The sequence below is a fragment of the Lathyrus oleraceus genome, chromosome 4, assembly GCF_024323335.1.
Source record: "Lathyrus oleraceus cultivar Zhongwan6 chromosome 4, CAAS_Psat_ZW6_1.0, whole genome shotgun sequence".
NCBI classification, from domain to species: Eukaryota; Viridiplantae; Streptophyta; class Magnoliopsida; order Fabales; family Fabaceae; genus Lathyrus; species Lathyrus oleraceus.
In genome coordinates this window covers 13,931,755-14,003,539 of record NC_066582.1, presented here as the reverse complement: position 1 = coordinate 14,003,539, position 71,785 = coordinate 13,931,755, and the positions used below count along the sequence as shown (strand labels likewise).

Below are 71,785 nucleotides of genomic sequence, written 5' to 3'. Positions count from 1 at the left end.
TGAAAGAAGATGCATTAACTCAACAACATTGATCGCTCTCTTCATGAACAACCCCTCGATAGAGCCTCCATCCCAACTAATATCCCCTCCGAGTAACTTTATCCATAAGATCGGTCTCTCAAAGTTCGAAGGGAACAACTTCCCACGAAGTTTACTATAATCATACAAAGGTAAAAAATCTCAGTCTTGCGAATATTTAACTCGAGACCTAATCATGGACTTATCTTCTGAATGATGACAAGGGTTTTAGGCACCTCCTCTGAATCCCCAATGACGGTCTCTTCATCAAGATACTAGACATGGAGAAAAATCTTACTGTTGTTTATGATATAATGAATAAGTGGGTGTAACACAAGAGCAAAAAGGAACGATCCTAATAGATCACCTTATTACACTACAGCGGATGATATAATATGTCTCTCCCCAAGGTATAACCTTGACGGCTGACCATAAGCCAATGCCTAAGATAAATCAAAACGACACTTAAGAGGTATACTCTTCACGACGAAGATAGGTAACGTGGGGATACTCTCTAACAACATTGCATCCAAAACAAGTCCCTCTTTTGTATCATTTTTTACATCGAGATTCACAGTGTGTTGTAGATGATTTTACAATACTCATAGTGTGACTCCTTACCTCCCTTGTCTCGTGAGTAACACGAACAAGACCATCAGGATATCACATGGTTTTTTATTAATATATTTTTATGAAAAACTATTCAAAATAGTTTTAAAATATTTTTTTTTTAATTTTGATATTCAAAAAGTAATTATTTAAAATAATTATTTAGAATAAGTTATTTAGACTAATTTTCTATTTGACGTTTTAAAAAAGTATAAATTATATATAAAATTCTGATATCCAAAAAACAAATATTTAAAATAAGGTCATCAAGATGATCATATAAAATTTTAAAAATATAAATTACTTTTATGAAATATTATTCAAAATAATTTTAAAAGTAAATTCTTAAAGTTTTGATATCTAAAAAATAAACATTTTAAGTAATTTTTTATTAGAAGTTATCTAAACAAATTTTTTCTTTAACATGTTAAGAAAAGAATTTAACAAAAATATAAAATTTATATAAAAAATAATTTAAAATTTATATTTGTATACTTTAAAAAACTAAAACTAACTGGTTTTTTTATGTCTAGCTTCAATGAATTATTCTAAAAATATTACTAGTATTCAATAAAACTAGAATACCAAACAAATTGGTACTAGATTTTGATGTAGTATTAAACTATTCATGTGGTTTATTTATATATAAATATAAATAAAGGTAGTGGAATGAGGTTGCGACACATAGTATTATTCATGTTGACTTAACCAAACTCAGTAGCTAAAATTTCCTAACAAATCTTTGTAGATTTTGTCCCAGTCAAATTTGTATACTACTTTATAGTTATACGACACTGTATTTTAGTTTATACCATCAAAAGAGGGAAACCAAATAAATTAGATCCATAATTTGACTAAATCAACAACTAGTTCTTAATTCCATTTTCTTACATATTAAGTTTTCAAAAATAAAATAACTAAATTTTAATTTCTTGTGCATTTAAAAGTAACTTTGTTAGGTTAAACATTATCACCAAAATTTTAACCTCAAATATAGAAATTATTATCACTTAGAGTTAGAGTACTTAATATTACATATAGTTATTATGTTGAAGTGTAACTTTTAGTTTTGTGCTTTACACTTTGCATGTTTTTGGCTTGGGTCAATTAGTATGGTTTTAGGTATGGGTTTTAATTCCCTATATGAAAGCATTCTATGTTGTAAATCATAACAACTTCACTTAATAATATTTTTTTTTATAATTCGGTTTCTCTCTTTTTTCTCTTCTTCTTCTCTCATCTTTCTTGAAATCTCTTTTGTTCCAACAATTGGTATTACGGAGTCCGAATTGCGATTCAAAGAGAATTTGTAATGACAAACGGAACAACAATATTAATGCAATTTTTAACGAATCTACCGATTTCAAAGGGGAGAACTATGAACGGTGGATTACGCAGATGAAGGTCATCTTTAGATTTCAAGATGTGTCTGAAATCGTGAATGTTGAAGTACCAGCATTGGAAGCGAATGCAGATGATGTTCAACAAGCTACACACAAGAAAGGAAGAAAGATGGAAAAGGTATGTTCTTGATTCAGCAGTGTGTGGATCCTAACGTGTTCGATAATTGTAGAAGAAATAATCAAAGGAGCGTGAGACAAGTTGAAGAACTTGTACGTCGAAGATGAAAAACAGAAAAGAGTGAAGTTAAAGACGTTGAGAAAGTAATTCAATATGACTCAGATGAAGAAAGAAGAATCAATATCGTAATAATTTTCACGTGTGGTGAATCGATCAATAATTTGCAGAAGATTGAGAAAGTGTTGAGATCTTTGATTGTGAATTTTGATTATATTGTAGTGTCAATTAAAGAGTCCAAGAACCTAGTTGAGATGAAGTTAAAAGAACTTCAAGCTTCATTATAGGCTAATGAGATGAGGCTGAAGCAGAGGAACTCAGAAAGGGAGAATGTGATTGAACATACACTACAAGAAAGATTCATCAAGAAATATAGGAAAGAGAAGGCGAAGCAAGGAAAAAATCTTACTAATGATGAGAAGACAAGCAAGAACTTGAAGAATCACTTTGATTCAATCAAGAAAGACATGGTCAACAAGTATTTTATGAAGAAAGTTGACATGAAGGAGGTGCAGTGTTACAACTGTCAAGGATTTTGCCACTATGCTCGAGATTGTTGAAGAAAGAAAGAAGCAAGAGCAAAAAATAGTGATAAAGTGCAGTATGCACATGCTGAAGATAATGATTATGATGATGTGCCACTCATGGCAAACACTCAGTCGAAAACTAAGCAAACCAACATGTGGTATCTTGATTCATGATGCAATAACCATTTGTCTGGTAATAAAAACCGGTTGACCAAACTAGATAAATCAGTTGAGAAAGTGATAAAGTTTGAAAATGGAAGGCACATCAAATTAGGTGGAAAAGGAGATATCTTTGTTGTCATAAAGGATGGTCGAAAAGTCAACATCGATGATGTGGTTTATGTACCTTCAATGACACGTAACTTGATAAGTGTGGGTCCATTACTCGCAAAAGGGTACAATATGAAGCTAGAAAAATAATCATATGAAGGTGTATCATGGTGATGGAAGGTCTATTCTGAAGGCACCATTAGTATACAACATGACCTTCAAAGTAGATATCAACACAGTTCATCACAAGTGTTTTGCTTCAACTGCAGAAGAACACAAGAACTGGATATGGCATCAATGTATGGATATATAAACTTTATAAGTTTAGGTATGCTCAACTAGAAGAAGATGGTGTATAGCTTACCTCATGTGAAATAACCAAGTCGGGTGTGTGAGGAATGTTACAAAGCAAAGCAGGCTAGGAAAGTATTCAAGCATGACTTGTCAATGTGGTTGAAGGAAAATCTGGAGCTGGTTCACTCTAATGTGTGTGGTTCTTTTGAAGTAAGGTCGAATGGAGGTAACTATTATTTCCTAAATTTCATATATCAATTATATATATATATATATATATATATATATATATATATATATATATATATATATATGTGCGTGTGTGGGGGGGTGCGTGCGCGTGTGTGTGTGTGTGTGTATGTGTGTGTGTGTGTGTGTGTGTGTGTGTGTGTGTGTGTGTGTGTGTATTTTGTGTGTGCGTGTGTGGATTTACCTTATTGAAAAGAAGAGTGGGGTATTCACACAGTTCAAGAATTTCAAACTTCACGTCGAGAAGTAAAGTGGGTGCAAGTTAAAGAAATTGAGAACTGATGGTGGTGGTGAATACACTCCTTAAGAATTTTCTATATTTTACAATGAGGAATGTATAAAGCATGAATTCGTTGCACCCTATACACCTCATCATAATGGCATAGCTGAGAGGAATAATCAAATTATATTAAGCATGACTAGGAGCATGTTGAAAACTAAAGATATGCCAAAAATATTTTGGGGTGAAGCAACTTCGACAACAGTATACCTTCTAAACAGATATCCAACCAAGAAGATAGTCGAGAGGACTCCTTATGAGGCTTGGACATGTGTGAAGCCAAATGTTAGTCATCTTAGAATGTTTGGATCAATGTGCTTCAGGTATGTACCTGAACAATTGAGGAAGAAACTAGATGATCGAAGTCAGGCTATGGAGCTCATAGGTTATCATTTGATTGGTGTATACAAATTGTATTCACCAAATGATGATAAAGTAATGATCAATCGAGATGTTTTATGGGATGAAAGAAAATGGTGGGATTAAAGTCTGGGTTAGTTCGATAGGAGTCAGATACAGTTACAATTGTGTTTTAAGAAGATCAACAATTTGAAGTCCCGACCAATCAAAATGAAGTACCACCTGTGAGTGAAACTTCCCGTTAGATGTATTTTATATGATGTCAAAACTAGGATACTTTAGTGTTTATGTATATTAGTAGGTATCCTCTGAGTCTTAATGTGCATCTTAGCATTAAGAAGCATATAAACATTTTGGAAACGATTTAGAAAAGGTTAGGAATGATTTTACATGGAAAAATGTGTTTTTATGCAAGAAACAAGCTTATGTGTCGACGCATACGTTGTATGAGTCGACACATGTTGATGAGTTTTAAATCCTGGAGCGTCTGTTTGATGTGCCGATAGTTGAGGGGTTTCAGGTCGACACATAGAAGAAAATTTTCTTCTATGTATCGACACATGACCTATACAGGTCGACACATGCTTCAAATGTATCGGCACATGACTTACATAGGTCGACACATACGATGCATTTTTCCAAAAAATCATGATTTTTTTCAAATATTTTGCATTCCTTTTGCATTCATGACTTACATAGGTCGACACATACATTTGTTTAGATTTGGGGGTTTTGCACAAGATTTCACAATCAGATTCAGTCGAGTGAAAGCTTCGAAGATCGGTGGGTTCGGTCAAAGAATTAGTCGTAACCAAAGGATCGCTTAGAAATATTGGGTTACAATAATTCATAATTGGATTCAGCCGAGTGAAAGCTTCGATGAATGGTAGATTTGGTCGAAGGAGTAGTGGTAACCGAAGGATCAATTGTGATTATTGGGTGCTTAATCGAGTTCAAGATCAAGGAAGAGAAAGTGTTAGAATCAACATTAAACATAGGGTTTGTGGGGTTGTATTTCTACATTTCTCTTGTAAAATTAATTTTTCAAAGCAAGATTGATATCTCAATTCCAAAAGGCATGTGTAACCATAGCAAGGACGACTGGTAAACTACCTAAACAAATCCTTGTACTCTCTCTCTCTCTCTCTCTCTCTCTCTCTCTCTCTCTCTCTCTCTCTATATATATATATATATATATATATATATATATATATATATATATATATATATATATATATATATATAACTCTTCATTTGTAAATTGTTGAATTCGTAGATTGTGCAATCAATATAATTGGTTAAACTTTTGTTGGTAACATTTTGAAAATGATTTTGTTGTGTTGATTACAATCCATTATATTGTAGTTGTTTTTTGAAATCATATATATATATATATATATATATATATATATATATATATATATATATATATATATTACTTTTCATTTATAAATTGTTGAATTCGTAGATTGTGCAATCAATATAATTGGTTAAACTTTTGTTGGTAACATTTTGAAAATGATTTTGTTGTGTTGATTACAATCCATTATATTGTAGTTGTTTTTTGAAATCATATATATATATATATATATATATATATATATATATATATATATATATATATATATATATATATATATATATTACTTTTCATTTATAAATTATTGAATTCGTAGATTGTGCAATCAATATATTTGGTTAAATTTTTGTTGATAATATTTTGAAAACGGTTTTGTTGTGTTGATTACAATCCATTAGATTGTAGTTGTTTTTTCAAATCAAGAAAATCATAGAAAATTCTAAACGAAATTGATTGCATACAATGTGTTCGATAATTTGCCTCAATTAAGTTCTTTGTGTATTTTGTCATTGGAAATAGCCTCCACATTTAGCTATATCATTTAAAAGATTGTTTTTTAAACATATTGATTGGTTTATCTATCATTATCATCAATTGATTTTCATATACGCATATTCGAACTTCTCGATAGCGGTTCAGTTTAGACAATTTGATTCGGGTCACTTCCGCTAACAATTAAATTTTTCAAAACAATTTTTGTAATTTTTTTAACATGTGATCTATCACCCCTATTTATATAAGTCGCATTCGTCTAACAAGTGGTATCAAGAGCTCAAATTAATTTCGTGCTTGAATACTCACTTATTAGAAAATGGCTACCGGGCCTAAAGGGGTGTGATATATAACGCCCGTCTTTCCGGTGAAAATTATGGCTATTGGAAAGTTTATATATGTATCCATATCAACTCGGTTGATAAGGGTGTATGGGACGTCATCACATATGGTCCTAATCAAATTACAATGACCAATGGTGAAGGTGTCCTCATACCAAAACCGGAAGCAAATGGAATGATAATGATAGGAAATTATGGTCATGATCAGTCACCATTTGTGTTAGTTTTATTGTAATTTGAATGCAATGCATCATAGACTCAGAGGTTCGGTGATGCAATAATTCAGCTTCCAAGGTTCAGTATGCACACATTGTTACAACAATGACATGCAATAATGTAAGTTAAAGGCACAACATCTTCTGGATAGTCTGCGTATACTTCCTGATATAGGTTCAAAGGTCTGACTCTATGTAAAAACAAGGTATGTAGGGTCTTTTGTTTCCTGCAGAAAAACCCAATATCCCCTCATAGGTGTGGACTAGTCTTCAAATGCGGTCCCTAGAAGGTTCCCAGATTCATCGATCTGAAATGAAAATACCTTTCCGTAGCGAATTCTCGTAGGAAAAGTACTTCCAAGTGAATCTAGTCTGGGTGTGGGTCTCGTGCCAACTCAACGCATGAAACACGGGTCGACACGACTGTCCACGAGTTTATCATGTGTGTATACTCAAGCTCGGGTATAGAGCTTCTCTCATATAGTATCATCCCAACCCAACATAGAGTATAACATATAATATCCAGAGTATGAAAAATATTTAAAGCAATAAAGAATGTAATAAATAACATAAAGATAGAGCGAGTAAAGCGATAAAGATAAACACCCAAAGCATGCAAAGAAGCAAACAAAATTAGGTTCTACTTTCTTAGGTTTCCCCAGCAGAGTCGTCAGCTAAAGCTATGCAAAATATACTTGAGCACATCACACGCTCAAAGTTACAACACAGTTGCCACCGAACTTTATTTATTCCTGAAGGAAAGAGAAAACATCGATAAAACTAGGGGAAGAGAAAAAGGGTAAGGAAGTCGATTATGCAAGGGGAATGTATTAGCATCCCTTACATCTATTATACTCAACAAGAACCATTTCGATTTTCTTTGCAAGAATGGGTGTTATGATCTAAAGATTACTCATGAAAAGGTGAAAAGAAAAAAGAATAATAAATAAATATGCTCACGGAGGATTGGGGCCCTCATGCCTACGTATCCTCATAGTGCAATAAGGAAATCAAAGCTCTGTAGTTCGTGGAACTAAGACGGGTGCCTTAGTTGTTTTTAATGAATAATATTAACGTTCATGTTCTACTGTCAACTTGCTTGTATACTCGAGCATGGAATACTTAAGCATTTGTTTGTTTATGATAGAATGGACGTACATAGATCGTACTCTAGCAGTTAAACATTTCTTGTACGCTCACACATGGAGGCTTAAGCTTCGTTCGCAGTAGAACGAAAGTAACACGTCCTTTTTGAAAAGGTTTTAAACAGAAAATGATGTCCAAAGGCAAAACTGAGTTTGATGAGGTGAGTTTGCTTTTATTATAAAAATAAAGACATAATTTGAACCGTACTAAAGTCTATGAATGGAGGTGAATACTATGAGCAATTGGGTCATTCGTCCCGTACCCAAAGATATTCAGAATGAGGGTAGGAACTCTCCACTCTCACCCTTTATTCATTTCTTAAGGCTCATGGCATACAATTTTAATCGTATTGTTAGTTACATTTGAGTTTATTTACAAAATGGTTTTAGTTTTACAGGAGAAAGAAAAGAAAGGGGAAGAGAAACCCTAGAAGGTTGAAGTCTGATCTTCAGTCTGCATCCCACATTTGTGTAGAAAGACTTTATCAATTATTCAATTTAAATTACATTAAAGTCTATGAATAGAGGAGAATATTATTAGCAACTGGGTCATTTGTCCCGTATCCAAAGATATTCAGAATGAGGATAGAATTCTCCACTCTCACCCTTTCTCTATTACTTAAGGCTCATGACGTGCAATTTGAATCATAGTTGACGAGTGTTGAAGTTGAATCTCCTTGTTGCTTCCTGTGATGAAGGGTTGCTTTGAAGAAAGGGACTTGGCAATCAATTGATTCAGATTGTGCTAAAGTCTATGAATATAGGCGAATACGATGAGCAACTAGGTCATTCATCTCGTACCCAAAGATATTCAGAATGAGGATAGGAATTTTCCATTCTCACTCCTTTTATATTTCTTAAGGCTCATGGCACACAACTTGACTTATGATTGATAAATGTTGAATACACCTTTGTTGTGCTTGAATAGTAGTCCACTCTGTCTTGTACGGACTTGAGGTCTTGAACTCTTTATCTTTAAACCTTGAGGTCTTGTACAACTCTTGAGATCTAGTATATCTAGTACACCTTGAACACAAGGGACTTTCCTTATCAAGTGATCAAGAGTCTTTTTATCACTTGAATAGGCTTAAGCACGATGCAAAGGATTTGGTTTATCAAAGTAAACTTTAATCGACACAACCAATGGGAATGGGAATAAGTTGAATCATGGATACAATATCCAAAGGGTTAATCAATCAATCAGATGATTTTTGCAAGCCCTAAACTAGGGGAACATGTATTTCAAGATTCTAAAGTCTAGGTACTAAAGTCAATTTGCACAAATGTACAATTAGGGAATTGGTCCAAAAATCTAAAAATCTAACTAAGCACCAATTAGCCTAATTATCTAATGATCAAAAAATCAAACTAAGCATGGATTATGGATCACATTAACAAATGGAAATCAATCATGGATAATCATGTAAATGATAAAATGTTCATTAAATTAGAAATAAAATTCAAACAAAAATTCTAAGTGAAATTAACACCTAATGCCCAAATTATATCTCATTATTTTCATGGTAGAATATATCACAATTATAGAAAAATATGGTTTAAAAAATGGTGCTAAATTTATCAAGAAAAGTCGACAAAAAAAACAAGAAAAATGCAACACAGAGTGGGGGCATAACTTGTTAACAAGGGGTGTAAATCAATTCTGACGCATGAGCCTAATAGCAAGACCCAATCGAGAATGAAAGGAACCAAGGGGGTGCATAATTAAACAAAGTTATGTTTCAAATTTTTTTGCCTTAAGCCCAATACCAAGGGCCCAACGAAAATCAGCAGCACATGCACAAAAAAAGGGAAACGGATAAGGAGAAAAGTGACTAGGCATGGTGATGTGTCATAAACAATGGAAACATTAATCAGTCAACAACATATGAACATTAATACAATCAATGCAAAATAGGCGTGTGAATCAAGTATTAAATGTATAATGGTCATAAAAATGCACGTGGTAAAAATGCACTAAAATGGGGAAAAACTCAGGACAATGACTCAAAAGCATATCTCCCTTTCTCAGTTAACTCGATGTTTTGTTACTCCCTCCGTCGTGCCAGAGATGCTCCTCAGTGGCAGAGATTCTCAAAAATTAAATCAAGCACCCTCATCTCACTCATAATGATGCGTTGATTACAAATATAACCTTGGATTTTCCTAACTTCTCAAGAATCAAGCGAATCAAAGAAAAGTCTATATGAACCCTAACTTGAAATTCCCAAATTAAATGGTAACAAAGGGGAACCGAGCCACCATATGTTAGGGCTTTGATTCCCCTCATGAAGCTCTATATTCTAGTAACCCTAAAATGCGAAAAAGAAGAAAGTGATCGAAGACTCACTGGAGTGTTTGCCGGCGTCAGGCAACAATTCTCGACCTTGAACTCTTTTTTGTTCCTCTCTTAGTGTGCCTTTTTCCTCTTCTTGTAACTTCTTTTGAGAGAAAAATTTGTAATCTAAATCGATGAATCCGTTAGAGAGAATGAGAGAACGTGAGACTTAGCTCTACTCATTTGAAGCTTCAAGGTGAAGCTTCAAGGAGTATTTCCAAGGAGCTCTGAGTAATTGGTGCAAGGATTGAGAAAAAAATCAGAGATCGAGAATCTGAGAATTTATGAAAATCTGGAAAATGAAGCGTGAAAACGTGATGCTGAGAGTTGAATGATATTTATAGAGTTTCGATCTGTTTTAAAATGAGATGCAAATTCAACTAAAATTTAGTTTTCGGTTAGAAATGAAATAGTTAGTTAAAGCGAAATTCATGTTGAAATTTAATTGAAATTCACGTTGAAAATGTAAAGGAAATTGCTTGTGAAATGTTAATTGGTTTGTTTGAAATGCAACTCTGTTTTGCAAGGCCCGTATGAAATTCAAGATGAAGTCATTGCACTTGTTATTAGCTTGAAATGTTTTGAAATTCAAATTGGAATGAAATGTAATGTGAAATGTGGTTGTTAATTTGAAATTCAATGTGTTAATGGGATGAAATGCAATGTGTTAATTTGAAATGGGATGAAATGTAACGTGTTAATTAGAGAATTAGTTATGAATTTTGAAGGTCAAAGTTATTGTTCTTGTTAATTTTTCAGGGTGTAAATGGAAACTCAAGCTTGCATATGGAATAGTTTGGAGGTTGATTTGGAAGGTGTTTGGATAATTGGCATTGACTATGGGGTTGGCTAGGATGATCATGGCATGCTATCATGTGGAATTGTTATTATAATGCAAAAATGTTGAAGTTTTGGTATTGGATGTGTAATGAGAATTCAAATGGTATTGAACTATGTATGTTGTAACATATGAATATATTAGAAGAAGAATGTTGGTTTTAATGGTTTATGTATGACAAATTGGAATCGGATTGTTATTGGTTTAATGTGGAAATGTTTGAAACTAATGGTTGCATGAAATATTGTAATTGGAGGGTTGAATAAAATGTTTAAATTGAATATGTGAATGTACATTGTATGAAATGGTTGAATGGAATTATGAGTTTGAATGTTTAAATGAAATGGTGTTTGGAAATTGAATTGTAGATGAACGCATGGAATATCATGATGCTTGATTTAAATGGATTATGTGGAGGTGAATTAAAATATGATGGTTATGTGTGTGAATTTAGCCTAAAACGGTTTAACAAATGAAAAGAAGTGGAAAAAAACTAAAAAGTGGCCAAAACCAAGTAGGTCCAAATGTTGGTCCAAAAGCAGGTCTGACCAGGTTTTGAACCTGGCCATTGACCTGATCCCAAAATCATGTAAAACCAATAAAACTATGATTTTGATGATGAACATGATAAAATTTATAGAAAAAATCTCAGATGGTCAAGAATGATATGTTAAGTTTGGTCAACTGGTTGACCAAAAAGTCAATAGTTGACCAAAAGTCAACTTATGCAAAAATGATGAAGTTTGTAATATTTTTTCAATGTTACATGGAAAATGAAATAAAATGAATGAAATATGAATAGGAATCGTGAATGCAAGTGCATCTGTGACCAACCAAATAGCATCATGAAATAGGGTTTAGCTCTCGTCAAACAACAATCAAACCTCAAACCAAGTGAGTAGCAAATCACCAATGCCAAGAGCCAAGTTAGGGTTTACAATGCCTCAAATAAAACCACAAGATTCCCCATACTTAAGGATCAAGAATTAGGGTTTGAGACATAAAATAACACCACGATGCAATCTCCTAGGTCTCAAGCACCAATTGTCCCTGATTAGGGTTTTGCACCTTTGATCACCATGATGAGCTCTCCATAATAATTGTATCATCACAACTCCTAGGGATTGATCCTCAAGCAAACCCTAGATCCTTGTCAAGTAAAATAAGCCTCAAACCTTTGAATATATGATGAGATTAGTACACTAGATGGCATGAATGTTCATGAATGCAAATGAACCTTAAACCAAAATGTTAGATGAAAATAAAAAGGGGAGGGAAAATTTGGGGTATGACATTGTTGAGTACAATGGATGTGAGGGATGCTAATACCCTCCCCTTGCATAACCGAATCATTTACCCTTTATCTCTTCCCCCGAATTTTATCGATGTTTTCTCTTTCCTTCTAGAATAAATAGAGTTTGATGGCGACTCTATTGTATCTTCGAGCGTGTGATGCGCTCGAGTATTTTTCGTATAGCTTCACACCCCAACTTTAGTTATTTATTTTTAAATAAATCTAAATTATTTTATTTTATTTATTTGAGTGATATATATGTTTTATTTGAATCATTTATATATTATTTAATTCAATTAATATTGAAACTATTAGAAATAATAGAATTATTGATTTAATTGGGACAATTGAGTTCATTAGAATAATTAGATAATTATGTTATTTTAATTTAGGTAGAGTATTATTTGAATTAAAATGAAATAATAGAAATATAGTAGAAAATATAAATTTTAACGAGGGTGTGAGAAGAGTTTAGGGTGTGAGGAAAGATGAGGATGTGAGGAGAATAAGAGAATTAGGATAAATAAATATTTAAGTGAGGAAGAGTTTTGTCAGATCGTGAAATTGAGAAAAGTTGAGAAAATAGGCAGATAGCAGAAAGTTAGAGTGAGGTAGGGAGACTACTCACATGTTAGTGTTTAGGCAGTTGGGTAGTGAGGGATTCTTACCTTCATATCTTCTTCTCAATTTTGTATGTGTGTTGTATGTTTATGGACAAAGGGTTTTCCTCAAACCCTTCTGTTTGATTCTGGAGTACTATTGCATTATTTTACTTGAGTCCTTGTAGAATTCCTTATGCCTTATATAAGGATAGATCATGATAAATGTGTAGGTTTCTCTTTTGAGCCTTTTTTCCTTGTTGATGCATTGTTGTTGTATGATGCACTGTGATTACGCCTTGTGATGAAATTAAAATAATTGGATTATGGTATTTAATTTATATGTGGCTATTGATATGCGTTGTCGAGAAAAAATTATAAAAGCCATAAAATCCCAAATGGTGTTTTTTCCCAGAAAATTCGAGAATCGGGGGATGAGAGAGTCACACATGATCGGCGGTGACGAAGCCACGCCTGACCGGTGGTGGCTGGATGTCGCGTCTGATCGGCAGCGGCAGGCACGTAACTGAGTTGCGTGATATCGCAGTTGGCGGCACCAGAATGCATGCGTGATGCGAAGCTTCAGCGAAGCAACGTGATTGTGTGTGAGGGAGAAGGTCGTGACTCGGAGGCCATGCCGCAATCAGTTATGGCATGTGGAGGTGCACGAGAGGGTCAGTGGTCGGAGTTCGGCGGGCAGAGTGTTGGTGGTTCGGGTTCGCTATCCATTTCGTTGAGTTTTTGAGCAATTTCAAGTTTGGTGACCTTTCGCTACCTTTTTTATAGTTTAAGAATCATATTTGTTACATTAGAGTTGTTATAGTTGTTATAGAGTTGTCAGAATTGCTTTTGAGTTGTTTAGAGTTGGAGTTTACCGTATATGATACATTTTAGTTGAGTTTGAAGCCTTTTTACATTATAAGGCTGCTTTTTTAGTTATATTTTTGTTTCTTTAAGGCTGTCAAGCCAAAAAGATTAGATTTTGAGTTGTTAGAGTTAAATTTGAGAAATCTGACAGGTTATTTAGAGTTGTTTTGATAAGGCTAGAGTTTGCATGAGAGTAATTATTTTCTTACCCTTTTGGTGGACTTACATGAGTAATAATTTTTCCTCGTTGATGAGTATATTTGAATATTATATGATTATGTGATTGAGCTATAATTGTAAACCATATTTTGAGTTGACTAGTTCATAGAAGAACTACAAAGTTGGCCTTACATTAATAAAATTATGGGTTTAGAGAGGAACCTTTTTTAGTATGAGATGTGAATGTTATTTTTTTATTAAGTGTGTGTTGTGATTATTGCTTGTCATTATTCATGCATTCATGTATATCAGAGTTAGGTAGGACTTTGTTCCAATGAGGTCACGGTTCATAGAGGAACCAATGACAATCTCAGGTTTAGAGAGGAACCTGGTTTAGAGAGGAACTAGAGACATGGACAATTCAGTAATATAACTCTGACATCCAAACCTTGGTACCACATGCATCTGAAGGAGAATTGCATAGAATTCATATTTGCATTGTAATTATTGTGGGTGTGAATTAATAATGTGTGATTGATGTTTATGTTAAGAGAAAGAATCCAAGTTGTTTATTACACTAAGAACATCTGTAAAGTTATTCTCACTCCCTTTTGTTTGTTGTGTTGCTCCTTGTGATGATGATGCAGATACTCAGGTACATGAGCATTAGATGTTGCTTGTTGCGAATGATTGACGTAGATGTCGACTTCTTTATGTTTATCATTTTGAGTTTAGTTTTCAGTGGTGTCGCTCTGATACTCTAACATTGGGACAAGTTTATATTATTTGATGTTTCCTGAGACTGTTGACTTATTTTCTTATGTTGAGATTAAATTTTTTTTTATGAAATATGAGATGTTTTAGTTGAGATATTATGATTTGAATTTTTGCTGCGTTGTTATAAAGTTTTTGAGAAACATGGTTTATGAGCGAGATGTATGACACTCTAATGTTGAAATAAGTTGTTATTGAATGTTTTTATTTTAAAAATGTGTGTTGGGGTTTAGGATAACCAGAAATATACATTAAAATGGACACTCAAATTTTTTCGATATGGTGTAAATCAGAAATCACATTAAATTTTTATGTACCATCCACCTTACGGTATCCACGCAATTTAAATGGACACTCACATTTTCTCGATCTGGCGTCATCGCGTTTCAACTTTTGAATCAGCTGAACATACATGCCACTTTAATCGTATCTCATGGTTACAAATGTTTGCCTTCTATTAGAACCATTGCCAGACCTTCTGATTACAATGTCAAACCCCAATTTCCAGACCTTCATGCAAACTCATTCAAGCATACGTTCATAACGAGTAAATAGTTGTTCATTTCTAATTTGTTAACTAACATCTAACTTGACATCAACCGGTCTAGCACCCGATTTAACATCATCTTTCATCTCATCCAATTTAACAGCATCCTTCACTTCATTCGATTTTACATCATTACTTACAACAGTTTTCAGAAATATATTCGAGTGCATTATATCTAATACAAACCAAACATAAAAAGGTTTAAAAAAATCACAGTAACAAACAACTTCGAAGAAGCATCTCCGAAACAGATATCAAGTGAATTCAAAGATGTATATCCAGACGTTACATTCATTTTCCAGCTCAAAAACAAGATTAATGCAAGCAATGAGGTATGAAATAAATGAACTTTACCTAAAGTTACAGTTTTCTTTTACTCTCTTTGATGTGATAAAACACAAGAATGATAATTTGGAGTTAAAAAGTTGATTGAAAATAATTTTTTTATGGGTTTTGGGTTATGGATGAGGTATAAAGTGTAAGAGAGATGATCATGCAAGGTGGTCATATATTCAATTTTCCGTTTGAAATTTTCAAAGATACATCTCCGAAAATATTACTAAATAAATATTTCAAAAATCTTTTCGAAGATACACTACGAATTCATCCCAAAAATCTTTACAGATACATTTTCAGACCAAATTTTAAATATAAAAAAATAGGATTTAATACATAAGAAAGTACAAAATGCATGTAGACAAGTTTATCTTTTTATAGGTCATCCCGCGAGTCTCCCCATAGTGATATGGATATATGTTCACTTTATCATTCCTACTCACACAACAACATGCCAGATCAATTCCTATTGTATTTATGTCAGCCTTTTATAAGCCGTAAAGTTTGATTTGCGCCTAGTAGTTTTTAGAATTGAATGATACTACTAAATCTAATCAATTGAAGCAAAGTGAAACATTGATAAAATAATCTCCAATCTTAGATTGGTATCTTAATGTAGGTGTGATTTAATTGAATACCCGACACAAGATAACAAGAAATGAAAGAGGTCGTTGGGGGAATGTGGTAGTTGATAACACAATATGACATAAAGTGTGCATGGTTGTTGCTAGCACGTCTACCTCCATTCATTTCATGATTTGTGGTTGAGGACAAGTTCCATCTAATTATCACATTTTAACCTTACAATTTTTCTAGGGAAATAATATGGAAGATGGACCACAATGATAAAATATCAACATTACTTTGTTTCAAAATAAAATTGCATGGCCTACTATCATGACATTGATGGAGGCTAACTTGGACTACACATATGTTTCGATCTTATCTCATCTTACCAACCAAATTTAGGGCATAAATTCACTAGTATTTGAGAAAAGAGATCCAATAAATTAATTTTAAATTATGAATCAATCATAACTATGTATTCTGTTAAACCATCGTATAAATTTTAAATTACTTATGTGATTTGATATTATTTTTTTATATTATAATATATTATTATTAAACTATTAAAATTTATCTGTTATTTTTGAAAAATAATTGATTCAATGTAATGAATAAAATAAATACTTTAATAAAATAAAAAATTTACTTTTTTTTCCAATCTATATTCGCTCTCTTTGACTCTTCCAAAGGTATTCATCTTTCTCTTTGACTCTTTTAAAATAAATATTTTAATAAAATTAAAATTAAAAAAAGTACTAGATTTTACACTAATTGTTTCTAAATCTGGTGTAAAATCGGAATTTGTTTTCAAGAATTTATGATTTTATATATATTTTTTAAAATAGATGTAAAATCATAATTTTTAAAATTGATTTTTTTTAATTTAATCAATTTTTTAAATTAGATCCGGGCCTCCGACTAATTGGGTCGGTCCGACAAAAAACATAAAGGTTACGATAATGCATTTAGAACAAAAAGTTTTAAAATTTGAGATATAATAAAAGATTTTGAGTTCATCTTGGAGATACAAATAACTTTTCATGATCACTGTGGAGAAATTGTCAAACTCTAATGAGACAAAATCAACATATTGAAAATGTTTTATTTAAACAATTCAATCAAATTTAAAAAGACTATCAAATTCTTTTGAGAAATATAATTAATTGCATTCGATCTTTATCGGTCTAACATTTTTTTTTGTGGTAATGATGAGCTAATGTCATCAAAAGATAAGGAAAAAAAATTTAATGTATGAATTTTCTTGTTAAACACAATGAAAATATTTGTAAAGTTATTGAGTATTTTTTTTTAATGTTGTTCCTGTTTTAAATACCAGTGTTATGGGATAAAACTTATTTAAAATTCTTGTTGCTAAACTAAAAGAATGAAGATTAATATTACTAAAGTATTATGAGGAAAAAAAAGGATATCTTATTCAATTACCATTAAGGGAAAGACCATTTGGTCAAACTTCTTATTGAATTGCAAACTTGTAATTGCTTGGATTGAGAAGCAATTTGAAAATAAAATTAAATAAGATAAATTAAAATGATAAGAAAGGAAAAATTAAAAATTAATTTTTTCCCCTCTTCCCTCTTCTTTAATCAACCGTATTTCACCTTATACCTTAAAACCTCACAAGAAAAGGGATTCACTTTCACATTGAATCAAGAGATGTATGTGTAGAATCTCGGGAGAAGATTGTCTCTCGTGCACTTTATGTGCAGTGAAATCTCAACGCTTCTTTTTTTCAATCAAATACAATAAAATAATTTTTTTTTTAAATTAATGGGGAGATTGTCCACTTTATTTCCTCTTGTGAAACTCTCGTGGGGACGATCCAAATCCGTAGAACCTCATAATCTTATATAGTTTTAGTGGTTAGAAGGTGAAATTTGTTTAATAAGGGCTAAGAGACAAGGAAGGTATAGCTATTGAAGAAAGGTTGGAGAATTAGAATTTTGAATCATCTTCAAAGTTTGGTTGTTTAAGCAAGATAAATTTATCATCTTAAGCTTTAATCTTAATTAGGAAAACTGAAATGTGAGTAGGAATTATAAATTATGACATATGAATGACTCGAGAATTATACTCACTTGAATCCCTTAATGTTAAGTGTTGTTTTTGAATTGACATTGAATTAGAATTTTTAGCATGTTAGAGTTAGCTATGACAAAGTGGGTTTTGCTAGAATGTTAGTAACTAAGTGAAATATAGTGGAAGTACTTATGGTTAATTTAGGATTAGTATTAGTCTTTTGCTAGAAATGTTAGTTAAATGTTAACTAGAAATGTTAATTAGATGGATTTAAATATTAATTAAGAGAAATAAGATAAAAGTTTACTATCCAAATTGGAATACTATATTATATTCTCCTCATAAATTTTGTTATAGAGGTCATTTAGGTTTGAAATCGGAATTATTGAAGAATAAACACAATTTACTATGAAATAGACTTTAGAATAACTTAATTAGGTAAAATATACTAGTGTTATGATAAATCTCATATGACGAAATAAGTATATCTATTATTGAGAAAAGAATAAAAAATGACAAAACAAAAATTCTATACATTCTCTTATTATGTCTAACAACTAACAACACTTATTGGATGTGCAATATCTGATCTAGTGCAAACCATAGTATACATGAGACTCCCAACCGTGTTAAAGTAAGGCATTCGAGACATAAATTTCTCCTCCTCTTCTACCCATGATGACATTTTTGCAAATAATTTGAAATGGGTTACAAAGGAGTATTAAATGCCTTTGTATCTTGCATTTTGAATCTCTCTAAAACTTTCTCAATATAAATATTTTGAGATAAGCATAACCTTCCAACTTTTCATTATTGGATGATCTTTATGCCAAGAATTTTATTTGTTGGACTCAAATCTTTCATATTAAATTCATCACATAATTATGTCTTTACTTTGTTGATTTTAGATGAATGCTTACATGCAATTAGCATGTCATCAACATAAAGTAGCAAGTTAATATAAGAGCCATTAAAAATTCTTTTACGATAAACACAACTATCATACTAACTTCTTAAGTACCCAACATCAACCATAAATGAGTCAAAATGTTTATACCATTACCTGAGTGACTATTTTAACCCACGCAATGACTTTTTAAGTAGACATGCATTATCTTATTTTCCTAGTACAATAAATTCTTTTGGTTGCTGCATAAAAATCATTTTCTCCAAATCACACTGAAGAAAGGTTGTCTTAATATACATTTGTTATACTTCATGTCATGCAGAGACACTAAAGCAAGAAGAACTCTAATGGAATTATGTTTTACAATAGAGGAAAAATCATTAAAGTCAATACATTTCCTTTGTGTAAAATATTTTTCTACAAGCGTTTTTGTGTACCTAGTTCCATCTTTCTTCTTGAAAATACACTTACAACACAGAATCTTCTTAGCACCTGGTTTCTTAACAAACTCCCAAGTATAATTCTTGTGGAGGGATTCAAAATATTTTTTCACTGCACCAATCCATTATGATTATTCATCACAATTAACTACTTCACGGAATAAACTTGGTTTCTGTTCATCAATGATTTTTGCCATGTTGAGTGCAAAAGCACTCTTTGCATGTAAAATTATGTTTTTGTTTTTCAACATAGTCTCAATCTTTTCTTCGAGAGATAAAAAATTTGTTTCTTTTGTGTTGACACCATTTTGTACATAATTTTACATTCATTGAGTAGTTCATCTATTGCACCTTGAGCATCATTATCATAAAGGGAAAAATCATTACTAAACTTTTCATATTCATCATCGGAATGGTGTGATGCCATCAAAGTAAGATTTGCACATTCTTCACTTTTCGATACAGGTGATGAACTTACTTTATTTTCATCCCATGCAATGTAGGCCCTTTTGGATTTTGTCTCTTTTCTATTTTTGAATTCGCTCTTCTTAGTGAGTTTTGGATAATCCGTCTTTATGTGTCCTTGTTTTCCATATTCATAACAAGTGACATTTTGTGTTTAAGTGGAAGCATCCCTTTTCTAGATTTTTTTTTCCTTTTTGCATAATTCAAGGATTTCTCATTATTGCTAAAAAAACTTACCAAGTATTTTCATAAGGAGCATGAAGTTTTCATCTTCTTTCGGAGCATCTTCTTCTTGTTCTTCTTTTGTGTCAACTTTCAAAGCAATGCCTTTGGATTTCTTCTCTTGATTCTCATGCTTTTTTAGTCTTTCAAGTTCAAATTCTTTCTCTTGAAGCTTTCCGAACAAGGATGTGGATGCCATGGTAGAAAAACTTTTCTTTTTCGATATTGTCACCACCTTTGGTTGACATTCCCTAGTTAAAGACCTAAGCACTTTAAGATTAAGATCGTCGTTAATAAAAGTATTATCGAGAGCAATTAAGTAATTGGTCAAGTGTACAAACCTCTTTTACAATGCGAGGATCGATTCTTCGAGCTCCATTATAAACAACTCATACTCTTGACTCAAAATATTCAATCTAGATCTCTTTACTTCAGTGATTCCTTCATGTTTATACCATTACTTGGGTGACTAGTTTAATTGATTTTTGGTTTTAGTTAATTCTTATTTTTATTTTTTGGTTTGATAAAGTGAAGGAAAGCGGTAAAATACAAAAAAAAAGTAAGAAACACTGAGGGATTATACTAGTTCCTCTCACAATCCGAGAGTACGTCTAGTCCCCTTGCCACATGTAAGAGATTTAACTATTTGTTAGAATCTTGTACAGGACTAATTCTAGCCTCTATACACAAGTTACTAACTTAATCAATAAGGAACATGATCGCGTGACTAGTATGTCTATAGGATTCGTGACTGCAAGTGCACAGTCGTATCGCGTAGTTTTAAAGATTATTGAACCCAAATGACTAATAATCGAACTTACTGTTATCTAATGTTGCTATGTAAATCTAAGGTTGAGGATTTCTCTAAGAGTTTAGGGATGAAGAGAAATAACTACTAACGAAAATAGAATTTTAATATAAATATTCAATGGCGGGGTATCAGTATGTAACGCATCAAACTTTAGGGATTCGATAGATAGTTTGTGTGATCTTAAACATCAAAATATTCTTCAGTAGAAATTATTTATTTAAAAGACTTTATCTCACACTCTTGTGTTTATTGACTCTGACTACACTCTTAAACCATAATGCTTCGCTTTCGCTGTCTCATTTGAATTAAAAGTAATTTTTGGAAATAAATAAAGTCTAATTAATCATAAAGCGCTCTCGATGTATTTAGAATTAATGCCTAGTTTCCGCTATTCGGTTAAAACTTCAAACTCTCGTTTTTATTGACCGTAACCTTTGTTTGCTTTGTACTCTTGTACGAAAATAGTTTTAAATTTAGAACAAGAAACTATAACCGAAAAATAATATTTTACAAAAGTCGACACCAATTATTTATGAATCTTGTCGTTTCGACGGTCTTTACATACCGATATCGATTGGTTTATCCGGACATGGATTCAAGAACAAACATGATATTATAATGATTAAACATAAGACAAGACATAATCAATTAAAATAGCAATAAAAATTAAACTTGGAATATAGACCGAAAATCTGGAATTAATGATGGTTCTTGAATTCAAATAATGTCGGCACACTTGACAAATCGGGTACACCGTTACAATCAAATCCAGTTGCTAAAACTAAAGTCGTAATAGTCCCCAATATAGAGAATCTATCACTTTACAGGTAAATATCTGCCTAAAATGCTAACAACAAAAATCTGGCTAAAAGTGCACCCTCACTCTTTGAAGACCGAAGTCCATATATATACTTCTCACTCCTCCTTAAAAGTAGTCTTGAAGATCTCCTAAAGTAGCCTTGAAGATCTCCTAGTGGGGAGTGGTTTTGTTGAACGAGTCAAATGGGACGTGGAGAAGAAGGTGAAGAGAAACGAGGAGGAATGGGTTGGTGGTGGCTGCCACAATCCTAGGTGGTGGGCGCCACACTCTTCAATCCATGTGACGGGCGCCACTCTCTCATATGGTAGGTGCCACACTCTTCTAAGGTGGTACGCATCACACCCTTCAATCCATGTGGCAGGCGCCACTTGATCTCATGTGGTGGGCGCCACTTGTTTCTTTGTTTTGCTTCATTTTCTTCCCTTTATCTTTCCTTTTTGCTCTTTTCCCGCTTTGCTTGCATAGACACCTCTTATTCGATAAATACCTGAAATAAACACAAAGTACGGCGTAATACTATGGAAAATCAAGTAAAAAGCAATGCAAGTCAAGTCAAATATATGATACATTTTCGTGTTATCAGAACACTCCCTTATGATTTTACAAAGTAGAAAAAGAAAACAATCCTCTCTTTTTCACTCTCTTGTTTCCAACAATCCTGGACAACAAGGTATACACACAAATATGAGTTTTTACAAGAAATTTAAAGTTGAATGATGTATATCGATTTTTTGAATTGACCTTCCCTTTCAAGTATACAACTCACAAGTATATTACACAAGTGCTTAGAACAACAATGATGAAACTTTTTGATTTATGCAATGAAAATGAATGCAGAAAGTTTCACTCAAAAGCTTATGACATAAGACACTTGTTTTTTTAAAGATGAAATATTAAGTTTAAATTGTAATAAAAGAGGTGAATTTTTAAAATCTGAAACCTTAGGTATTTATACATGAATCATGCCTGATGGAATGAGTATAATACCATGAATTAATGCCTTAGTTAGTAGATGAAATTTAGAATCCATTAGAATCAGATTTTCTGTCAAAAAGTGACATTACTTCAGTGGTAATTGGTTAACACATAATCATAATTGGTTACAACTGAAGCGTTTTATGATAATTGAGTTTTTTCAAAGGTGTAACCGGTTGCATGTATTGGTTAATCAGTTACACCTGATTGCATTTTGAAAAATAGTTAAAATTTTGTTTGTGTAACCGGTTAACAACATAGTTTAACTAGTTACACCTGGTGCAAAATTGAAAAATACCTTAAAAACAATTGAGATGAAAAACCATAGATATCAAAACTTATTTTATGCATTATGATGATTTGTTAATTATGTTACTGAACACTATGGTAAACATATGAACAAATTGCAACGTGTACCTCAATGAAGGATCAATCTTCTAAGCTCCAAGGATGTTTTGACATTGTTGCTTGAGACATAATTCTTGTTACCATAGAGCTTTGAACATGAAAGTTTTTCTCATCATTTGATAATGTACATGATCTTTGAGAGATTCTCCTTGTCTTCATCAAAATACAATGTTGGAGAAACTTGTTTTCACAACGCACCATGGTGAAATTCAAAAACTACCCCTAGAATTCAAAACTTAAATTTCGGACGCACCCAAATTTAAAGTATGGGTTCTACATTTTTGTGTTCTTCTGGTTTCTTTTGGTATGAAAGTTTGCTTTTGGATTTTTCTGATATGTACAATTTGTTTGATTTTTTCTGTTTTGTCCTCTAGGTTTGACTTATTTTATTATGACATGATTTTTCTAGTTTAATTAAAGGTAAAATATTTGATAACAAAAAAAGATTGAGGCATGCTAGAGTGACCCAACATGCATCGTTGGCGCCACTTCATTTGATATAGAAGCACCGTCTTCCCAAATTTATGTGTCTATGTCATATTCTTCCCATAAGCATATGTTCACTGTTGTTGCCCTAGAAGTCCAAACTGTTGAACTTAATGTTGTCGTACCTGATGTTTTTTCATTAGTCCATCAGGCACCTCACCACTTTAACAATTATGCTTATTTTATATCAATGACTTAAATTATAAGATTTATTAAAATATGCCAAATTTAGAGCAATTTTATTGTCAGTGAGGGAAACTTATTGTCTTGAGGGTTAGTCTGAAGCTTAACATCTAAATTCTCCACTAAGTTGAGAAATAAACATTATAATGAATTCAAAATGTGTTTAGTGGTTAGTCCGAAAGTTAACTTCTAGACTCACCCTTTCATCAATCCTTTGGCAAAATGGGAGTGACTCACTTACGGAATATTTTGGGTTGTCTTAGAGGCGTCTGGAAGTTAACTTTCGGAGTAAGTCTGAAAGTTAACTTTCAGACTTACCCTTCCATCAATCTTTTAAAAAAAATGTGAATGATTCACTTACAAAATATTTTGGTGTCTCTTATAGGCGTCTGGAAGTTAACTTTTTCAGTAAGTTCGAAAGTTAATTTTTGAACTCCTTCTTTCATCAATCCTTTGATAAAATGGAAGTGGCTCACTTATTCAAAAGTTAATTTCAAACTATGTTAAAGACATTTTCCAATTTCATAAAGATGACTTCCAATTTCATAAAGATGACTTTTCACAACTAGGGTTAGGGGTGTTCAAAATCAAACAAACCTAATAGAAAACCGCAAACCAAACCAAACCGAAACTGCAAAAAATCGTATTTGTTTCGGATGCGTTGTGGTCATTTTTTAACAAAACTGCACGGTTTGGTTTGGTTTGCGGTTTGTATTTTGCAAACTGAACTAAACCAAACCAAACTGCATTATGTTACAACCCAAACTTCACTTATCCCACATCCAATCCAAAACTCAAACCTAATATGTCTTAACCTTACAATTACAAACGATTTTCTCCTACTCACACTTAGGGTTTCAATTTCAACCTTCTTAAATCTCTCCTAGTAGTATCGTGCATTCTTCTTGTCTTCTTTGCCATGCACATTTCACCTTTTATACTCTAATATATTCTCTCTTATGTTCTTTCTTTTTCATCTTTTATATTAGTGTTTTCTCTTCCAATTACATTTTTATCTCACCTTTCTTCTCAATCTCGCATCTCTTATGTTCTTTTTTTCATCTTCTCTAATCTCTCTTCTCATATTTCTTTTTTATGTTTTATTATAATGTCTTTGATATTATTTTATATATATTTTTTATTCCACTTATTTCTAATCTAATTTTTTGTATATTGAATGAGAAATTTTTGTCTAAATATGTTAAGTTTTGATGTTATTTAGTAATGTATGAATGACAAATACAAAGTTATGTTATTCTCTATAGGTGTGTATGATTAAATAAAAATATTGTAAAAAACTGAATAAACCAAACCAATCCAAACTGCATTAGTTTGGTTTGATTTTATTTTATTTTATTTTAAAAAATCAACCGAACTGCATATTTTTTTTCTCTTGCGGTTCGGATGATTTTTATCGTCAAAACAACATCGCGAACAGGGTGAAAAGAGCAAACCCAAAAAAAATCAGAGTAACCCAAGACGTATAAAAGCTAACTCAGCCCATATGACGACGATCCAAGATTAATCATCAGGCCCAGTGATTCAAAGTCGGTTATCAGCAGAAAATCGAATAACTCAGGGTTCCAATTTCAAATCAATCTCCGATTTTCGATTCCCAATTCATCTCACAAACCCTAGCGTTAAGAAAAATGCATCCGAAATCATTCCAAATCCTGGTTCAATCGCCAGACCTTCAGATTTGCCCTAAAACCGTCACCGGCGAACAAACCCTCTCCGACCTAAAACATTCCCTCTTCCCCAATTCATCATCCTTCTACTTCACCCTCAATGGAAAACCCATCCCAGATGATGCAACTTTCTCCAATTCCCGAATCGCGCCTCTTTCTACTCTCGTCCTCCAATCCCGCCTCCTCGGAGGCGGAGGAGATGGCGGCGCTACCGGCGCTGAGTCCCGCGACTGCTACCTTAAAATGTACGCTGAGAAAAAGCCGGATAAAGTGGATCCCAACGAGCAGAGGCTATCGAAGTGGCAGAATTGTGCGTTGTCGAATGAGCCATTGAGGGAACCGTGTGTGATTGATAAGCTTGGGAATATCTTTAACAAGGAATCGTTGGTGGAGGCTTTGTTAGGTAAGAAGCTTCCTAAGGAATTTGGGTATATTAAGGGTTTGAAGGATATGATAAAAATTAAGCTTTCGTCCATTCCGGGCGAAGATGATGGGGCTAAGTTTCGGTGTCCGGTTGCAGGGCTGGAGTTTAATGGAAAGTATAGGTTTTTTGCTTTAAGAAATTGTGGGCATGTTTTGAGTTCAAAGGCTTTGAAGGAGGTTAAGTCTTCTGCTTGTTTGGTTTGTCACGAGGAATTTGGTGAGGCTGATAAGATTGTGATCAATGGGAATGAAGAGGAAGTGGAGGGTTTGAGGGAGAGGATGGAGGAGGAGAAAGCCAAGGTTAGAGAGAAGAAAACCAAGAAGGTGAAGAATGGTGATAATGAGGCTCTGAATGGTTTGAGTTTGGAAGGTTCGAAGTTGAGTGGTAGTAAGCATGGTATGGATGTGGAGAAGGCTTCGGCTAAGGTGGATAGAAACGGGAAGGTTGTTAATGGTAATAAAAGTGTTAATGGTGGTGCTGCTGCGGCTAAGAGGTTTAAGGCGACTGATATTGCCCCGGCAAATGCTACCGAGGTCTATGCGTCTATTTTTACTTCTTCTAGGAAGTCTGATTTTAAAGAAACATATTCTTGCAGGTCTCTGCCTCTTGGTAGAAACTAACTGTTGTGTATGGTATACAAAGTTTGTACTGATTTATTCATGTTGAATTGAAATTTTAGTTTGTTAAGCTTTTTCCTGTGATGATGTAGTTGGTGGTTGCATTCCTAGCAAATTGTGTCATTAATCTATCTTACTTTAGAAAGGGTTTTTGTTAATAATGAATTAGTTATATGTAATCATTGTTCTCTTTTAAATTGACTCTTCAAAGTACAAACTATGTTATTGTATATCATTTGTTTGCTAATGGTAATGTGTGTGAAGGTCCATCTTCTCCATAGCATTGTGCCATATTCATCTAAGTTAAGGGTTGATTGGTTGAATTTGGTATATTTGGGTTAGTTACAGGTTTGTGGTATCCATAAAATAGTAGGATGGTTTTCATCTTCAAATATTCCTAGGAAAATGAGTAAATATATAGTGAAATCAGATCAAACTAGGAAAATGAGTATAGTGAAATCAGATCAAAATGTTAAGTAGCTGAGAAATGATGCTTTATGTTGTCTACAAAATATAAACTAACTTCTTGACGGTCCCAAGATGCAGTATAACTCTATGTATTGGATACTCATCGCAGGTGATATTATGATACTATTGCATTAGTGTTTTTGGTATTGTGACTCTTTAGGAGGTGATAATGAAGCTCAATCATTGACACTGTAAAAATACATATAAATTGAGTTGTTTTTCTTTGTAAGATGACCTATATTGTGGATGGAGGGAAGATTTTAGTGACAACTCTTTGAACAACAATCATGATGAGTGGTGGAATATGAAACTGATTAAAACGATTTATTTATTTGTTCTACAACTACATGACATTTAACTCACTGGCACCTTAAACAGTTCGGACAATTATTCAAATAGAAATTATGGCTTTTTAAATGGTTGGCAAATAGAAATTATGGCTTTTAAATCGTTAGCGAATTGTGCCAGGCCATGGCATCATACAAAATTGGAATGAGTAGAACACACTTGTTTTCTTTACCTTTTTCTTCTCAGTGTCTTATTATTACATCAGAACAATCAATAACTTGCACTCGACAATGCAAATCATGTTTCATTTACTACTTCCAATTTTAGTTGTAGTTTTTAAACTTCTGAACTTGAAGAAAGTGTGGTCTCTCCAATTCTTCGCTTTGAATGTGAGGGTTAGAGAACTAGGCATGGAGCTATAGTATCTCATGAGGAATTCCTAACTCATTCATCTCCTACACAAAAATCTAACAAATGTTTAAACAGAGTTGTGCACTGAACTCAAGTGTCTAAAATTTAATAAATAATGCGACTCAAACATACCACATCATAAAAGAAATTTGAAAATGGATGAAATCAAAGAAAGCATGTTAAGCTGAACTCATCTTTAGACCTTGTAATGGAATGTATGTCAACCTAAAAGATCAATTCAATAGTATATGAAATTTGAACATACAATTTCACAATTCATCATAGGTTCATTACTCAGTTACGTTTGAAAAGAAAATCAAATAACACAACAATGTGATTAAAATACTCTTCCATTTCCCTTTCCTAGTGTCTCTACCAAATAACAGACGCGAAAAAAGGGTATGTCTTGCCTATAAATTGTATATGAGGTGTAGCAGAGTATCAATATGCTGAAATATAACAAGTCTGAAATAAATAGTCAAAGGCAAGACATAAATTAATATGACATAATGAGTTCTACAATGACCATCTGGAAAAGGTTCACTCAGCCACAACTTCAAATTCAGATTTCTTGTCATTCATGACACCTTCCTCGTCGAGGATGCGCAGATCTGCATAGTTTCTGTGGTTCAAAGAATGCAACCATAGGCCAACAGTTCCTTCCTTATGTTCTGTGGAAGCAATATGAGAATATATGTACTTCATTTTGAACTCCTCAGCTTCTTTCTCATATGCTTTCATTGACACCTCTTCATGTGTATCTTTCCACTTCTGGTTATATGAAGTAAAGAAGCACTCATCCAAATATAATCCAACCTCAGGCGCAGTAGGCACGGTGATGCTAACGTCCCTGCATTTCGGAGGAAAAAATCAAAACAAAAATATCAAATGATTGTTACACTATTCACTTCAAATACAAAGTTGGAGATAAACTATTTAACATGAATGGTACTCACTTTTGCAAAGCTTTGTCGATAAGTGACTCGGGTGCACAATTTCTCATGATTGCCACGGCAAGCCCCATCATCTTCCGTATCTGATGAAGCATGAAGCTCTGTCCTACAATCTCACACTTCACGAATTCCATGCCGTCAACTACAACAGTGGTGCTTGCGTCAAAGGAAATAATGAAACGGTGAGCAGAAGGATCCTCAGGTTTTATTCTTGTCGTGAAGTTATGGAAGTTATGAGTCCCAACATAATACTTCAAAATCTTGTTAAATCTCTCCCTCTCCTTCTCACCATAAGTAAACACACTTTTTTTGGCAGGCGTATCCTCTCCGTTCACTTTTTCTTCCTCGAGAGCACCTGAATTATTCTCAGATCCACCATTTGAAGGAACAACCACATCCTGAGCAGAAACCACACTCTCAAGACCATTTTTAGAGTTTACTTCTTCAACTAAAACCTTACCCTCGCCAACGTTAATGGATTCTTGATTTAAACCATTTTCACCCTTGTTGCTCAAAGAAACATCCACATTCTCTGTAACTCCAGAATTAACCACAACATTTCTATCTGACAAACCATTGGTCTCAACATTCACAGTTTCTATCTCAAGATTGCGCTTACTATTACCAACCAAACCTTCCACCTTTCGACCTCTCTCAGAACACTCCAAACACTTAACAAGCTCATTTTCAGACCCTAAACTAGCCAAAACAGTCTCTCTATCACGATGACAACACGGATCAAGAGCAAACACAGGGATGAGGTAGACATACCTCCTCCGGTCACAGAACTTCTTGGCACTAAAAGAAGCAGTCACCCGCTTAAAACCAAAGATTCGTATCTGCGACGGAAGGTTCGAATTAAGTCGTTCAACAAAGCCAGGCGGATCAATATAGAATCGACCCGAGACAACCTGTCCAACAGCACTAACCCCTTTATCAGTTCTAGCGGACCGAGCCCAGTCATAGCGTTTAGAAAGTCCACGATCCTGTTCAGGTACAGCTCCAGACACATACAAGGCTTCTTCTAGTTCACCTTCAATAGTCTTGGCACCAGGGTTTTTCTGCATACCCTGATAACCAACACCGCAGTAAGCAAAGAAAATAGCTACCTTACGGCGCTTGTATCTTATCTTAGTGCCTTCAGCAGTTGTGCATTGTTCATCATCAGAAGTAGTGGTAGACATCTTCACCTTCTTGGGCTCTGGCTCTTCCGCAGACGGCCGTGGAGATGAACTTGAACTTATCGGAGTTTTATCTGAGTTTTCCATTATTTATAATCGATAAGAATCCAATGCCACAAACCTAAACGACAGTTTGATATATTAATACAAATAAAAACGGATCCTAAGTAGAACTACAGATTCATTTTCTTTCATCAATCAAATCCTAGTGAATTCGTTTAACCAATCTCATTCTAGTTGTTATAAAATAAGGGGGAACTAAAGAAACCGATTTAAAATGTTGAATCAAACCATGGATACAGAGAATATATGAAACTTTTACAACTAAGTTTATATTTTCAACAAAAAAATAAATAAAAGAGTTAAGCAAAGGTAGTTTGAAGAAGAAGAAGTATTACCAGAGGCAGAGAAGAAGCGAGAGAATGCGCCAACGTAAAACGACTGTTGTGACAAACTGAAAGAAGCAAAAAAAAAAAAAACCTTAAAACCCTCGTTTCGCAATCACAACTGAAACCCCATCCATGAAACGAAGTGAGTGTTTTGTTTTGGGCCCCCGAATTCAATGGATACGGGTTGCGGGAGGTTTTATCCTGCCACCTCCAATTTTTAGCTGCCACCTCCACAAGGAGGTTGTGATTTATTTCTATTTTTTTTTAAGTTTAGGTGAATATTGGATTTTTGTGTAAATTTCTTTTTTTTCTTCTTAAGTTTAGGTGAATATTGGATTTTTGTGTAAATTTTATAGTTTTGATGAAGAATTTCTAGATCTTTTTGCAAATGTAGGATCTTTAGCAAAAGTATGAGGAAATACTAAAAATTTTGTAAATCACCGGTAAAATTTCAAGGAATTCTAAAACAATGATGAAAAAATATTGGATATTTGAAAAATTCTGAACAAAATTTCTGAATATTTTGAATATTTAGAAAAAACTGATAATATATAAAATCTACTGAATTTTCCAAACCATTTGAAAAATCTTTTAGACAATAAAGAAATTATTTATAAAAAAAACATATTTTTGACATTTTTAACGAATTATATGAAATAAAATGTATGCATATAATGTAAAAGTGTTATAATTTCGTTACAAATTAAATTATATCGACTTCCTAACTTCTTCTTCTCACACATAACCTTAACCTTTCAACTGTTTCCACTTGACACAGATCTCAACATAAATGGACATTTCACTTTCATAATATAACTTCCTGCAATCACATTCTTCTTTTTGTAATTTTCGCCTCTCTCACAACCTATAATCAATTTATTTTTCCTCTCTCTCATCACATGCGTGGTATCGAAACAAATAGTAACAATAATAATATCACGTTATTTACCAACGGACCGTTGGTGCACAAGATGAAGATGATGAACAGAGAAGAGAGAAAAAATACATCTAACTAACTTTTTGAGAGAAACTCTATTGAATGCATTTTGAAATTCGGTTACACGTTTGGTTTTATACACAAACAATAATGTCACGTAGGCAAAAATGTTAACCTACATTAGCTAGATTAAGCTTAATGAAACTAATACTACAATCCAGAAGCTAACACTAAGGTTTTTAGCACCTACGCTGAGTGACGTTATGAAACCTATAACTTCTGAATACCAACACTCATGAACTATGAGCTATATCTAACATCATCTCTTAATTCATATTTAACTAACTAAAACCTACAACACCAATTTCATCCCTCAAATTAATAAAGTGTTCAGTTTTGACAGCTTTGGTCAGCACATCTGCAAGTTGCTTCTGAGTACTACATTGCACAACTTGTAGCACTTCATTCTGAACCTGGTTCCTTAGAAAATGAAACTTCATGTCAATGTGTTTGCTTCTTCCATACAAAAATGGATTCTTGGCAGGATTTATAACTGATTTGTTGTCAATCATCAACTTCACAGGCTTGTTCACCTTGATCTTCAAATCATGCAGCAAGTTCAGAATTCATACAACTTGACAAGTTGTCAAAGCATCTGCAATATACTCAGCTTCATAGGCTGATAAAGAAACAACGAGTTGCTTCTTTGAGCACTAAGAGATAGGACTTCCCAGGTATTTGCAGAAATATTCAGAAGTACTTCTTCTGTCAACTCTGTCTCCACACCAATCAGAGTCTGAATAACAAATTAGCTCTAACTCGGTTTCAACACAAAAAGAAACAAAACTCCATAGTTCAGAGTTCTCTTAGCATACCTCAGTATCCTGACAATAACTTGGTAATGTGTCCACTTTGGTTTGTTCATAAACCTACTCAATATTCCAACTGCATAACAGATGACAGGTCTAGTGTTATAGAGATATCTCGGCGAGCCAACCAACTGTTTAAAAGTTGCAGCATCTATATAAGCATCCAACTTGTGATTCGTTTCAACAAGTGTGATTGCAGTCTTGCAATTTGTTAGCTCAAATCTCTTCAGAAGTTCAAGTTCATACTTTAGTTGATCTTCTCAGAGTACAATATCTTCATCCCTAAAAAATATACTATATTTCCCATATCAGTCATCTCAAACTCATTCATCAGCATCTTCTTGAACTTCATTATCTCATCTGAACAACTTCCTGTCAGCAATATGTCATCAACATAAAGACACATCAGAATCATATTGTCTTCAGAAGTATGCTGAACATAAACGCCATACTCCATCTCACACTTTCTGAATCCTTTGAACTTGAAAAATGAATCAATTTTCAGACTCCAAGCTCTAGGAACTTGTTTCAGTCCATACAACGCTTTATGTAACTTGTACTCCACCTTTTCCTGGTTCCTTTTCATAAATCCAGGAGGTTGTGACACATATACCTCTTCTTTGCAATGATCCGTTCAAAAAGGAAAATTTCACATTCAGATGTATCAGAGGCCAATTTCTATTTGTAGCTATAGCACTCACCAATTTAATTATTTCATGTCTAGCTACAGGCGCAAACACTTCAAAGTAATCTAACCCATATTTATGTAGAAATCCTCTTGCTACTAACCTTGCTTTGTGTTTTCTAATTGATCCATCTGGCTTCAGTTTCACCTTAAAAACCCATCCGACGCTTATGACTTTCTTGTTCTTTGGAAGCTCAATCAACTCCCAATACATGTATTTCTCATCATGAATTAGTTTCAACAAATGTTTCATTTATGTTAATGGACCTCTCTTACCCGTCTGGTATGTAAATTTTTCCTTACAGATATGTATAACACTCTTCAGGTTATCAGGATCGATATCTTTCAAAGCAAACACTATGTACCTCGGTGGCACGTGGTATTTTGTCGTATCATTTACAAACAATCATTCTTTAGGTTTCAAACAACCTAAAATATCAAGACTCACTAAATCCTTACCTAGTCCATGATTGCAAACACCACACCTAATTGTTACCTAAAATATCAAGACCTATTAAATCCTTACCTAGTTTCAACATAAATGAACATTTAAATTTTCTACTAAAAGTGCCTTCAGACGATTTCCGGTTCTTGTAGTTTCCTTCTCTCTCATAACCTGTAATCAAATTTTCTTTCTTTCCTTTGAGGCCAATTGTTGTATCAAAGTAAATAGTAACAATAATAACACCATGATGTCTCCTAATAAAATGTGCCCATTATAACACATCGGTCTGGGAGGGAAATATGCGCAAATTAAAACATATAATGAAGAAATGGTTTATACAAGAGATACCAAAATGAATGAATAAATCATTTATGTCATAGATAACAAAAAAAATACACGTAAAACATACAACATCAGTGGTGAAGAGTTGTGTAAAAAATATGTAGAAGATTCATCCACCTCAGGCAGGCATAAGGAGAACATGTTGAATTGAACTACCGAATTTTTGAGGGGGCTAAAAATATGGTATACCGAATTTTCTAAATATTTGGTAAGTGACTAATAATTTACAAATGTCCCGAAAATTTGCACTTTACAAGATTATCCAAAAACTTTGGTAAGAAAACATGTCAGTTTTTTAAAATCCAATAAAAACTCATACCAAAATTTTAAAAAACTCAATAAAAATTCAAATATTTTTGTTGTCTCAGTAAAAAAACTCTACTAGGTTTTTTAATTACACAACCAGAATTTTTTATTTTTAACTGCTTTTTTGAGAGTGAATTTTGTTAGTCAAATGTCAAATTGAAATGGGATAAATAATGACATAAGCATTTTGGTCAATAGAAAAAATTAGTGGGTGTCAGACTTAATTGAAAGGGTGCAACGACAAATTCTCAATTTTTTCATTGTTTAGTTTGACCACTAGTTCCTAAAAGAAATTGGGGAAAAAGTTTGATTATAAATATAGAAGGTGTACGCTCTTATGATTAATCCATAATATATAAGAATTGTTTTTTTTAGAGATAATGTGTTTTAAGGATGGAAAATTAGGTACGACCTGTCGTCTAATATGTCGACCCCCGTTCCACCTCGTATTTTTCAGACACGGACATTAACACGAAATTTTTGGAACTTTTAGATTTTAGAAGTGCAGGGCCCGTTGAGTACGTCCCACCCTCATTTTTTCACGAGGTGAGGTAATGTTTTACACCTGCACCCTCTACAAGAAGAAGAAGAAAAAGAAAAAGGAAAAGATTTTGAAAATTATTTTGTTAGTGTATGATATGGTCCTGGTACATGGAGAGTAACACTTAATTTACATACTTGATCCTAGAAAGATTTAAATCTTGATCATAGGACCAGGTGGAGAGGTTTTAACATATACCTTTGTTTCTTTATGATTGTTCTTTTGAATTTGATTATTTTAATCCAATCATCATAAATTTCTCATTTATTTATTTAAGTTAATTTTTCTTATTTATCAGGTGTTTTTGATATCTTACTTTAATCTCTTTTAGTATCATTAAAACCTTTTAAGCCTGTTAGACACATAAAATTGATGGGCCATTATGAGTGGGAAGCATTCACATTGTCAAACATTCACCTAAAGGTCAAAGACTCACCTAAACAAGTTAGAGAGACACCACATATTCATCCAAAACTTTAAGGTGATAGGTGTATGGATCCTCTACTTATAAAGTGTTCAACCTCCAATTTTCTAAGTAATGTGGGACTTAGAACTCACACTTGTTTCTAAACACAACTCACATTTGTTTTTCAACAATCTCTCAATCAAGTGTGAGTCCATCCACTATTCCTCCCTCAAGCGAAAGCGAAAGCTCTTTCATCCACAAGCTTGTACCACCGTTGATAAACACTCCTATCTTGTCATGGGCACTTTAACAGAACATGCCGCCTGACCACCATGTCAGGAAGACTTTCGAAACAAAGAGTCGATCCCTTACTCGAACCAGGCTCTGATAACACTAATGGGCCATCAGGAGAGGGAAGCATTCACATTGGGTCAAACACTCACCTAAGGGTCAAAGACTCATCCAAACAAGTTAGAGAAACACCACATATTCATCCAAAATCTTAAGGTGATAGGTGTATGAGCGCTCTCACTTATAAAGTGTTCAACCTCCACTTTCCTAAGCAATATGGAACTTAGAACTCACACTTGTTTCTAAACACAACTCACACTTGTTTCCAAACAAAAACCACATCTTTCTTAACTTTCTTATAATTTTCTCATGTTTTGACATTCTTTCACCTTGACCAATATTTAAAAATTCATTTTTTAGTCTAACTTTACTCTGAACACTTTCGTCCAACCACCATGTTTATTTACCCTTAGGTCCAAAACCTCTTTATTCTTCCAACGTCTCTTTTGCCAATTTTTCAATCTCTTGGGCTATCTTGTCCTACATATCATTTACACTTCCTTGTAGATGTTCGATACCTCTCTCAAAAATATTGTGCTTGATTTTGTTTTTCACTCTTCAAATGGCACCACACTATTTTTGGAGTCTTTTGCGGTTTCTTTTCTTTATTCTCTTATTGACTCTTACATCCATAACCAATACTCTATGTTGGATAGTCAACATCTCTCTTGGTATAACTTTACTGTCCAAGTAAATCTTTTTATTTGATTTTCTAATAAGAAATAAATATATCTAAGATCATGTAACTACACTCTTGAATGTGATAAAATGCTCATCTTTTTTTCTAAATAACATATTATCTATAATAAGATCAAAAGTTGACTAAAAATCTAGGATAAATTTATCCTTAACATTTACCTCCATGAGATACCTTATTAAGATCCCCTCTAGAAAAATAGTTTCTCTTTGAGGTATATCATGAAATAAGCCTTCTAATTTCTCCTAAAATTTCAGTTTTAAGATGTTATGTTAATCCAATCTGAGGTGTGTACGCACTAATAAAATTAAAGGTGTCTTGTCTTACGTCCAAAATATCCTTCTTTCATTCATTGCAATAATTCCCACCGCATTTTTCAATCTCACTTTTCGATGTACCAAAGCCTAAATCTTGAACTATCTAATTATTTTACCTTTTCCCTCACCCACTTAATTTCTTAAAAGCACGTAATATTGATCTTTCTCCTATCCATAATGTCGTGCTTGTTGAATTGTAATTCCTTGTGTCGAAGCAGGTTGCTCGACAGAGCAAGAAAGTGTCGAACCACCTAGTGTGTTGAGTAGTGTTAGCTATTTTGGGCTTTTATAGTTTTAGGCATTGGCTTGAGGTCCAAGTTAACCTAAATCTATAAATAGAGGGAGTAACCCTTATTTTGTAGCAGAAGTGAATAGAGCATTCATAACATTGTATTCACGATATTCTGCAATTGCAAAGTGAATAACAAGTTTTCCACAGTTTGTGGGCAGAGAGAAACTCGGTAGAATTTTATTACTTTTCTCCTTCATCGTTCTTTACTTTCTTTCTCCATTGTTCTTCTCCTTTCGTTGTTATTGTGTAGGTAATAACAATCTTGTTCATTAAGATTGATTGAAATTCTCCATAGGTTTTGGAGGATTTCCAACATCTGGTATCAAGAGCTCCGGTTAAATTGATTCGTGGGAAGAAAATCACCATTGCAACGAATCATTCAAACGAGCATTTTCCAGCAAATCTTCTGATTCTCAAGAACAACAATTATGAGAATTGGTGCAAGCAGATAAAGGTTGTATTTTGTTATCAAGATCTTTGGGATCTTGTGAAGAAAGGAGTAGCAACGCTTGCAAAAGCCGCGACGGATCGAGAAAAGGCTGCACATAAAGAATTGAAGAAGAAAGATTATAAAGCTCTCTTTATAATCTATCAATGTGTCGATGTAGATAACTTTGAAAAGGTTAGTGATACAGAGTCAACGAAAGAAGCATGGGAAATTTTGGAGAAATCGTTTGGAGGCGCGGAGAAGGTGAAAGAGGTAAGGTTACAAACTCACAAAAGAATGTATGAATTGCTTCAGATGGAAGACAATGAAAGCATAACTGATTTCTTCTTCAAGGTTACGAAATTGGTGAATCAAATCAAGGTATGTGGAGAAGTGTTGACATCAAGATCTGTTGTTGGAAAGATCTTGAGGTCGTTGGCTCCAAAGTTCGACCACGTGGTAGTAGCCATAGAAGAGTCGAAAGATTTGTCAAAATTGACAAAGGAAGAGCTTCAAGGGACGCTTGAATCTCATGAACGAAGAATGGCTGAAAGAGCTGCAGGAAAATCGAAGAGTGGTATGGCTTTGAAGGCTCAATCAGCAAAAGAAAGAAAAGGCAAAGAAAGTTGGAATGGCAACAAAGGCATAGGAGGTTACAACAATTCGTCTGGTCGAAATCAGTAAGAAGGAAATTGGTCGAATCAGAGAAAACCCTAGAACCAAGGCAACCAAAGAGGTGGTGTTGCAGGTAGAGGAAAATGTGGTGGCCAAAAGCCAGACAAGAGTCACATTCAGTGTTACAATTGTCAAAGGTATGGTCGCCATTTTAGTGATTGTCCAGAAAAGCAGAAAAAGAATCAAGAAACTTATGCAAAGCTGGCAAAACATGAAGAAGAAGAGACGTTGCTGATGGTTACAACAAGAGAAGAAGAGAGATTCAAGGACCAGTGGTACTTGGACTCAGGATGCTCATCACACATGTCTGGAAGAAAAGATTGGTTTGTCAACATAAAGTCCTCAATGAAGAACATGGTGAAATTTGCAAATGACAATAGAGCATTCATAACATTGTATTCACAGAATTTTGCAGTTGCAAAGTGAATAACAAGTTTTCCACAGTTTGTGGGCAGAGAGAAACTCGACAGAATTTTATTACTTTTCTCCTTCATCGTTCTTTACTTTCTCTCTCCATTGTTCTTCTCCTTTCGTTGTTATTGTGTGGGTAATAACAATTTTGTTCATCAAGATTGATTGAAATTCTCCATAGGTTTTTGGGGATTTCCAACAGTGCCTATATTCCATGTTTCAAAATGAATCTTATTCTCATGAACTAACTTTTTATCCACACCCATTCACAAAAATGTGAGATCTCGAAATGCAACAATCCAGACTCATTTGACATTGTACTCGAGACACACAATACATTACTTTCTAGAAACAACCTAGCATTCCCATTATTACGTATTCAATTCATGTCATAAAGATTCGATAAAACTTTACATTGATTGTCCACCCGCACAATGCATTCCTTTTTAATAATTTTTTGAAATTTTATTTTCTAAAACAAGTCATAACAAAAGAGTAAAATATTAAAAATATTTTATATGAAAAGTTATTTAAACTAATTTCTCTTTTAAAAATAATTAACAAAAATATATAATTCTATAAATATCTTTTTAGAAAGGGTAATGATATCTTGTGTCCTAGGGGCACATATTATGAATTAATTGTAGAAATATTTTCTTGAAATTTGTGTATGGTCTTTATCAAAATTTTATAATTAATGTTTTCATTATTTTTTCCAATATAAACTTTCTATTTATGAATGACTTAACATGTGTCCTTGGGGCACAAGTTAGCATTACCCTTTTAGAAATAGTGTAACAAACGAGTTTATATCTCGTCTCGTGACTAAATATATGAACCATAATTACCGTTTATGTTTGCCTTGCTCAGGTAGTTTTATACACATAATTATTACAAGAGAAGATCAAGATTACAAATGAGACAACAAGGGATGATTTGAAGAAAATAATAATCCAAGGATTCCAACAACTAAGCAGACTTATAGCAAAACAAACTTCTCTTTGAAGCTCATCCACTCTATGTCCTCCAAAAGTTGCAATTTTGTACTTGCAATGATTCTATTGATGAGCTTAGCTTAACCAATCCACAAGAACACCGTAAGATATCAACAACACTTAGTTTTCTGAAGTGCATATAACCCATGACATTACATAATAGGAATTCAAGACTTCGTCAGCAGCTTGTCTATCCCGCTCATCTTAAATTTCCCGCTCATCTTAAATTTTCCTTCTGATTGACCGAAGTGGATCAAGTGACTAATGAGTACCGACCTCTGTAAGGTTCCTGATAACAAATCCCGATACATGCCAGTATTCCTGCGGCCACCCCGCAAGCAGCATTACTAACGGACTATATTGGATGTTTGTCACAGGTTTGAAATTTTTGGTTGCTGGTTTTAATTTGGGCCATTGGCTTGTTAATAACCTTCCTTGTGGGTGGGTGACAATCCTCTCATTGGTAACCAACAAGCAAAAGACACCAGACAACCAATGCCAAAGCACTAACTGCAATACTCAGCAGTGAATCATCATCCTGTAAATGAATATACACAAGAAGTTGAGTTATTAATAAAAGGAGAATAGAATAAATTGTTTCCAAACAACAGAAAACAAGAATTTGGAACAGCTTTCAGGATTTTCCATCGGAGGAAGCAATGATATGTGACACATTCATGCTTTAATGTAAAAAAAACGTATTTCAATACTTACAAATGCAGTGATCAAATGCAAAAAACACGACATGCAAAAAGGTCTGATGGAATAGAAAAGAAAATGTGACACTTTTTTTATTAAAACTGAAAATGGAAATGGAAACTAAACTGACACAAAATTTCTTGAAAATGTAAAAGTATAACTAGTCTTCTCACGAAAATCTCAATCAACGTAGAGTTTTCTGAATTGAATTAACATAATCTTACGCTGTGCATATGTAGTAGATCATCTCTGCAGTATTGCTAGAAGCCACCACAAACACTAAGTTGTATCTCGTCGCTTCCTTCTTGATCTTCAAGAATAAAATAAAATGGAAATAAAGGAAAAGAAGTTAAAGAATAGAATATAACCTGAATCTGTTTCAATTAAAAACCAATATATATCTCTGTATTTATATAGTTTGAAGACATGACGAAGATGCTGGTCAAGGTTCACTTTATAATTATAAATCATCTCAACAAGAAGTTATGTGATGCTTTTTTTGATGGCAGTGATTAAACCACATACCAATTGTCCAACCCAGACAACAAAATAAAACCATGCTATGAATTGTGTTGATAGGTAATGGGGCGCCTATCAAATAATACCTGTCAAATTATCTAAAACGGTTTCAGGCAATGAATCCGAAAGAGGTTCATATCCTTCATCTTTCATCAATTTGGTTAACAACCTTAACTCTGACCGTATTTCATCAATCTGCGGGTGCATATTGTCTCCAACAACAAATACATGAACCAAACTCTTTAACTCAATCCAGCTACAGCCAGGTTCTTTATTCACCCCTCTGGCTTTCATCATTCTCCTGACACGTTCCACATTTTCCCAGTCCCCTAAGGCTGTATATATACTTGATAACAATACATAAGCAGATGACTCTGGTGACCCTAGCTCCATTAGTTTCTCTCCAGCATAAGTACCAATTTCGTAGTTACGATGGTTCTTACAAGCTCCTAATAATATGCGCCACAAACACAAACCATGATCAACAGTTGCAGATTCAATGAACTCTTTAGCTTCATTGAGCTTACCAGCACGGCTCAAGATGTCAACCATGCAAGCGTAATGCTCTACAGTTGGAGCAATGTTAAACTCATCAAGCATCATCTTGAAATAATCCCAGCCTTTGTCCACCAGTCCCATATGACTACAAGCAGATAGAAGATTTACAAACGTGACTGAATCAGGCTCTATTCCCTCCAATAACATCTTCTGAAACAGCTCCAAGGCTTTGTTACCATGACCATTTTGAGAAAGTCCAGATATCATTGCATTCCACGAAATTACATCTCTGGAAGGCATCCTCCAAAAAATAAGGTACCCATCAGCTAGACTTCCACACTTTGCATACATAGCAGAAAGAGCACTTCCAATCGGAACTTCCAACTTGAAACCATATTTAATGATCCGGGCATGCATTTGCTTTCCCTGGTCTAAAGCAGCTAGGCTGGAACAAGCTCTTAGGACACTTGCCATCGTTAGTTCATTAGGGATAACTCTCTCCATCTGCATTCTCCCATACAGATTGAGACTCCCTTCGTAATCCCCATTTTGTACATACCCCGTTATGATAGAAGTCCAAAGAACAACATCAGGTAGCTGTATACACTCAAAACCCTTACGAGCATCCGCTAAGTTGCCGCATTTTGCATACATATCCACCAAAGCTGACAAAACATATAACTGCAATCCAAATCCCAACTTGAAGGCAAAACCATGCATCTGTTTCCCTTCTACAACAGCACAAAGGTCACTGCAAGCATTGACCACCCCAACTAAAGTAAACTCAGAAGGCAACATTCCAGAAGAATGCATTCTATTAAAAAGCATCAAAGCTTTATCAGAGTCCCCACTCTGTGCATAACCAGTAACCATAGCCGACCAAGTAATAGAATTCTTATCCCCGGAAAATTCAAAAGTCCGAACCGCATCATCAAGACTATCACACTTAGCATACATCGTCACAAGAGCGTTTGTAACCGAGACAATAGAAAGCAACCCATTTTTAACCGCAAGCGAATGAACCTGCCTACCAGTACCCACAAACTCACAACTCGTCAACGCGCTAAGAACACTAGTAAGAGCAAACTCATTCTCAATCTCTTCCTCAAGTCGCATAAGTCCAAACACCTCAACCGCCTTATCAGCAAGGCCAATAGAAGCATACCCAGAAATCATAGTAGCCCACGAAACAGTATTTCTGTTAGGCATTCTATCAAACAGTTTACGAGCATCAAAAACAAAACCCGTTTTACAATACATATTAAGGAGAGAACTCCCAACATAAACATCATCCAAGCAAGCGGTTTTCACAGCAACGGAATGAGCTTGTCGGCCAGAAGTAACATCGGAGAGATTAGAAGCGGCGGAGAAAACACCGGCGAGAGTATGTGCATTGGGGGTGACGTTTTGAGTCCGCATCATACGACGAAAGAGGTTTATAGCGAAGGAATAAGATGAAGGTGAATGGTGTTGAGAGAAAGCGTTGATGAGGGAGTTCCATGAAACGACGTCTTTGCGGGTGTCGTCGATGGAATTGAAGAGAGTAAGAGCGTGTGATAGGTGATTGGACTTGGCGTAGAGATTGAAGAGAGTGTTGGCGATGTAAATGGAAGAGAGGGAACCGTTTTTGAGGATGCGAGCGTGGAGGGTTCGACCTTTGAGGATGTCTTTGTTGTGAGTACAGTTGATGAGGTCTGTCAAGAGTTGTCTATGTTGGGAAGGAAATATCTTTGGAAGAGACATGCATGCATCAACATTCAACAAACACATAATCAACGATGCATCATTCATATGCGTGTGTTCTGCGTGAAATATACTAAAATACCCCCCACTTAAAATTAAAAATACAAATTTGTCACTCAACCATTAAAGAATAATCATTCTCGCCCAATTTGTGAACTCCGCGTTCTCCACCGTCTTATTATTCTTCAATCTTATTCGGTAAGTTTTATACTTTCGTTGTTGTTTCTGTTCTGCGAATTTCAGTCTGCTATTGGATTTTGAAAACAAGTTTCTTATGGGATTTGATGTGAGATGAAAGAAGAGCTTTGTGTAAATGTATCTAGTTGTTGTGCTCCATGTGTTTGATGAAATGCTTGACTTAAAATCATTAGAGTTGCTAAACATTCTGTTTTTGAAAGAGACTCATAGTGTCATTTATTTAGTTTATGTGCTGGATTTGGTTCTTTCAATGTGGGGGAATATGAGATACCAATTTCTTCAAAATCTATTTCTACGCTAGCATGTTTTAAGTCTAAATATACTTCTTAGGAGGCTAGAAATTTCCCTTCATGTTTTTATATAGAAATGGCTACTGATGTCTAGAAGTATTCTTAAGGAAAATAGGGAGGTGCAGATTGATTATGCATAACATATTTTGATATAAGGTTGTTCTAGCTTTTGTGGGGAAAAATGTTATAAGGGTACAAAAGTTTGTTTTGTCAGTTCTAATCCATTCCATTTTTATCCTTTTAAGTCTTTGTTGCAACATTGGATTTTTGGGTTAAACTCATAGGGATTCTTTTTGAGGGAGGGGTATTTTAAGGCTTTCATTTATCGTTTTTTTAATATGTATTTGGCGTGGATATCCCTAAATTGATTGAAAATAATTTATAAGTTGAGATTTAAATTCTTAAACATCAATTATTTAATTTACAATAAAGAATTGGCTTCAAGCCTTCAATTGAACATTAATTCAATTCCCACTCAACTCATTCTTCCAATTGTATTCCTATCACTTGCTGAATTTTCAATTGCTAATGTAGTAGGCTTCTCTATCTGGTCGATGCGGATTAAGTCCATTCCCAGTCGATTCGTTCCCTTGAAGCAATAGCAATATGTGTTGTTCTTTCAATTCATTCCATCAACCCGTTTTCTGGTTTTTGGAGAATGCGAGAACAACTACATTATAGATTCCTCTCAAAGTTTCTTTTTTTATTGATGGGTTTGCATTTTTCTCAATTGATTTATTTTTTGAAGCTGCAAAAATCTTGTAGTGTTAGTTTTTGCTTAGAGTGGGGATCGAATCCTTGACCTCCTTATCACTCCCATTGCTAACTCTCCACCCTTGCCACCAATCCTTATACCCCCTTTTGAAATTGAATCAATTGAGTACATGGGGTTTTGCTGGTTTGAGTACATGGGGTTTTGCTTTGATTTTTTAATCCTAGTTTTTTTTTGTTATCTTTTGGTTATAATGTTTTAAAGGCTTCAAATTTTGATATTATCCATGCTTTTTTTTCATGCATTGTTGAATTGAAGCCTAGAATTGTGTCCACAAAACACCCTTATACTCGGCCTCCCATTTTCTAGTTGATCCCTTACAAAAACATCATATAATATACAATCCCCTACAATTGTATTTTGTAATTTGAAATTGAAGCCTAGAATTGGATTGCGCTGATCGCACGTCCCATGTCTCCTTTCTCAACCTGAATTCTCACTCACCTCCTTCCTTTCCCTTTGCAGAGAACGGTGCCGCCGGAATTAAAATCGTACCGCCACCAAATCATCGACCAAGCCGTCCGCTGAGTAAGTTCTATGCTTTCCTTGTTGTCTCTCTAATGTTCTCCGAATTTTAGCTGCTATTGAAAAGGCTAGACACTTCCTTTCATGTTCTTATATAGAAGTTGCTACTGATGTCTAGAATAATTCTAAACGAAAAAAAGGGGGGGCACAAATTGATTTGTGCACAATGACATTTTGATATTACGCTGTTATATCTTTCAAGGGTAGAAGTACATAAAGGGTTTGAAGTTCAGTTTTCAGTTTTAATCCATTTTTTCTCGTTTGATGTCTTTGTAGTAACATTGAATTTTTGGGCTCAACTCAAAAAGAGCTTCTATTTAAGGCTTACTTCTATCATTTTTTAAAATATGTGTTTGGTGCATATACCTAAAATTATTTTATTTTTTAAGTTGAGATCTAAATTCTCAAACATCAATTCTGTAATGTCTAAAGACCCAATTTGCTCGCAGTTCAATTCAATCACTTACAAAAAGTAATACCCAAATTAGTCCTCTAACATTTTTATGCAGGTAGAGATTAGTCCCTCTATTAATTTTGACTCATAATAACAAAGGGACTAATTTGTCCCCCATATGAAAATGTTTGAGAATAATTTAGTATTATTTTTGGTTAGGGAATGAATTCTTCTTTAATTTTACAATAATGAATTGGCTTCAATTGTACATTAATTCAATTCCCGCCTGACTCGTTCTTACAATCTTATTCTTAGCATTATGTGGTTTTTTAATTCTTAAGGTAGTAGGCTTCTCTATTTGGCCGATGCATTAATTCAATTCCCACTCGACTCGTTCCCCTGAAGCAATAGCAATATGTGTCTTTCTTTGAATGAACTATCTAGTTTTTCTCCGAGTTTGTTTCATTATATATTTCATTCTTTGTTTGGATCTTTAACTGTAGTTTTTATTTTTTATTTTGTTATCTTTTGGTTATAACGTTTTTAAGGCTTCAGATTTTGATATTATTCATGCTTGCAGTTTTTGTAGTGGTTAGCAATGTTCAAAAAGAAGCCTAGAATCAATATTATGTTGTTTAAGCTTTTAAGCGGAAAACCATTCCATGGGTTCAATGTTCATTTTGTCAGTTTCAATCCATTTTTCTTCTTTTAAGTCTTTGTTGTAAACATTGAATTTTTGGGCTCAGCTCAAAAAGGGCTTTTTTTTGGGAACAAGGATTATGTAGTAATATTTATAATAATACTTGTTTATTGGTAGTCAGAGATTTTCTGGGGGCGAGGACTCATGGTTGCTCGTATAATCAAAAGAGCAACTGCGTTAGTTACTCAAGTTGGTTACCGTAAGTGCTCTTTTGTTCTGGGGTGACCATAAATCCCAAATTTATCATGCCACTTCACTCAAAGCCCGCCTTTATTTGGAACTGATGAAAATGCTTGAACATGAGGAGTAGTTTATACGTTCTACATAAATGTAGTGTTTATAATTTTGTGACAATGGCATATTCGTTGTGTGATGTTGAGTCGCTTTTCAGGAAATCATAAATTTTTTGCTTACAATTTTTAATTTTTTTACAGTGAACTTGTGCTTGAGATGCTCCTGGACTTGCGTGAATTGCATCATAAACAATAATTTAAGGATCAGAAAGCATTAATCTGAACTTACGGATTTTGGCGGTGTTTTTTCACTTGATAAACTTGATGTCTATTAGAAGACCCCCATTCCCTCGACTCCTCCTTAACAATGTCTCTTGCATGAGAAATGCCCAACAAATTCTGTCTCATGTGAATGTCTCTCTTCATGATGGAGGGGCACTTGTCCTAACAGGTGCAAATGGGTCAGGAAAGACAACTTTTATGCGCATGCTAGCTGGGTTTTCTCGTCCTTCTGCCGGCGAAATCCTTTGGAATGGCCATGATATTCAAAAATCTTTGATCTTCCAACAGTATAAGCTTCAGCTTAACTGGGTCTCCCTCAAGAACGCAATTAAAGAAAAGTTCACTGTTCTAGAAAACATTCAGTGGTTTGAACTTCTTGAAGGCAAACAAGGGAAAGCCATGCCTGCACTTGAGTTGATGGGACTAGGAAGATTGGCTAAGGAAAAACCAAAGATGCTTTCAAGTGGCCAGCAGAGAAGATTGCAACTTGCCAGACTGCTCGCAATTGATCGCCCCATATGGTTGCTAGACGAGCCTTCAGTTGCATTAGATGATGAAGGTGTAAAGTTACTCGAGTACATTATTGCAGAACACAGGAAACAGGGAGGAATCGTGATTGTGGCGACTCATCTACCCATTGAGATAGAAGATTCCATGGTCTTGAGGCTGCCACCAAGGTTTCCAAGGAGGATGACATTAGAGGATATGCTTGGCCGCATGGATATTAGTTAATTCTTATCTTTTTTTATATTTTACATCAAGACAGAATTAATTCGATAGCTAGGTCATTGGTGACATTTCATTTACAGAATCGTCTATTTAGTTTTCTTTGAAATATAGTCTTTTTGAAGTACTGTCTTACTGGTCATGCTTGTAGAATTGCAGCCTGATGCCTATGTTCTTGTATCATAAAATATTTTTGTATTGTATTCTGCTAAGAATAAGATAAACTTGTATCTGCCAAATTGAATAAAATTAAACAAAGTGTTTGTTACAGTATATACATTAGAAGCAGGCTATTAGCATTAGTAAAGGAAATTGGATAATATTGAAATAATAAAATGTCTTAAAAGCAAATTTGACATATTTCAGGTATTATCTATATAGTATAGATATAGTTGTCTTCATAATTGGTGTAGTGCACCATGGGATTGTAACTTGGAAACATTGAGCCATAAGGTCCATAAGTTGCCCTTGGCTGACCCGGATACATCGAAGGCGGCATTGCATATCCTCCATGTTGAGGTTGGTACCCGTGCATTGTTGGGTGATAGATGTTGTGATATCCAGGGAATGGTTGGTAATTGTATGGTGGCGGTGGCCGCGGTGGTCCATGTTGATTATCAAAACCAAATATGTTACTATGTCTGTCATACATTTTCTTGTTTTTCTGATGGTGATGTTTATGACCATGATTAGTTTGAGCATCATCCTCAATGTCACTACTTTCATGAAAAGCACGAGAATGATGTTTGGCATGAGAACATGCTTTCTTGTTCTTTGGTTCTTTGTCAAAAGACCAAAGTTGTACCTTTTTTCCCATCTTCTGAAGAAACTTAATTAGTTTCATGGGATTTACATCACCAATAACAATTACCTTCCCTTCACTTGGATCAATGGAAATAGATTTCACTCCTGATTACAAAATTTACACTTTAATCAAATTCAAATGCTAAAAAAATGTATAGAAAAACACTAAACATACCCTTAAGTTGTTTCAACATGTTGGTGACATCTTTTGAGCAGCCATCTGTGCATCCAAAATCAACTTTCAAAGTACAAATCTGATTGGATAAAATGTATGAGAAAATAGTGAATGATAAATATGAAGTTTTGTATGAAAAAAAAGTTAAAAAAAGAAACTTGCTTACAGGAAGTTCATTACTGTTTTCCATTAGAGTAGAGTATGATAAACTTCTTGCTTATGGAGAATGAGATATCTATATTAGGGTTATTCAAATGTGTATCAAATATTAACTTTCCATTTTCAACTTATATTGTATCCACTAATTGATTATGATTCTTAAAAAAATAAATCACTTATTTATGTTATGGGATATATATCTTCATATCTCCCATAATTTAAATATGTTTTTTATTTACAAAATCAATATAGTATCTTTTAAGTTTAATCATCAAAAACATTATTTATTTTTAATTTTTATGTGTTTTCTTTTAACTTTTTTGTATTTTTTGAATCCTTTGCAGGAAGATTTCTGTGTTGTTAAACTATGATTAATCATCTAATTTTAGTCGTTTAATTCATCTTAAAATTATTTATTTTAAATTAAAACATTAAAATGTAAAAGGTTAAGAGTCATATATTGGATAAAATAAGATTCAGAACACGTGTTTATAAGTGAGAGTAATTCGCATTCTACTATTAGATCTGACCACATTTATTAATATGATATAAATGATTGGGTTATATTCAACCATATTTATGAACAGTAATACAAATGATTTAACGGCATAAAATCAAAGTCCCAGTAATCTTGTTAAACAGTAATCTCTATTCATGAGAGTGAAGCTTAATAGATTCTATTAATATAATATTTGTTTATCTATATTAAATAGATAAATAAATAAAATGAATTCATATTCATAATTAAAAGAATCAATTTTATAATGTGGCTAAAATTAATTATTACAAAAAATAAAATAAGTTCATATTCATAATAAAAAAAATTAAATTTATAATATCGCTAAAATTAATAACTACTAAAAATCCGGACGGAAACCTTAATAAAATTGGAGGCTTCAGTTCTAATTTAAAAATAAATCAAAATTAATTTTTTTTATAATAATTAAAAATAATATATTAAAATATAATTATATATTAATAAAAAAATTAATTATAATTATTGTAACTTTAATAAATAAAAGTGTTTCAAAACTGTTTTTGTCGAATTCACCCTACTCAACTCATTTTTCACCAATACTTAAAACAAAATATGAAAAGCATAAATAAAATTCTGAAAAGTAAAAGAAAAGAAAAAACCGCGGAAGAGTGTGATGAAAGATAACGTGCAAAGGGTAGAATTGGAAAATAGAAAAGAAAGTAAATTTGTATAAATCTGAAGATAGAGAGATTGTGGAGTAGATTAGGGTTTCTGCAGCCACACTCCTTTTACAGAATGAGATAACATTTCTCATTGATGATTTCGCAGATTTCCCCAAAATAATAATAATAATAATAATAATCATAGTAATGCTATTCGCACCTGGGTTATTGCTACTACTACGTTACTCTCTTTCAATCGCTATGCATTTTTTCTTTTCCACCCTTTCCTTGTTTCACATGTACTAGTACTCTCTCTCTTTCTCTCTCTAACTCTCAAGAGGCAGTGACGATCGTTTTGGAGTGTGGATTTCGATGGATCGATTACCGGCGAGAGTATGCTTGCCGGTGGCGTGGCATTCGGTGAAATGGACTATTTTGTCCTTTTTCTGATTAATTGCAGCCATGCATGGCGGCGCTTCTCTCCGATGGCCGATCTTTATCTTTTAACCAAAACTGAGCCTCTCAAAGTAGATGAAACCCTAACGTAAACTGAAGTGATTATTTCTTTTAACATGAAGTTAGATAGAGTTGTATGGAATGAAAGATGTGAATTCCTGTTTGGATTCTATTCACTCTATTTTCACTCCCTCATTCCATACATCATCTAACCAACTTAGTGTTAACTGTTATTTCTGCTTTCATTTTCCTTACTAACAGAAATTAGGGTTCTTGATATGCTGATGTATGTATACATATTTTTTTTAGTTTAGTTTCTTACTCACAATTTAGAATTTAATATACTTAGTTCTGGGTGTTAATTAGCATTTTCCCCTGAAATAGTTACCATTTATTTTATTTATGTTGCTTACAAACTTAATTTGGTTTCTGAAAATTTAATTAGCATATTTTTAGTATGACATTGATTACCTTGTATTGTTGTTATATGAGCTTTCAGTTTTATTTGACTATGAGTGCCCAACATGTAAATTGGGATTATGGGAAACTACTGTGAGGTTGCTGCTAGAAACTTTAACAAGGATATGGCTATTAATGAATAAATTTCTATTTTATGTATACATTTTGTTAAGATATGATTGTGTGGACTAGTGTTGAATTATTTATGCACAATGGATTTTAGTTTTTATCATGTACATTGTACTATTAGGCAGAACTGTTTCTAATATTAACAGTAATTCAAAATAACTGGATTGTGGATCTCAATTAAGTATATAGAGTTTGTATTTCCTTATTGAACTAAATAGTATAGATTCTCTCAATTTCTTTTATGTGGACCAAATGTCTTAAAAATGAAAAGAGGGAAAAAGAGAAACATTTCTTCTAAAAAAATGACATATTTTCGACATTAAGTATTTGTACATAACTCAAGGACTTATTCTCACATATTTTTATAAGAGAAAAGGGATGGTGCATTAGTTATGTAAATTATTTTTATTTTATTAACTAATGAAAAATATGTCTTCCATCAAATGAGTCTATAAATTATAATTTATATGATTTGTTGAGGTTCAGGTTGTTGAAAAAATGCTGGAGTTAATATAGAGATTGTTAAGGTTTCATGCTATTGAAGTTATTATTGGGTTAAATTCTGTTGAGGTTGAAGTCGTTTTTAGAAGCTGCTATTATTGAAGAGACTTTGCATATTCCAGAAGCTTTGAATACTGGTATGACATACATAAATTTGAACTTTATCCTAGGAGATGATTTTGATTATTCCACCAAATACCATAAATCACCAACTCCCTCATCCAATCCTTTTCCAAAACACAATTCATCATCTGCTGGTAAGTCCATTATTGTTCAGAATCAGTTCATTCTTTGTTGAATAACCATCACCTCTAAACATCATGCTTGAACCATCCATAGACATGTTTAATGGGAAAGCTTATTCTTCTAGCTTTGAATTAGAGTGTGATGAAGTTGGTTTCGAAACTCACCTTAACCTCAAATCTTTAATCCCTGTATATGTCTTCATTAGACTTATCCCATAATTCCTATTCAAGTTTTCTCTCCTTAAGACCTACCTTCTAACCAAACATATCATGCTTTTGAAGTTGAACATGTAACCTTAATCCAACACGAATCTTTTTCATGACCAAAAACTCAATCACATTAACTATCACCCAAATCTACACCTCATAAGGAACCTAGTCATGTTCAGACTCAACTGCAAAAGCAAGATGCATCTAAACTCAAAATTGAAATTAAACAAGTTGTTCAGGATCTATCTCTAGTTAAATTTGTATATAAACCTAGAATTGAATCGAACATATCTCGTTTGATCTTCTTCATCTAGAAACATTCTTAAACCTAAATGTCTAAGAAAACCAATCACATGGCCCTTCAGAATCTAACATTTCATCTCTTACACATGCTATCTGTAACACCCCGATAAAATAAGGCTAATTATTTTATTTGAATTAATATAATATTTATTAATTTAATTAATTAATTGGAAATATTATTGGATTATTATTATTATTATTTTGGAAAATATATAAGTTGGAAGTAAGAGAAAGAGTCTCATTGTTGGGAACAGAAAAGTGTACGTGAAAGAGCAGAAGCATCGTGAAAGTGGAAAAGAGGCAAAAAGGGAAGAGCAAGAGCAGAGGTTGAAGAACGGAAAAGGATTGAAGCTCAAAGATTTGCCGGATTATCTGAGGTAAGGGGTCTGAACCTTATTAAATGATAATATGCGAGCAATTTCATGATGTATGTTAGATTGTTGATTGACTTTGGGGATTTAGGGAGATTGGGAAAGTTGGGGTTTATCGTCGTTTAAGGTTATGATGAATAAGTTGAATTAAGCTGAAATTGAATCCGTAGTTGAGAGTATTGTGAAATTCTGAGCGTATAGCTCTTACGGAGTTAGAATCGGAGGTCCGGAAGTCCTCCACGGCGGAAAAATGCGGAAACTCTGCATTCTGCCTTGTGTTAGCGCAGGAACTGCTGTTTCGTCTGCGTTAACCGGTTAACCCATGGTGTTAACCGGTTAACACTGTTACAATTTGTGAATATGTTGAGTTTTGCCTGCGTTAACCGGTTAACCTATAGCGTTAACCGGTTAACACTGTTGCGTTTTGCCTGGGGAGGTATTGTTGTCCTGCGTTAACCGGTTAACGCATGGTGTTAACCGGTTAACACTGTTCCAGTATTGAAAAATGACTAATTTTTATGTGGAAATTGTGATTTGGCCTATTGTGGTTGATTGTGATGAATCCATGTGTTAAGATGTAATGTTGTTGTTGTTTTGTTGAGTTGTATGTCATGCTATTAATGATAAAGATAACATGATCATATGATGTTGTTGTTGCGATGTTGATTATGATGCATGTTTGGTGTGCATGCATTCATGAAAGGCCGATGCCTAGTGATGAACGGACTGAGTTCCAATGATGTTGTTGACTCCGGGCTTGTTGAGAGGCTTGGTTCCTTATGGGGAACCCGGATTCTATGGTGATGAATCTGGGAGTGGTGATCCTGTAGTGGTCACAAAATGGGTATACCGAGTCGTGTTGAGTCATGCATGGGTGTGTGCATTGCATATGATATGTTGTTTTGTTGATGTTCATAAGTATGTTGATTATGATGATTATGATGAGCTGCGTTGGCATGTGTGAAATATATTATGTCTATATTTCTGTCGTTATATTATTATTTAATAATGTAATTCTCACCCCTTCTGCATGTGTTTATGTTCATCTATGATGAGCAATGTGCAGATAAAGCGGAGTAGCTATTGTTGAGGTTTGAAGAATAAGCGTAGAGTTATTCTACAGAGTCGAGTCAAATGCTCTGGTCATGTGACACCGGGGATTATGGGATTCGATAGATAAATTATATTATTATTTACATTGTTATGATGACTATTATGTTGAGATGTTTTGTTGAGATGATGTTGAACAGTATTATGAACGGTTATATGGCGAACGTTTATCGTCGTTTAAGGTTATGATGAATAAGTTGAATTAAGCTGAAATTGAATCCGTAGTTGAGAGTATTGTGAAATTCTGAGCGTATAGCTCTTACGGAGTTAGAATCGGAGGTCCGGAAGTCCTCCACGGCGGAAAAATGCGGAAACTCTGCATTCTGCCTTGTGTTAGCGCAGGAACTGCTGTTTCGTCTGCGTTAACCGGTTAACACTGTTACAATTTGTGAATATGTTGAGTTTTGCCTGCGTTAACCGGTTAACCTATAGCGTTAACCGGTTAACACTGTTGCGTTTTGCCTGGGGAGGTATTGTTGTCCTGCGTTAACCGGTTAACGCATGGTGTTAACCGGTTAACACTGTTCCAGTATTGAAAAATGACTAATTTTTATGTGGAAATTGTGATTTGGCCTATTGTGGTTGATTGTGATGAATCCATGTGTTAAGATGTAATGTTGTTGTTGTTTTGTTGAGTTGTATGTCATGCTATTAATGATAAAGATAACATGATCATATGATGTTGTTGTTGCGATGTTGATTATGATGCATGTTTGGTGTGCATGCATTCATGAAAGGCCGATGCCTAGTGATGAACGGACTGAGTTCCAATGATGTTGTTGACTCCGGGCTTGTTGAGAGGCTTGGTTCCTTATGGGGAACCCGGATTCTATGGTGATGAATCTGGGAGTGGTGATCCTGTAGTGGTCACAAAATGGGTATACCGAGTCGTGTTGAGTCATGCATGGGTGTGTGCATTGCATATGATATGTTGTTTTGTTGATGTTCATAAGTATGTTGATTATGATGATTATGATGAGCTGCGTTGGCATGTGTGAAATATATTATGTCTATATTTCTGTCGTTATATTATTATTTAATAATGTAATTCTCACCCCTTCTGCATGTGTTTATGTTCATCTATGATGAGCAATGTGCAGATAAAGCGGAGTAGCTATTGTTGAGGTTTGAAGAATAAGCGTAGAGTTATTCTACAGAGTCGAGTCAAATGCTCTGGTCATGTGACACCGGGGATTATGGGATTCGATAGATAAATTATATTATTATTTACATTGTTATGATGACTATTATGTTGAGATGTTTTGTTGAGATGATGTTGAACAGTATTATGAACGGTTATATGGCGAACGTTAATCTTTTGTTGTTGTCCGCTGCGATGTTTTAACAAATTAAATAATATGTTTTATGTTGTGATGTGTGATGCGATAATTGTTATGTTGTAAGAAATGTAAACTCTTCTACATGCTGTACTCTGATAATTTATTTAAATATGTCGTTTGGGTAGAAGGGTGTTACATTAGTGGTATCAGAGCATGGTCAGTCCAGTCGAGTCATAATGTGATGTTTTCCCTGTTGGTCGATTAGTGTAAATGACACTGTCGATATTTAACGGTTGTAGTTGTGTTGTGCAGAGTATGGCTGGAGAAAATGACCGTGCGATTGCTGAGGCTTTGGCTGCTATGGCGCAGGCTATGCAGGCGCAGCAGAATCCGCCGGTCGACGAGTTTAAGAATTTGGGAAGGTTCCTGAAGAATAACCCTCCTACATTCAAAGGGCGCTATGACCCAGATGGTGCTCAGATTTGGCTGAAGGAAATTGAGAAGATTTTCCGGGTGATGACGTGTACTGAAGCACAGAAGGTGCAGTTTGGTACGCATGTGTTATCTGAAGAGGCCGAAAACTGGTGGGATAACACTCGCCAGAGAATTGAAGTACCAGGTGCTGAGATGACTTGGGAAAGGTTCAAGACGGCCTTTCTGGAGAAATATTTTCCTGCTGATGTGCGATGTAAGAAGGAGATGGAATTTCTAGAACTGAAGCAGGGTAACATGTCTGTTGCTGACTACGCTTCGAAGTTTGAAGAGCTGGTGCAGTATTGCCCTCACTATAATAATGCTGATGCTGAGGGATCCAAGTGTGTCAAGTTTGAGAACGGGTTGCGTCCCGAGATCAAACAAGGCATTGGTTACCAGGAGATTCGTAGGTTTCCTACATTGGTTAACAAGTGCAGGATATTTGATGAAGATAGCAAGGCTAGGACTGCTCATTACAAGAGTCTTAGTGAGAAGAAGAATAAGGATCGTGGTAGTCCTTATGTATCTCCGAATGGTAAAGGTAAGCAGAAAATGGTAGATGAGAAGAAGCCAAGTGGGGGAGGATCTTCCATAGCTGGTAAATGTTTCAAGTGTGGCGAGCCAGGCCACCGTGCTGATAGCTGTACCAAGAAAGTGCTGAGATGTTTCCGATGCGGTCAGGCTGGTCATAGAGTTACTGAATGTAAGGATGCTGGTCCGACATGTTTTAATTGTGGCGAGAAAGGCCATATCAGTTCGCAGTGCTCGAAACCGAAGAAGGCGGCTACTGCAGCTCATACTACTGGTAGGGTGTTTGCTCTGAGTGGGGCTGAAGCTCCTAAGGAAGATAACCTGATTAAAGGTACTTGCTTGATTAATAATGTTGAATTGCTTGCTATTGTTGACACTGGTGCTACTCATTCGTTTATTTCGTATGAGTGTGCGACCAGGATTGGTATGATTATGTCGTCCCTAGGCGGAAGTATGGTGATAGATACTCCTGCTAATGGTTCTGTGAAAACTTCTGTTGTCTGTCGAGGTTGTCAATTGACGATCTTCGAGAAAGAGTTCGTGGTGGATTTGGTGTGCTTACCCTTGCACCAAATTGATATTATTTTGGGAATGAATTGGCTAGAATTCTATGGCGTGTTTATCAACTGCTATAGGAAGACGGTACGGTTTTCTGAAGTTGGTGAGAATGATGAGGCAAGATTTCTATCTGCTAGGCAGGTGGGGGATTTTGTGAAAGATGAAGCTCAGATATTCGCTTTATTTGCGTCTCTGCAAGCGGATAAGAAAGTGGTGAGTGTAGATTTGCCTGTCGTTTGTGAATTTCAGGATGTGTTTCCGGAGGATGTAAGTGACTTACCTCCAGAACGTGAAGTCGAATTTGCCATTGACTTAGTACCAGGTACGAGTCCAGTGTCGATGTCTCCTTATAGGATGTCGGCAACTGAATTAGTTGAATTGAAGAAGCAGCTTGAAGAATTGCTTGAGAAGAAGTTTGTGCGTCCAAGTGTTTCTCCTTGGGGTGCACCAGTATTGTTAGTGAAGAAGAAAGAAGGTACGATGAGGTTGTGTGTCGATTATCGGCAGTTGAATAAGGTGACTATCAAGAATCGGTACCCATTGCCGAGGATTGATGATTTGATGGACCAGTTGATTGGAGCTCATGTTTTCAGTAAGATTGATTTGCGATCGGGTTATCATCAGATCCGAGTGAAGTCAGATGATATTGCGAAGACTGCTTTCCGTACGAGGTATGGTCATTATGAATACACTGTGATGTCGTTCGGTGTGTCTAATGCTCCAGGTGTGTTTATGGAATATATGAATCGTATATTTCATCCGTACCTTGATAATTTTGTTGTGGTGTTCATAGATGATATATTGATATATTCTAAGACGGAAGAAGAGCATGCAGGACATCTGAGAATTGTTTTGCAGGTGTTAAGAGAAAAGAAATTATATGCAAAGTTATCTAAATGTGAGTTCTGGTTGAAGGAAGTGAGTTTCCTTGGCCATGTGATTTCGAGTGGTGGAATTTCTGTTGATCCTGCTAAAGTTGATGCTGTATTACAGTGGGAGACTCCGAAGTCTGCTACTGAGATACGCAGTTTTCTGGGGTTAGCTGGTTATTATCGCAGATTTATTGAGGGCTTCTCTAAGTTGGCATTGCCGTTGACGCAGTTGACTAAGAAGGGTCAAGTGTATGTGTGGGATGCAGCTTGTGAAGCGAGTTTTGTTGAGTTGAAGAGGCGGTTGACCAGTGCTCCAGTGTTGATCTTGCCTAATCCTGGTGAGTCCTTCGTTGTTTATTGTGATGCTTCTTTGATGGGTCTTGGTGGTGTTTTGATGCAGAATGGTAAAGTTGTAGCTTATGCTTCTAGACAGTTGAGAGTTCATGAGAGAAATTATCCTACGCATGATCTAGAAGTTGCAGCTGTTGTATTTGTGTTGAAAATGTGGAGGCATTATCTGTATGGTTTTAGATTCGAAGTGTTCAGTGATCACAAGAGTCTGAAGTATCTGTTTGATCAGAAAGAGTTAAATATGAGGCAGAGAAGGTGGTTAGAATTACTGAAGGATTTTGACTTTGAATTGAGTTATCATCCCGGTAAGGCTAATGTAGTTGCAGATGCGCTGAGTAGAAAGTCTCTACATATGTCTATGATGATGGTTCGGGAGCTAGAGTTAATTGAACAGTTCCGTGATATGAGTTTGGGTTGCGAAGTTTCCGCTGATAGTGTAAAGTTGGGTATGCTGAAGTTGACTAGTGGAATTCTGGAAGATATTCGGAATGGTCAGCATGATGATGTCGCTCTAGTTGATCATATTACTATGGTTAACCAGGGTAATGGTGGTAATTTTGAAATTGATGAGAATGGCATCCTGCGATTTAAAGGTAGAGTTTGTGTTCCTGAGGTGTCTGAATTGAGAAAGAGTATTCTTGAAGAGGGCCATAGGAGTGGATTGAGTATCCATCCAGGTGCAACTAAAATGTATCAAGATTTGAAGAAGTTGTTTTGGTGGGCTGGTATGAAAAGAGATGTTGCTAAGTTTGTGTATGCCTGTTTGACTTGTCAGAAGTCAAAGATTGAACATCAGAAACCGGCAGGTATGATGCAACCTTTGAAGATTCCTGAATGGAAGTGGGATAGCATTTCCATGGATTTTGTGACGGGATTGCCGAGGACGGTGAAAGGTAATGATTCTATTTGGGTGATTGTGGATCGATTGACTAAGTCGGCGCATTTCTTGCCGATGAAGATTAATCACTCTTTAGAGAAGTTGGCAGAGTTGTATATTGAGGAAGTAGTGAGGCTGCATGGTATTCCATCCAGTATTGTGTCTGATAGAGATCCCAGATTTACTTCTAGATTTTGGGAGAGTTTGCAGAAAGCGTTGGGGACTAAGTTGAGGTTGAGTTCAGCTTATCATCCTCAGACTGATGGTCAGACTGAAAGAACTATCCAATCCTTAGAGGATTTGTTGAGAGCTTGTGTGTTGGAGCAGAGTGGTTCTTGGGATAGTTATTTGCCGTTGGTGGAGTTTACTTATAATAATAGTTTTCATGCTAGTATCGGTATGGCTCCATATGAAGCATTGTATGGTAGGAGGTGTAGAACTCCATTGTGTTGGTATGAGTCAGGTGAGAGTGTGGTACTCGGACCTGAGATTGTGCAGCAGACGACTGAAAAGGTTAAGATGATTCAGGAGAAAATGAAGATTTCTCAGAGTCGTCAGAAGAGTTATCATGATAATAGGAGAAAGGCACTTGAGTTCCAAGAGGGAGATCATGTGTTCTTGAGAGTTACTCCGACGACAGGTGTGGGTAGAGCTTTAAAGTCTAAAAAGCTTACTCCGAGGTTTGTGGGTCCGTATCAGATTTTGAAGAGAGTTGGGGAAGTGGCGTATCGGATAGCTTTACCGCCGTCGCTTTCTAATCTGCATGATGTGTTTCATGTATCTCAGTTGAGAAAATATATTGCGGATCCTTCGCATGTTGTTCAGGTGGATGATATCCAGGTGAGGGATAATTTGACCGTTGAGGTGTCGCCAATTCGGATAGATGACCGAGAAGAGAAGACCCTGAGAGGTAAGAAGATTGCTCTAGTGAAAGTTGTTTGGGGAGGTCCAGCTGGTGAGAGCTTGACTTGGGAGCGTGAAGATCAGATGAAGGAGTCGTATCCGACTCTAATTGCTTGAGGTATGTTTTCGAGGACGAAAACTTCTAAAGTGGGGGAGAGTTGTAACACCCCGATAAAATAAGGCTAATTATTTTATTTGAATTAATATAATATTTATTAATTTAATTAATTAATTGGAAATATTATTGGATTATTATTATTATTATTTTGGAAAATATATAAGTTGGAAGTAAGAGAAAGAGTCTCATTGTTGGGAACAGAAAAGTGTACGTGAAAGAGCAGAAGCATCGTGAAAGTGGAAAAGAGGCAAAAAGGGAAGAGCAAGAGCAGAGGTTGAAGAACGGAAAAGGATTGAAGCTCAAAGATTTGCCGGATTATCTGAGGTAAGGGGTCTGAACCTTATTAAATGATAATATGCGAGCAATTTCATGATGTATGTTAGATTGTTGATTGACTTTGGGGATTTAGGGAGATTGGGAAAGTTGGGGTTTATCGTCGTTTAAGGTTATGATGAATAAGTTGAATTAAGCTGAAATTGAATCCGTAGTTGAGAGTATTGTGAAATTCTGAGCGTATAGCTCTTACGGAGTTAGAATCGGAGGTCCGGAAGTCCTCCACGGCGGAAAAATGCGGAAACTCTGCATTCTGCCTTGTGTTAGCGCAGGAACTGCTGTTTCGTCTGCGTTAACCGGTTAACCCATGGTGTTAACCGGTTAACACTGTTACAATTTGTGAATATGTTGAGTTTTGCCTGCGTTAACCGGTTAACCTATAGCGTTAACCGGTTAACACTGTTGCGTTTTGCCTGGGGAGGTATTGTTGTCCTGCGTTAACCGGTTAACGCATGGTGTTAACCGGTTAACACTGTTCCAGTATTGACAAATGACTAATTTTTATGTGGAAATTGTGATTTGGCCTATTGTGGTTGATTGTGATGAATCCATGTGTTAAGATGTAATGTTGTTGTTGTTTTGTTGAGTTGTATGTCATGCTATTAATGATAAAGATAACATGATCATATGATGTTGTTGTTGCGATGTTGATTATGATGCATGTTTGGTGTGCATGCATTCATGAAAGGCCGATGCCTAGTGATGAACGGACTGAGTTCCAATGATGTTGTTGACTCCGGGCTTGTTGAGAGGCTTGGTTCCTTATGGGGAACCCGGATTCTATGGTGATGAATCTGGGAGTGGTGATCCTGTAGTGGTCACAAAATGGGTATACCGAGTCGTGTTGAGTCATGCATGGGTGTGTGCATTGCATATGATATGTTGTTTTGTTGATGTTCATAAGTATGTTGATTATGATGATTATGATGAGCTGCGTTGGCATGTGTGAAATATATTATGTCTATATTTCTGTCGTTATATTATTATTTAATAATGTAATTCTCACCCCTTCTGCATGTGTTTATGTTCATCTATGATGAGCAATGTGCAGATAAAGCGGAGTAGCTATTGTTGAGGTTTGAAGAATAAGCGTAGAGTTATTCTACAGAGTCGAGTCAAATGCTCTGGTCATGTGACACCGGGGATTATGGGATTCGATAGATAAATTATATTATTATTTACATTGTTATGATGACTATTATGTTGAGATGTTTTGTTGAGATGATGTTGAACAGTATTATGAACGGTTATATGGCGAACGTTAATCTTTTGTTGTTGTCCGCTGCGATGTTTTAACAAATTAAATAATATGTTTTATGTTGTGATGTGTGATGCGATAATTGTTATGTTGTAAGAAATGTAAACTCTTCTACATGCTGTACTCTGATAATTTATTTAAATATGTCGTTTGGGTAGAAGGGTGTTACACTATCCAAACCAACCTGAAAGAATTTAATTCTATCTTTCTTTATAAAGTGAATGATCAGGTTGATGAGAGAATTTTTACTTATGACCTAATTTTTTATACTACTAAGTGGGATTCTCTCCAAACCTCTGTTGTTTCAGTTATTCAGAATCTGAGGGATGCTACTTCAAAATCTATCACCTCTTCCAGCAAAAGACAAGAGCTTTTGGAAGCAAAGCTGACCTCTGTTGCTGCTACTCAACAAGTCATGGTTATCAAGCAATCTGAAATGGATGAAAGAATAAAATCTATAAATGCCAGACAAGACATTATGGGTACTGATCTTAAAGTTGTTATGGATCTTCTAAAGAAACAATATGCTTAGGACATCGAACCTGTTTTGTGTTTTTCTTTATTCATCTTCTAAAAAATGGATTTTATTTAACGTTAATATTTAAAATCATATTTGTTTTTACTTTCTATCTCATTTTCTTGTATATGTTATGCTATAAGTTATATTATTTGAGAATTTTTGTCTTCTAATAATAATTTTTTTTAATTTGTGCTCAATTGGTTGAAATTTTTTATTACTTCTCTAACAATAGGATCATTGATAAGGAATAAAATGACTATTCAATATGTATCATTGTAAAAAGATTCATATTTCATTAATTTTAGAAGAAGAGTACAAGAGGATTGATCTACATAATTTTATTTAAATCTGAATAATATCCTCGAGCACATAAATATGTCTCTCATTCTATATCACGCTCCTCAGAACCTTCATCATAGTTGAAGTAAACAATTTTCTTTGACACCTTCTTCTTCTTCTTCTTCATTATCTTCTTCTTCTTCTTCTTCTTGGGAGTCATCTTCTTCTTAGAAGCCTTTCTTACTCGGAGTGCACCCCAACAATGGTTGACCTAAAAGAGTGGGCTTCTTCAATTGTCAGCTGATGGTGCTATGTAGTCGTGTTGGTCTTCCTCACCATTGTAGTCTCTGTTGAGACGGTGACATTGGGTGCTTCAAAAGGAGTTCTCATGTTGATTAAGAAAGAAAAAAATTGGATGAAGATGTGAGAATTCAAACCGTGGAAATGTGATTTTATAGAGGATCTTAAGTGTCTCTTAAGTTGATTATGGAGGTTAATTCACATATGCTCTTTAATGATGATATGTGTCTTCTAGCGCATCATTTGCAATGATTACTTCTAATAGTTCAAATTCCTGGAAACTGAAAGATGTAAGTCTTACCGTCTTGAGAAATGGATAAAATCTTTCAAACAATCTAAGTCATTTCTCTTTCCTTTGAAAACCATGATTCATTTTCTGGAATGTGCAAAAACTATTTTATTTATTTTTGTGAAATTTAATTTTTCCCACACATTTCTTTTCTAAAATATATATATATATATATATATATATATATATATATATATATATATATATATATATATATATATATATATATATATTTCTCTTAACTTTTTGTTGGTAACAAAAATGAGAGAAAATTATGGGAGTATTTAAGAGGATTACCAGTATTTTTGAAATGCTTTTATATACATGAACCCCTCATCATAACATATTTAATGCTTAAATCTGAACATATATATTTTATGATATCAAAATAAGTTTAAATAACTTGGATAAAACTTAGGGGAGCTTACAAAACTCAACCTATGAACTATTAAACTCAGGGGAGCTTACAAACCTTTGACTCTGATGTTGTTAAGTTAGCTAAATTGACCAACCATTGTTATAAAATACATTTATTTATCATCATAAAAAAGGGAAAGATCGTTGGAACAAGATTTGTTCATATCCCTTAGGTTTTGATGATAACAATGCACTTAAATAACAATTGGGTATACAAACATATGTTCAAGCGTGCAAGACCATAAATCTTAAAGACTACTGAGAATTGACCCTACTAAAAGTATTTGTTGACAAACTGAATGTCTCGGATTTTGATGGATCAAAATGTGATTATTCTGAAGGATCAAACTCTGGTCATGATACTTCTGCCTCCGATGACAACTTAGTTTCTAGAGACCTCAGTTTGAAAAGCTTAGCCTTTGATTCCTACTCTATCCCTATAGCAGACTTATCTTGTCAACATCATATTTTGGGTAAAAGTAAACTAGAGTCCCTTAGTGCAAGGCTCAAGAAAAGTTCATGTGACTTGTCTAATTCACCCCCTCGTCTGGTTTATACCTAGTATGCAGTGGACTATGTTATTACACCTTGATTGAAGATCTTAACATGATTTGTCTTCCAACAGCTCTATCTTGAAGTTGCTGCATTTCAAAAGGCTGTCTTATGCAAATAATTTTCCAATGACTCTTTTTATCTGCCTCTATAAAAGAAAGTTGAAGATTTAAAGAAGGTTAACAATAATCAAACTGTTGGTGTAAGTCCTAGATGCCAATACTTTTGGTACTTATATCGAATTATTTATTAATCATAAAAGGCTTTTTCTTTATTATGTTTGTTTAATAAAGTCCCTAGAATAGATAGTCCGTATAATGTATCAAGTGCGACTTAATCATGAGATCCCATTAAACATAAGGACATTATTCTTAAAGTATCCGTGGTCGAGCTTTGTTGTGAAGTGGGATAACATTATAGCATTAATACTATTATGTATATAGACTGATGATCACATCTCATGGATCATGGATAAGGAGTTATCAAATCTTAAACATATGTATGAATATTAGGAGTAATATTTATACTGGATTGACCCACTATGAGAATATCATATATAATGTTATGCAAAATGTCACAATTTATTCTCATGGTGATAGTGGTGTATACCACCATTCGACCTGAAACCACTATGGACCTTAGATGTAGAGTCAAGTGCTTTATTGCTGATCAAACGTTGTCCGTAATTGGATGACCATAAAGACAATTGATGGATATTCCGCGAAGCATGCTGAGGGACATGAGTGGCCTAGATGAAATTTACTCATCCTACGTAATAGGATAAATATCTACGGGCCTAATATTGAACTAGACAAGGATGACACGGTCTATGCCTTGTGTTCAATATAGACATATGGGCAAAAGGGTAATTGTACACATAAGTATTATCACATGACATTTTTGTGTCTTGGGTAGCAGTGATGTGTTGTTAGATACCGCTCACTATTTATTATGTTAAATATGTGATTTAATATAATTACCAATATCGCGAAAACCTATAGGGTCACACAAAGGATAGATTGATGAGAGATAGAGTAAATAAGGAACATCGTAAGGTACGGTGCACTAAGTGAATTGTAGAACATCGTAAGGTACGGTGCATTTAAGTAGAATACAAAATATGGTAAAGTACTGCGCGCTTAACTGATTTTGGTATATCATAAGATATGGGCCGCATACACTTAAGTGAGTTTTTTAGCTTGCAGCCCACATAAGTGGTTCTATAAATAGAACCCTTGTGCGGAAGCATTTGACTAGATGAAAATTTCGTTTCTCTATCTCTCTCACTCAAAGCCTTCATTCGTAGCAGCTAACACTGAGACTGAAGAAATCCGTTCATGTGGACTGAGTAGAGACATTGTCACCATTCAACATTCATGATCACTCATACGATTTGCATCAAGGGTTTCAATCGCCATAAGAGATAACGATTCTATCACTGATCATGGTCATTCGTAAGGATCACTAAATGAGAAATTTTTAATTTTCGCTGCATTTTGGATCACTATTCTCCTTCACAAACATCTTAACAAAACATATTGAGTACAAACTTTGAGCTAAAGTTTCATTTGTTTATTAACACAAGCTCTTAAGATTTCTTATCTTTGCATATCTTAGAAATCTTCAATGTTACGAAACATTGTGATTGTTGCAATACTTCTATACTTTTGATTGTGTATCAAAGTATAATTGTTATTATTTCTACTAAACTGTCTGTTTAAAGTAGGTGAAGTCTCTTGCCTGTATGCTTGAGCAGTAAAGTCTCTTGCCTGTGTGCTTGAACAGTGAAGTCTCTTACATTTGTGATTAAGCAAAAATATCTTACAGGAATGCTTAAGCGGAAATCTCTTTCTAGATTGATTGAGCAATGAAGTCTCTTTTTAATTTGATTCTTTATTAACACAAATTAGAGTTTTTTTATATTTATTTTGTTTAATTTGTAATATTATTTTATCTTTACCTCTTTAAGCATGTTGTTTAAGGTCTCAATTGTTTAATCTTATTTATAAGTCTGATTTTTTTTGTACTTATTTCATTTGGTTTGTGGTCTCTTTAAAGTTTTCCTTTTGACACCCAACTTAATTCATTTCTCACGAATATTAAAAACAAAAAAGGAGGTATGGAAAACAAATAAAATTCTGAAAAGTAGTCAAAAGAACAAACGTAACCAAAAAAAAAAAACCGTCTAACTTTGTGATGAAAGAAAATGTGCGAGGGATAAAATTGGAAAATAGAAAAAGAAAACAAAGTTTGTATAAATCTGAAGATAGAGAGATTGTGGAGTAGATTAGGGTTTTTGCAGCCACACTCCTTTTACAGAATGAGATAACATTTCTCACTGCAGATTTCCCCAAAATAATAATAATAATAATAATAATAATCACAATTCCACGCAACCTTCGCTTCTTTCATATACCCTCTTCTCTCTTTCTCTCACTCTCAAGAGGCAGTGACGATCGTTTTGGAGTGTGGATCTAGATGGATGGTTTACCGGCGCGACTATGCTTGCCGGTGGCGAGGCATTCGGTGAAATTGACTATTTTGTCCTTTTTACCGATTAATTGCAGCCATCCATGGCGGCGCCTATCTCCGGTGGCCGATCTCATCTTTGTACCAAAACTGAGCCTCAAAGTAGATGAAACCCTAACGTGAACTGAATCGTTTATTTCATTTATTGGATTTATCTTAACATGAAGTTAGGTAGAGGTGTATGGAGTGAGAGATGTGAATTCATGTTTGGATTATTTTCATTGAATTTTCACTCCCTCATTCCATATATCATCTAACCAACTTAGTGTTAACTATTATTTCTGTTTTTATTTTCTTCATTAACAGTAATTAGGGTTTTAAATCACCATGGTTTTATTTATGCGGATGCATGTATGCAGATTAAATTGTTTTTATGTAGTTTCTGATTCAGAATTTAGTACCTTTTTCCCAAATAGTTTCTGATAATGTTTCTACCCCAGTTTTCATTTGATGGGTTGAAACATGATACGATTAGTCAATTTAATGCTTGAACTTTGTAAGTAAGAAAGGCTTGTGACATTGATTACCTTGTATTGTTGTTATATGTATTTTCAGTTTCCTTTGACTATGAAGTAGAAGTTGCATGAGTGCTTGACATGGGAATTGCGATTTTGGGAAACTACTGGGAGGTTGAAGATTCAAGTTGTCATGCTGCCAGCAATTTTAACAAGGATATGGCTATTATGAATTTGCTCGGTTGCGTGGATTGTAGTCTAAGTTCTATTTTTAATGTATCCATTGTTGTCAAGATAAGATTATGCTGTTGAGTGTTGAATTGTTTATCAACAATGGTTTTGTTTTTATCATGTACATTGTACTACTAGACATAACTGTCTCTATTGTACCAAAAATATATGGAGTAATATATTTTCCTTTTTGGTTCAGTTAAATCAGATTCTGAATTTGGTGATATCAATTGGTGTTGATGAATATTTCAATATTTCTCAAATCTCAGTTATAATAATCCAAACACAGACATTGTTTTTTGTTTCTTCTTAATAATTGTGTAGGTGAACTTGTGCCATATGTGCATTCTATAGTACAAATTGAGAGAGATATAACCAAATGCTAAAACATATTCAGAGAAAAATGGTCTATCCAAGATGGTAACAATGCCCCAATTGAATGAAATCAATGACCAGCATAAAGCATTGCAACCACCAAAACTGCAACTAAGGTGCTACAAGAGTTGACACCAAATGCCCTTGCACCTGAAGCAGGTGGAGGAGTAGTTGCAGCTGCAGACTCGGGTTTTGTCAGGTTAATCACTTCAGGAAGAGGCGGATCAACAACTTTTGCAACCAGTAGTGGTACAGGAGGTTCTGCTGCTGGTTTCAGTTCATTTGGAACAGAATCCAACAGATCACCAGGTTTTGATTCTACAGGGATACGCGACAGAAGATCGCTACACGGACTTCCTGCAAAATTTTAAAACGGTTTTTAAAAATAGCTTCATAGTAAGTAGATTATTTGCTTGGATTGATTAAGAAGGCTAAAAATATTGGACTTTACTTACTCATATATCTGGATGCAGTAGCTGGAAAATCGGTCACGATGCCGTCAACATTGACGGCCTTAATGTAAGTAGAAATCTCAATATTAGGGTCTGACCAATAATCAAATGCCAGCGACAAGTATTCGTTTTTGAGAGTATGGACGAATACTGTTACGTTTAAATCTTTCAACACTTTAACAGCATTTGTTATTCTTATCAACAAGGACTCAGATGATTTGATAACAGAAAGTTTGTGGAGATTTACTGCGTCCGCGTGCTTCTTAATTTCTGCTGCTGTTTCCACTGGTATATCGTCTATTATATCTTCAATGAGCAAAACCCTTTTGTAAGATGGGATATCTTTAAACTTGGATAGGACCGAAGTGTCGTCTGATTGAATGAAGACTTGCTGTGTGGTTTGCTTGTCAAAGGTAGCATTGTTCAAAGCTGTGGTGACAGCACCTACAATGTCAAGACCCTTCTTTGATGCAAGGTAAGCAGCATTCGGTATGTGGATCAAAATGCCAACAACTGCCTTTGTCTTTGCCAATTCCAAAAATTCAGGAAGGGTAATAAATTTACCACTGTTCTTATTTGCCGGGTTTCTTTGAAAGTCGTTGCCTTGAGAGCTGACAATTTGAGCTGGAACAAGAAATTTATACCTTGTAAGTTTATTGTTGAACTCGTAGAAGTTACTACTAAACTAATTCTGAATATTTCTAAGGAAGTATTTACGTTTTAGTGTTTGAAGCTCGGTCCATGTAAGATCAAAACTGAAAATTCCACTTTTTGGTTGAATTTCTGGGACAACGGAAGATCGACTTATGAATTTTGTTATTGCAGTGCTTTGTAATGTTAGATCTACAGACTCTGAACAGAAGGCAGTTCCATCTTTTGTCATTTGAACTGAGCAATCTATGATGTCAGTGCCGTCGGTTATAGCTTGCTGATAGGCTAGATCAGTGCTGCCTGGGTACATCCCGCTTGCTCCGTTGCTGCTTATGATTAAAGTTGGTCCTTTTTTATGCGCGGTGTTGTTTTGTGCGAAGCACTCTGTAAAACAAGGAAATTGTGAAAAAGGTTTCAAGGGTGGTTTTGCTTTTTAAAAAAATAAATCATGAACTAGAAGTTGGAGATTTCAGATTTGTAATCTCACTAATGGCATTTGAGGCTGTAGCTGGGAAATCAGTGACAACGCCGTCAACAGAATCTTTACTGTCGAAAAATTGAAGGTACTCAGCAGTTGGATCATAGTTATAACTGTAACTGGAAAACAAATCATTAGCAAAACCAGAAGCATATACTTCTAGTCCTAACTTATGTGCATCAGCTACTAATGTTGTTTGAAGTCCCAAATATTTGTCTGGTTTAACAGGCCATATGAAATCTTTTGGGACCATGATGCCTGATGCAAATGATTTGATTGTCAAGAGATCCTTTACTATAGCGCCGTATGGTCGTTTTGTTGACGGTTCGACGTCTATCGCGTTATGAAGTTGAAAGATGACTTTAGTTATCTTGGGTGTTTTCCCAGCGATACTCTTTAAGAAACCGATATCTGAAGATGAAACAAATGCAATTGGACAAGCTGCCAAAATGTCTAGAACATCTTGTACTGCTTTTACTCCGTATTGGGTGTAGAATCCTGCATTCTGCAACAAAGAAAAAGCTCGATTAGCATGCAACACATCGATGAAAGAAATGAAATAATGCACTGTGTGCGTCATGATTTTAAATTTCAGCAGAGATAGAGAGAACCTGGACATTCAGCCAAAACACGGGTGGTTTTTCGTCGTTAAAGAGAACATCAACATTAAGAACTGATTCGATACCATCGTAATAACTCGGTCGAGAAAATATGGACTGAATCACTGGAGTTCATAGCAAAGAGAAACTTTTGAGTTCTTACTTCCAATGCTCAAATAAGCGGATCATATAGATTATCCTAAGAAATAAATACAAGACTCACTTGTTACATTTGAGTCCATCTGAGCACTATCATAATCTATAGAAAAGTGTCCTTTCACCTCCTTTCCATTGATATTGTAAACTTTCTGCTTAGGATCAAACAATGCAACAGCGGTTGCATTGTCAAGGGTATCACCAGTTACACAAAAGGCACCTCCATCATTTGTCAGCTGAAGATTGCACAAGAAAATGCTTATGTCTTTTGATGTTGAAATTGCGTCCGGAATACCTTCCGGATAAAGTCCCGAAAAACCACCGCGGGCTATTACAGCCGGTTCATTCCCTGCAAGCGTTGTGATAACAAAAATCAATACATGTCAAACATTACTAAATAGCGTCATTATACACGACAACATAGCGTGCTACGTCGTAGATAAACAAAGGTTTAGGATTACCAACCACTTAATGTGGACCATTTCTTGACAGGAATGTGAGCTTTATGTTTGTGTTTATGTGGAATGGTAGGTTTTTGTGGAATTGCGGGATTTTGTGGAATTGCAGGATTATGAGGAATTACAGGATTTTGTGGAATGGCAGGATTGTGAGGAATTACAGGATTTTGTGGAATTGCAGGATTATGAGGAATTACAGGATTTTGTGGAATTGCAGGATTGTGTGGAATTAGAGGATTTTGTGGAGTTGCAGGAATTTGAGCCAATGTTGAATGAAAGAACAAAGAAAAGAGAAACAAGGTTGTAATCATTTTTTGATTTTCCTGTGACAAGACAAAAAAACAAGAATATGAAACAAAACATGAAACATTAATTAGAAAGAAAAGAAAAACATTATTGTATGCAAATGTATACCCAAAAAAGAATGATCATGATATGTCGTTGTTGAAATGGCATTCCCTATGACAGATTTTTGTGAGGAAGAACCTCAAGGGAATGTGAGGGAAAAAGGGAAGCAAATTGGAGAGTAAAATTGAGTCAGAAATATGAATGATTCCATTTCTTTCCAACCTATGTTAAGGCGTAGAAATAGCTGGTCAGGATTTCATTTCAAAGGACAGCCATTAACATCATCATTTTTAGAATCTAATTTTTTCCATTGTCAACTGATTTTGGTTACTCTTATTTTTTCTTTCTTCTTTTTTTAGAACTCTTCCATTTATTTCAACTGTTCATTACATGCAATTGACTTGTACATTTCTGGCACTTTCTTTTACAATTACAAATACAAAACTTATATATATTCAAAGATCTAAGTGTATGTTATTAATTGATTTATATTTTTTAGTTTTTAAATAATAATAATAATTTTAATATACATTAGTTTTATTTTATTATAAAATTTTCATTCAAAATAAATGTTTATTTTTCACTAATCAATTATAAAATTATAATATTTTTTTTTTCATTTTTTAAATAAAAAAAGTTATTTTAATTTGAGTTTGTGTAAAAAATTTACACAATAAATATTTGTAACTAAAATGTATTATTATTTTAATATGTAAAATTAAATTTTGAACATTTATAATATATTAATGATGTTTGGCCTCATTATATAAAATAAATAGGAAAAATATTTTTTATTAATAATTACATATAAAATAAGAAATAAGGAATACATATTTATTATTGATAAGTATAAAAAAATATAAATCCATATTTATAATTGATATTTTTTTATTGATATTTACATAAGAAATAAAAATAAATATTTGTTATCGATAAGTATAACGAAATATAAAATCTATATTCAAAAGGATCACATACGTCGGAATGTGCAATTTCGAGTATGCAGGAAAATCTCATTGACATAATCGAAACGAAAGACTTCCCAGACTACTTTCCGACTAGACAACCTTCACAGAATTTGTCGGGCATCTCAAGATTTGGTATACCAATTACCATATATTGAATGATCAGTTGATTGAACTACCTAAAATTCAGATGATCAAATCTCAGATGCCACAATCAACTATTTTTATGGCCGACAACTGTTTTGAGACATTGTACCTCAGTCGAACTAATCATGGTCTTAAATGTTCTATTCTTCGACAAAGGAGTTTTCAAGACCAAGTTATTCTGGATGTCGAAAATTTTTAAGGCTCCATCCTTTATAACCACTGAGAACTCCTTTTCGATCAGTTGTCAAACACTTAGCAGATTGGACTTCATTCCAGGGACATAGAGTACATCTTTGATCAAGACCTCTATTACTCTTTTGAATAACTATGTTACCAGTACCTTCAGCTTGCAACGAGCTATTATTATCAAGTTTGACCTTGCTCTTCTTCGACTCGTCGAAATCTACTAACCATATTTTTCGATCAATCATGTGATTCGAGCAGCCTGAGTCGATGAACCAGATCTTGGATTCAAAATGCTCATATGCAACTGCAGCCATAACCATTATATCATCAGAATTATCTGAATCTTGACGCACAAGGTTCGCTCCTCCTTCCTTGCCTTTTGTTGATCCATTGTCTTTCCTGTACCAATAATGCTTTGCCAAGTGACCCAACTTTTTGCAGTTATAGCACTACACACCTTTTTTCTTTTCTTTGTCTTTATGATAGAAATTTCATTCTCCTCTTTTCAAGGATTTAGAAGCTCTATCATCGATCTTATTTTTGTGAGAATTCAACCAAGACTTCTTGCCACGAGTCTTGTAGATTTTGCCTTTGAACTTGTCAAAACCACCATGCTTCTTCCATGACTGAGATTGTAGTGCTTGTATTGAGTCTTGAACTCCTTTCCTTTCGACAATCATAATCTCATGCACCTCCAACGAATCAACCAAATCTTCCAGTTGTAGGGTTTCAAGATTGTTGGATTCTTGAATGTTACGATAATGTGATCAAAGTGAGAAGTCAACATATACATTAACTTCTCAACTATCATCTTATTAGTTAGGATTTCACCACAATCCTTCATGAGATGGACGCGTTTCTGCACCTTCGACACACAGCCTGTAATCTTTTCATCTTCTCCTGTCGAAGACAATTCATATTGTCATTGCAAAGTTGCAACTTGACAACCTTGACTTTCTCGCCTTTTCATAGTACTTGACAAGAATATCTCATGCCTCCTTCGCCGATTCAACATGAGAAATTTTGTCAAAATTAGCCGCATCAACCATCGATTTGATGTAAAACGCATCTTGTAATCCTTCTTCTTGACATCCTTGTGAGAGGTTCTCTGTGTGTCGGTTGCATCTTCACCAACTGCAAGAACACCATTAATAACCACTTTCAAGATTTCTGAAAGTCAAATAAAGATTGCATCTGCTTTCTCCATCAAAATCAATTATTACCGTCAAGAGTTGGAAGGAAGTTTGGTAAATTTATGTTACCATTCATCCTTATAGCA

General features: G+C 34.5%; 6 protein-coding genes and 2 long non-coding RNA genes across 9 annotated transcripts; 4 read left to right on the top strand and 4 right to left on the bottom strand.

Annotated features, from left to right (window-relative positions):
- The first annotated feature begins 25,325 nt into the window (after positions 1–25,325).
- On the top strand, positions 25,326–26,815 carry LOC127138412 (uncharacterized). Its single transcript, XM_051064851.1, has one exon. The coding sequence runs from the start codon at positions 25,458–25,460 to the stop codon at positions 26,538–26,540; it is 1,083 nt and encodes a 360-aa protein (XP_050920808.1). The 5' UTR covers positions 25,326–25,457; the 3' UTR covers positions 26,541–26,815.
- A 1,109-nt stretch (positions 26,816–27,924) lies between these two features.
- LOC127138411 (uncharacterized) lies at positions 27,925–30,404 on the bottom strand. Of its 2 annotated transcripts, none has more exons than XM_051064850.1 (3): positions 30,237–30,404; positions 28,661–29,912; positions 27,925–28,554 (listed from the first exon to the last, which is right to left on the bottom strand). In XM_051064850.1, the coding sequence occupies exons 2-3, from the start codon at positions 29,839–29,841 to the stop codon at positions 28,245–28,247; spliced, it is 1,491 nt and encodes a 496-aa protein (XP_050920807.1). In that variant the 5' UTR covers positions 29,842–29,912; positions 30,237–30,404; the 3' UTR covers positions 27,925–28,244. The 2 variants fall into 2 exon arrangements, with proteins under 2 accessions (XP_050920807.1, XP_050920806.1); XM_051064849.1 differs by having other exon boundaries at positions 28,661–29,959; positions 30,237–30,403.
- Positions 30,405–38,723: 8,319 nt separating this feature from the next.
- Positions 38,724–42,430, bottom strand: LOC127138408 (pentatricopeptide repeat-containing protein At2g33680). Its single transcript, XM_051064845.1, has 3 exons — positions 40,228–42,430; positions 39,847–39,932; positions 38,724–39,461 (listed from the first exon to the last, which is right to left on the bottom strand). The coding sequence occupies exons 1-2, from the start codon at positions 42,428–42,430 to the stop codon at positions 39,883–39,885; spliced, it is 2,253 nt and encodes a 750-aa protein (XP_050920802.1). The 3' UTR covers positions 38,724–39,461; positions 39,847–39,882.
- Positions 42,431–42,492: 62 nt separating this feature from the next.
- LOC127138409 (ABC transporter I family member 1) lies at positions 42,493–46,775 on the top strand. Its single transcript, XM_051064847.1, has 3 exons — positions 42,493–42,580; positions 44,108–44,170; positions 45,696–46,775. Exon 3 carries the CDS (start codon positions 45,819–45,821, stop codon positions 46,506–46,508), a length of 690 nt encoding a protein of 229 aa, XP_050920804.1. The 5' UTR covers positions 42,493–42,580; positions 44,108–44,170; positions 45,696–45,818; the 3' UTR covers positions 46,509–46,775.
- LOC127138410 (heavy metal-associated isoprenylated plant protein 36) lies at positions 46,756–47,726 on the bottom strand. The gene is made up of 3 exons (XM_051064848.1): positions 47,648–47,726; positions 47,482–47,560; positions 46,756–47,411 (listed from the first exon to the last, which is right to left on the bottom strand). Exons 1-3 carry the CDS (start codon positions 47,669–47,671, stop codon positions 46,876–46,878), a joined length of 639 nt encoding a protein of 212 aa, XP_050920805.1. The 5' UTR covers positions 47,672–47,726; the 3' UTR covers positions 46,756–46,875.
- Positions 47,727–48,886: 1,160 nt separating this feature from the next.
- On the top strand, positions 48,887–53,556 carry LOC127138407 (uncharacterized). The gene is made up of 3 exons (XR_007808763.1): positions 48,887–50,582; positions 51,338–51,460; positions 52,521–53,556. It is a non-coding gene; the product is annotated as an uncharacterized LOC127138407 (long non-coding RNA).
- Positions 53,557–64,659: 11,103 nt separating this feature from the next.
- On the top strand, positions 64,660–65,889 carry LOC127138406 (uncharacterized). Its single transcript, XR_007808762.1, has 2 exons — positions 64,660–65,107; positions 65,561–65,889. It is a non-coding gene; the product is annotated as an uncharacterized LOC127138406 (long non-coding RNA).
- A 174-nt stretch (positions 65,890–66,063) lies between these two features.
- LOC127138405 (glycerophosphodiester phosphodiesterase GDPDL6) lies at positions 66,064–69,609 on the bottom strand. Its single transcript, XM_051064844.1, has 8 exons — positions 69,275–69,609; positions 68,868–69,183; positions 68,470–68,751; positions 68,259–68,371; positions 67,657–68,152; positions 67,236–67,553; positions 66,522–67,142; positions 66,064–66,423 (listed from the first exon to the last, which is right to left on the bottom strand). The coding sequence occupies exons 1-8, from the start codon at positions 69,314–69,316 to the stop codon at positions 66,137–66,139; spliced, it is 2,475 nt and encodes an 824-aa protein (XP_050920801.1). The 5' UTR covers positions 69,317–69,609; the 3' UTR covers positions 66,064–66,136.
- Between the last annotated feature and the right edge of the window lie 2,176 nt (positions 69,610–71,785).

Coding starts and splice junctions, on each gene's coding strand:
- LOC127138409 (XM_051064847.1), top strand. CDS start 45,819: ATGTCTATTAGAAGACCCCCATTCCCTCGACTCCTCCTTAACAATGTC.
- LOC127138408 (XM_051064845.1), bottom strand. CDS start 42,430: ATGAATGATGCATCGTTGATTATGTGTTTGTTGAATGTTGATGCATGC. Junction 39,933..40,227: donor CGTTTTAGATAATTTGACAG/GTATTATTTGAT, acceptor TTATTCTTGAAG/ATCAAGAAGGAAGCGACGAG.
- LOC127138411 (XM_051064849.1), bottom strand. CDS start 29,925: ATGGAAAACTCAGATAAAACTCCGATAAGTTCAAGTTCATCTCCACGG. Junction 28,555..28,660: donor ATCGACAAAGCTTTGCAAAA/GTGAGTACCATT, acceptor TCCGAAATGCAG/GGACGTTAGCATCACCGTGC.
- LOC127138410 (XM_051064848.1), bottom strand. CDS start 47,671: ATGGAAAACAGTAATGAACTTCCT. Junction 47,561..47,647: donor AAAACAGTAATGAACTTCCT/GTAAGCAAGTTT, acceptor TTATCCAATCAG/ATTTGTACTTTGAAAGTTGA. Junction 47,412..47,481: donor CATGTTGAAACAACTTAAGG/GTATGTTTAGTG, acceptor TTTTGTAATCAG/GAGTGAAATCTATTTCCATT.
- LOC127138405 (XM_051064844.1), bottom strand. CDS start 69,316: ATGCCATTTCAACAACGACATATCATGATCATTCTTTTTTGG. Junction 69,184..69,274: donor TCATGATCATTCTTTTTTGG/GTATACATTTGC, acceptor GTCTTGTCACAG/GAAAATCAAAAAATGATTAC. Junction 67,143..67,235: donor CGAGCTTCAAACACTAAAAC/GTAAATACTTCC, acceptor TTCTTGTTCCAG/CTCAAATTGTCAGCTCTCAA.
- LOC127138412 (XM_051064851.1), top strand. CDS start 25,458: ATGCATCCGAAATCATTCCAAATCCTGGTTCAATCGCCAGACCTTCAG.